Source organism: Suncus etruscus, chromosome 13 (assembly GCF_024139225.1).
Source record: "Suncus etruscus isolate mSunEtr1 chromosome 13, mSunEtr1.pri.cur, whole genome shotgun sequence".
Taxonomy (NCBI): domain Eukaryota; kingdom Metazoa; phylum Chordata; class Mammalia; order Eulipotyphla; family Soricidae; genus Suncus; species Suncus etruscus.
In genome coordinates, this window is record NC_064860.1 from 97408520 (window position 1) to 97479151 (window position 70632).

Sequence of the window (70632 nt, forward strand, 5' to 3'; positions counted from 1 at the left end):
GCCACCAAAGAGCTGAATGCAGCAGAGGCAGAGAGAGTGATGAGGTGAGTAGAGAGAAGGGAGTCAGCAGGGAGCAGGACAGACAGAAAGACAGACAAACAGAAAAACACAGTGTCTCCTAGCTGCCCCATTGCCTGCCAGGTGTCCTGCCAGAAGCTAAACCTTGGCTTCCCAATCCAGAAATCCACCTGATTCACTCCAACTCTGACACACGGAGGGTGTCACAAGCCATGGAGAGCTGACGGCTGTGACCTCACAGTGCGTCTTCAGCATCGGGCCTTACTAAACCTGATGCGGCCCACAGAGTTTGGAGCAACTGTGGGAGGCACACGCAGCTCCCTTGGTCTGGGCACTGAGTGGAGAGGTGGGGTGCAGCTGAGCTGGCTCTGACTCTGCGGCCTCCGCTCTTCTGGCCTGCTGCCTCGCCAATGATGAACCAGTGGTGTGTGGTGCAGTGGTAACAACCCTCCTCCCGAGGAATGGCGCCCTTCAGGGCTTGGCGCCCCAGGGAGAGTAGGGAGCCGGCAGCTGTAAGGTGTTATTAGAGTAATTGGGCCTGCAGTTGGGCAACCTTCAAAGCCAGACTCAGTTTCCTTCACCCACTTTCTCTGTCCCCTCTCATTCCTCTCTTCACTTCTCAGTCCTTTTCGCTTTCTTGCCTTGCCTTGAAGTTACTCCCACACTTTCCCCCCAACTTCTGAATCTCCCTCCTTATATTCTTCCATCCATTGGAAAGTCAACATGGACCCTAGAGGGATCTAAATTAAAACCCCAAGCCAGAGTGGGACCACTTGCCATACTTTTATTGATCCATCCAGCTAATCATACATACATCCTATCATCTATTCATCATACCATCCATCCTAGCATCCATCCACTATCCATCCAGTCATCAATCTATTCTACCACCCATCCATCTGTCCTAGAATCCGTCCATCCTGTCATCCACCCACTGTATCATCCACCCACCCCTCCTTCTATCCTCCCATCCATATATCCACCCATCTATCCATCCACCCACACATCCATCCATCTACCCACACATCCATCCATCCATCCATCTATCCATCCACTCATCCACCCATCCACTCATCCATCTTATCACTCACCCATCTATCCTATCATCAACCTTTCCATTCATCCACTCATCCATCCATTCATCCATCCGTCCTTCCACCCATCCAGTCACCCACCCACCCATCCTTCCACCCGTTCATCTGTTATTCTTCCCCCAACTTCCTGTCTATCTCACCTAGAGAGGGAGGCCCTCCCATAGCTGGGAGGGGTCTGTGGTTTGTAATTTAAGGGGTTCCCCGGGGGTAGGGACAAAGAGAGGCTCAGCAAGAAAGATGCAGCAGAGAGAGAGAGATCAGAGACAACATGGATGCAGCGGCTGTTTAGCTTAGAAGCCACACATGGTGGTTAGGGCCTAAATAAAGCTGGATGTCTCTTGACTTCTACTGACAGCCTGTTGGTCATTGCTTTGCCATCATCTAGATATCTACAGCCCTGAGAGGCCTCACCATCCATCTACCATGCACCACAAGGACTATATAATTAATATGTAATACGACACCATCCACCCACCTGCCCATCCATCCACTCACTCATCCTTCCATCCATTCATCTGTCAGCCATTCATCCATGATGGTCTATTCACCTATCCATCTACCCACACCTTAGCCACCCACTCATCCATCCATCCATAGATACAGCCAGTCAATTAACATCCACCCACCAGCCAGCCAGATATTTATATATGACCATTCATCCTTCGTTCCATTTACCCATCTCTTCTTCCCTCTCTCCCTCCTTCCTCCTCCCTCATTCCCTTCATTCCTCCCCCTTCCCTCCCATCTTCCTCTTGGATGGCAGCAGCTCAGAAAAGATGTGCTAGGGGTGTGAGGGGGGGGGTCCCTCTGGTTCCTGAGTGGATGAAGGTTCTTTCACCAGCACGTGCTGTGAGCAAGAGTTTTGGGGCACTCTGGTAAGTGGTTGCCCAACTGGATTTGCACTCTGAAGAACAAAGGGGTTCCAGACCTTGTTCCTGCAGTTTTCAAGGTGGGAGGGTCTTTTCTCCAAAAAGCTGCCTGAGCACAGAGCCCTCTGCAGGGGTGGAAGAGATGTTACAGGGGGTGCTCTGTGCTGTGACTGAATGGCAATGGAGGAAGCATCTGGAGGGGAGACCCCAGGGGTCATTGAGTCAGAGTGGAAGGGAGTTTGCTGCTTCCCATGGAGGGCCTGAGGTTTCTGCAAATATCTGTACCACTTTATTTGCAACATGGGCAATTCTAACAATCACATTAAGCCTAAATGCTGCCAAGATTGTGTTGCAATAGATGTTTCCTTAGACTCTAAGAGAGACTCAGGGAGATGAGAAAGCTTTTCTGCAATTGGACCCCAAACCCAGGAAATCTGATTCCTTTAAGCATTTTAAACTACATTTATAGGGACTAGAGAGATAGCACAGCGGTAGGGCATTCGCCTAGCATGTGGCCAACCTGAGAGGGACCCGGTTTGATTCCAGGCACCCATATAGTCCCCTAGCTTGCCAGGGGTGATTTCTGAATGCAGAGCCAGGAGTAACCCCTGAGCACCGCTGGATGTGACCCAAAAACCAATCAATCAATCAATCAAGTTTAAAAAATAAACTACATTGTAAATGTGTTATTGTTTTGTTTTGTTTTTATTTGGGGGACCACACCCAGCTGGATTCAGAGGCTACTCTGGCCAGGCTCTGGGGACCATATGGGTTGCCAGGAATCAAAGCTGGGCAGGCCATGTGTCAATCAAGCATATACACACTGTGCTCACCCTCTGGTCTCATCCATTTCACCCCTTTTGTGCTATTGGTTTTAGTTTGGGGGTTGGGGACCCAACACAGCAGTGCTTAGGGCTCACTCCTGATAGGGTTCAAGGGACCAGTAGAACTGGGGTTATCTGCAGACAAGGCAAGTGCCTCCAACCCTGGTACCATCTTTCTGGCTCCAATTTGCTCTCATTTTAAGTTATTTTAAGCAGGACCCTAGTGATACCACAGTGGTAGGGCATTTGGCTTGCATGCTGCCAACCCGGGACAGACCTAGGTTCAATTCCCAGCATCCCATATGGTTCCCCAGCCTGCCAGGAGTGATTTCTGAGAGCAAAGCTACGAATAACCCCTGAGTGCCTCTATGTGTGGCCCCAAAACTAAAACTAATAATAATAATAATATTTCAAGTGACCCAGGAAGAGGAAGGACCTCGGAGAACAGGAACTTCTCTGCACTGAACACGGCGGCAGGAAATGCCCTTTTAATGCACTTAACAAACTTCATTCCGTTCTAGAAGGTCCAGGAGAATGTGAGCGGTTGCTGTCATCCTGTCACTGTTCCTCAGTCATAACCGCGGGAAGGGGACCCAGGTCTACACTCACCGAGTGACCCCAGAGCAAACCAGATTTAGGAAACTGGCTCTGGCACCAGGGGCGGGCTGGCCTGCAGAGGAAGAGCCCGGCCCCAGATGGGCAGCCAGGCTGGATCGTCCTCTGAGTCATCTACACCTGCGTCTCTGCCTGGACTCAGTTTTCCAGGGATTATGTTATCTGGGGCCCACCTAGCACAGCCACCCCGTGTCTGAGCTGAACCTCCCTCCTCTACCCCAGTGCTCCACGTCCATGAATTGTGCTCCCTGAGAGGACTGGGGCTTCCTGCAAGAAGGAACCTGATTTCAGACAGATATGTGGAGGCAGCCATGGAGACTCATTCCTGCACAGATACATTCATTTACTTACACGACCACCCACATATCATTCATCCATGCACTCACACACATGGATTCACAGACACACTTACAAACTCACTCATTCATATACATCTACAACACAACACGTGCATTCATTCAGACACAAACGCACAGACATACAAGTCACAGCACATGCATGCAGGCTCACAATCTCTCACACACACAATTTCTCACATACTTTCCACTGAACACTCACATACACACACATTCATGCATGTGCAATCTCACCTCCAGCCCCAACCCCGAAGATTCATTGGCTTTCGACTTATCACTCCAGGAACATCTTCCCCCCCACCCATACAAACATAAAGGGATTTGAGAGTTAGCAGAGGTGGTGCCATAACTAAGGTGCTGGCCTTGCACCCAGCCAACCCTGGTTCAATCCTTTGCACACCATACACTCCCTGAGCACCACCAGGAGTGATCCCTGAGCACAGATCCAGGAGAAAGCCCTGAGTATTGTCGGGTTTGGCCCAAAAACCAGTGAAAAAATGTAATAAAAAAGACAAGGGAGCCCGGAGAGATAGCACAGCGGCGTTTGCCTTGCAAGCAGCCGATCCAGGACCAAAGGTGGTTGGTTTGAACCCCGGTGTCCCATATGGTCCCCCGTGCCTGCCAGGAGCTATTTCTGAGCAGACAGCCAGGAGTAACCCCTGAGCATCGCCGGGTGTGGCCCCAAAACCAAAAAAAAAAAAGGACAAGGACAGGTGCTGGAGTCATAGCACAGTGGGTAGGATGTTTGCCTTGCAGGCAGCCAACCCAGATTTGGTCTCCAGCATCCCATATGGTCCCCCAAACCTGCCAAGAGTGATTTTTGAGCGCAGAGCCAGGAGTAAGCCCTGAGCACTGCCAAGGGTGCCCCCTAAACAAACAAATAAATACATAAATAAATAAATAAATAAATAAATAAATAGGACTGGAATGGCAGCACAGTTTGCCTTGCATGCAGCTGATTCAGAAGTAAGCCCTGAACAGCCCTGGGTGTGGCCCAAAAACCTAAATGAATGAATGAACAAGCAAACAAATAAATAAATAAATATTGGGGTCGGAGAGATAGCATGAACATAGGCATTTGCCTTATATGCAGAAGGATGGTGGTTCAAATCCTGGTATCCCATATGGTCCCCCAAGCCTGCCAGGAGCGATTTCTGAGCGTAGAGCCAGGAGCAACCCCTGAGCACTGCTGGGTATGACCCAAAAATTAAAAATAAATAAAGAAATACAGAGACTAGAGAATAGTCCACTGGGTGGGGGGGTTTGCCTTGCTTGAAGCCAACCTGGGTTCAACCCCCAGCACCCCATATGGTCCCCTGAGCTCCACCAGGAGTGATCCCTGAGCCAGGAAGAAGCCCTGAGCAGCATCAGTTATGGCCCCTCTAAAAACATAAATTGGGGCCGGAGAGATTGTGTGTTTGCCTTGCATGCAGAAGGGCTGTGATTCGAATCCCGGCATCCCATATGGTCCCCCAAGCCTGCCAGGGGCGATTTCTGAGCGTAGAGCCAGGAGTAAATCCTGAGTGCTGCTGGGTGTGACCCAAAAAAAAAAACAAAAATAAAATAAAAACATAAAATAAATAAGTCCTCACCCCTCTGGACACCCCCCCTCTGCCTCGCCCACCCTCTTCCCTCTCTAACATCACCTCTGGTGTCCACCCTACCCCCAGTTTGCCTCTACTCAAGCTGCCTGTCCTTGCATCTGATTTCCGTGTGTGTCCGGGTGAAGTCAGGCCACACCTGTCTTCCTCTTGCTGACTTGGGTCACTGTTCCCTACCATGCCCCGCTGGGTCCTGCCCTGCTCAGGACTTCATCAGACTCTTGGTACAGTGCTCTGACTTCCTATGTGGAGCTGGGGTCCCCTGCCACATGCCCCACCAGCTCCTGTGAGTTGGCTCTGCACTAAATTTTGCTGGTGGTTGTTTCTCTAGGACAAACGTCTTCGCAGCAGGAAGTGGTAGGGGTCAGAGGGAGATCTGGGGTGTCCTTTCTTCTCCCTGCAGCCTTCCTGCCATCTTCTGCTCGAGAGGGATGGGGGTCTGCATCTGAGACACCCCAGAGAAGCCACCGAAGCTGTTGATGGCCCAAGCCAGTGTCCCCTTCTCCCTGCAAGGAAGAGCTGCAGTGCAGGGATCCAGCCAGGAGGGACAAGCTGGGTGCCTGCTGCTCCCTCTCACTCTGAGATATCACCCCCTGTGCTTCGAATCTCAGGTGCAGTATTTGCAAAAACAAAACAAAAAAAACTCACAGCTGTGTGCTCAGGAATTTCAAAAAATAAGAAAAACATAGGGCAAGAGAGCACAGTGGAAGGGCGTTTGCCTTGCAGGCAGTCAACTCGAGACAGACCTGCATTTGATCCCTGGTAGTTCATTTGGTCCCCCGAGCCTACCAGGGGCTATTTCTGAGCACAGAGTCAGCAGTAACCCCTGAGCACTGCCAAGTGTGCCCCCCCCCCCACCAAATAATTTAAAAGGCAAGAGAAACAGGGCACCTCTCCCTAGCAGAGCCACCAGAAGACAGAACACAAACTAGAAGGGAGAGAAGCCTTGTAATGAGAGGGGGTGCCCTGGGACCAAGGGCGAGGCCTGCAATTTAGGGGTGAAGAAAGAGTGCATCAGAGAGGCTGAGTAACCGCCCCGAGGTCACACAGCCTAGGCTGGAATCCTGTTACTCTGGTTCTGGGGCCTGCTGTGGCCCTGAGGCTGGGGGCAGTGTCCCACAGCTACAGACTCCTGAGCCGTGGGGCCAGGCAGTGGGGACCTGCAGAGCCCTGAGTTCAGCACAGCCAGCCCAGGGCTGCCATCTCTCATGCGTTTCCATGTCCTGTTGTCTCCTTAATATTTTTGTTTTGTTTTTGTTATTTTGGGGCGGTCAGACCCAGCGATACTCAGGAGTGACTCCTGGCTCTGCATTCAGGAATCACTCCTGACAGGCTCGGGGGACCCTATGGGATGCTGGGATGGAACCTGGGTTGGCCACATGCAAGGCAAACACACCCTCCCTGCGTGCTGTGCTATAGCTTCGGCCTCTTACTTTGCTTCCTTGCGGGGTTCATGTGCTAGAGGTCACCCCTCTAACACCCCTGCTCCCCATTCAGCTCACAGCTTCCAGTTCCGGCTCCCATTTCTCTTTCTAGTCAAATGGGGCTCACTGGAGACTCCCCCACTTTCCTTTCCTTTTTTTTTTTTGCCCACTTTCCTTTCTACATTGTAAACAATGTGGGGAGACAGGAGAGGAAGCTCCACTACCGTGTTAAGCTTCCTGAAAGCTAATCCTTACCTCCCACGCTAGTTGACACATTTAAAAGGCACAATCCACACACTCATTTGTGGGGTAAAAAATAAAAAGAGGGGGCCGGCGAGGTGGCGCTAGAGGTAAGGTGTCTGCCTTGCAAGCGCTAGCCAAGGATCAGGACCGAGGTTCGATCCCCCGGCGTCCCATATGGTCCCCCCAAGCCAGGGGCAATTTCTGAGCCTTAGCCAGGAGTAACCCCTGAGCATTAAATGTGTGTGGCCCGAAAAACCAAAAAAAATAAAAATAAAAAGAGAGGCCCGGAGAGATAGCACAGCGGCATTTGCCTTGCAAGCAGCCGATCCAGGACCAAAGGTGGTTGGTTCGAATCCCGGTGTCCCATACGGTCCCCCGTGCCTGCCAGGAGCTATTTCTGAGCAGACAGCCAGGAGGGACCCCTGAGCACCGCCGGTGTGGCCCAAAAAAACAAAAACAAAAACAAAACAAAAAAAAGTGTGATCTTCAGGTGTCAACGCAACACAGTACAGTGGGGGAGGACACCTGCCTTGCACTCAGATTTAATCCCCAGAATCTCATGGGGTCCCCTGAGCACCATCAGGGATGAGCCTGCGTGCTTCCAGGTGTAACCCAAAAACAAAACCAAAAAAGTAAAGGATGCAAGTCCACCGTGCTTAGGGCCCAGAAATCCCCCTCCCAGTGAGGAAGGTGCTCAGAGACTCTAGAGCACACCCCCTTATCCTCTGCTGCTCCTCCTCTAGAAGCACCTGTGAGAGGCGCATAGGCAGCCTCTGGGCAGGACAGGGAGAAAGCCACCCCACCATCTCAACCCTGAACAGCACCCAGAGCGATAGTGATGGGTGACCGGAGCTGGAGTGGGCGCTGCTGAGCTCACGCTCTGCAGGGTCACTTGGCTGTGAACATGGCCTCTGGATGGGGCTCCATAGCCTGTACCCACGTACACCTCGTAAATCCACACATATCTTGTGTCCCACATATATCCTGAATCCACAACCCTGTGACCCACAAATAAACACACCTGCACCCCCAAAAATCCACACATACTATGTCCCACATACACCCCATAAATTCACACATCTCCTGTGTCCCCACATAAACCTGAAATCCATACACTTAAATCTTCCTCCCACCTTGCCCCAGGCTGCTCTGCATGTTCCCAACTGAGACCCTCTAATTGCAATGTCAGGATCTTCGGGCTCCAAATGTCTGGCCAGGCTGGGACCCCCTTCCCCTGAAGGATGGGTTAGACAGCAGGTCTAGAGGGCTGGGGTCTGTTCTCCCCCAGGTAGCCCCCGCCACACCCCAAAGCTGCCTGGGGACAAGGAGTCCAGGTATCAGTACCACCTCTCTGACCTGGCGTCCTTCCCCCTCTACATCCCTGGGACCCGGTGGTGGCCCAGCCACCAGGCAGCCAGCACCACAGCCAGATCTGGAGTGGCCAAACTGGACCTAGTGTCAACCAGCACCAATGGACCACAATCCTCAGCCTGCATCCCCTGCTCCAGCCAGTGGTTTCCCCTCTCCTGTGCTCACTCACAGATGTTAGCCCTGACACTGCAGTCAGGGTCATTTCTCAGCCCCCGACAGCAGCTGCCACACTGTGTCATGGCTCTTGTAGTGCAGGAGGGTGAGGAACCACTAATGCCACTGTGCTGGCCAGTGCCGCCAATGACACCAGTGTCACCAACATAGCCAATGTCACAATGCACCCAATGTCGCCGACACATCCAGTCACCAATGCATCCAATGTCACCAGCACACCAATGTCATCCACATATCCAATGTCACCATGAAAACAATGTCACCAGTGCATCCAATATCACCAGTATTTCCAGTGTCACCAGCACATGCAGTCACCAATGCATCCAATGTCACCACACATCCAATGTCATCAATGCATCCAATATCACCAATGCATCCAATGTCACCAATGCACCCAATGTCACCAATGCATCCAATGTCATCCGTGCACCCACTATCACCTATACAACCAATGTCACCAGTGTATCACCAATGTATCCAGTGTCACCAACACATCCAATGTCACCAAAGTTGCCCACACCCATCAATGTCACCATGACATGTTACCAATGCATCCAAGGTGGCCATTGCCTGTGGTATCAACATGCTTCCGACATCACCTACCCTTGTAATGGCACCTATGTCACCAATGTGACCACCACCTTAATGTCATTGATCCTCCAATGTCATGGCCCCCCACAGACAGAACCAGTCCTTTTCCATCCTACCTCCAGATTCCTAGAGTCCCCTCTTGCCCCTCTTTGGTCCCACCCTGCCAAAAGGGTCTTGAGGTCTGGGGTGGGGAAGAGGGAATGGCATTTGCAAGGGGCTGCTGGGGGCCATGAGGTCACCCTGTGAGCAGGGCCCTGGCTGGCTCTGAGTTCTGGCCTGTCTGGTCTTGCTAGCGGCAGGATTGGCACCAACATGACCTCACGGGAGTTTGGCTGAATATGGGGCACTGACAAGCTCCCCATGGGCAGGATGAAGCCTGTGAGTCACCCTGGCTAGATTCAGGAGTGGCTCCAACTCTTGCACCCCTCACCCGACCACAGCCCTTCTGACATAGGGCTCTGGGTTCTGTACCCCCAGAAGCACTAGCTGGGCGTAGTGGGTGGTATGGGTGGGGTCTCCCCCACCCTGACTTTCCCTCCCCTGTGCTTACCATCCCCAACACAACAGTGCCCCCAGATAGACAGTGACTTTGGGGAACACAGGCTGCACCTCAGAACCCCACGATCAGAGACCCCAGCTAGTGCCCGGCCCTGGTGCACAAAAGCAGGATTCCCCCAGAGCCCTCAGTGGTTGCCAGAACCTGCTGAGATAGTTTGGGGGGGGGGGGCTGGAGAAGGGGATCTGGGGTCTGTGTGTCCTCCATGCTCAGACAAGTTGCATCCACTCCCCCAGGATACTGAGGTTTCGAGGACAGACAGAGCTGTCCCTTTCCTCCCCAGGGGTCACTCCTCACCCTGTGCACACAGACACCCCCCTACAGTGCTAAGTCTAACCCCTACTTCCTGTCTGAGACTAAACTGACCCTACACTTCCTGCCTGGGACAAAACCAATCCCCACTTCCTGTCTTTTTTTTTGGGGGGGGGGGCCCACACCCAGCAGTGCTCAGGGGTTACTCCTGGCTGTCTGCTCAGAAATAGCTCCTGGCAGGCACGGGGGACCATATGGGACAACAGGATTCGAACCAACCACCTTTGGTCTTGGATCGGCTGCTTGCAAGGCAAACACCGCTGTGCTATCTCTCCGGGTCCCACTTCCTGTCTTGGTACTGAGCTAACCTTCCACTTCCTGTCTGGGACTAAGCTGATGCAACCCCTCACTTTCTGTCTGGGGCTAAGCTGACCCTCTACTTCCTGTCTGAGACTAAATTGACCCCCACTTCCTGTTATGGTGTTGACCTGACCTTTCACTTCCTGTTTGGGTCTAAGCTAACAATCCCCCTCTGTGAGCCACAGATGGAGGTGCATGGGATGACTCACCAACACTCCAAGAGGGAGAAGATGATGTTGAGGGATGTGGGGTGATGCTATCACCACAGACATTCAGCCCCACACTCACTGCCCCTTGGGCCCCACCTGCCCTCCAGAAGGCCTGACCCTCCCTCACATCCAGGCGGGGAAGATGCTGCCTTGCACTTGGCCAACCTCAGTGGGATCCCCAGCACCATTCAGGGTCTCCTGAGCTCCACCAGGAGTGACCCTTGAGCACTGTCAAGGGTCATGCTCCTGAAACCACCAAAAACGGATGTGGACTCTGTGAGGGAAGAGTTGGGGCTCACAGCTAAGCTCCACCAAGTCCCAATGAAGCAACTTCTCAAGATCCAATCATAGTGACTTATCCAGGGCCAGGGGGCGGGCCAGCAGCAAGGGGACTGCCCAGGCAGAAGCTTCTGGCAAGAAGGACCATAGCTGGCACCATCCTCAGATGGTGCAGCCCAGCCCAGAGTTGGCACATCTCAGTCCAACAGCTGGCATAGTCCAGGAATTGTACAGCTCAGCCCACAGCTGGCACCATCTATAGGTAGCATGGCCCGACCCACAGTTGGCACAGTTGACAAATTTGTACAGCCCAGCAAAGAGCTGGCACAGCCCACAGCTGGCACTACTCACAACTGGCAATGTCCACAGATGGTACAGCCCTGCCACCACTGGAACTGCCCAATGCTGTCCTCAAGATCCCACTGGGCTCCTGTGAGCCCTGTGGTCCTGGCCAGTGTTTCTTCTTGGACTCTGCCTTTTTTTTTTTTTTTTTTTTTTTTTCTTTTTTGGGTTTTGGGCCACACCCGGCGGTGCTCAGGAGTTACTCCTGGCTGTCTGCTCAGAAATAGCTCCTGGCAGGCACGGGGGACCATATGGGACACTGGGATTCGAACCAACCACCTTTGGTCCTGGATCGGCTGCTTGCAAGGCAAACGCCCCTATGCTATCTCTCTGGGCCCAGACTTTGCTTGTTTGTGGTTCGCACCCACTGATCCCAGAAATCTACTTCCCAAGGGGCTCGGGGGACCCAACAGTGCCAGGGATGGGGCCAGGGTCCTCACATTCTCACAGGCCAGCACATTCTCATGAGGGATTTTGGCTCCTCTGCCTTGGCGCCGGCACAGGAAGGGGCCAGGCCAGAGGTGGGACCAAGACTCTGGTTCCCGACACTGCCAGGAGAGACCCCTGAGCATAGAGCCAGGAGAAAGCCTGAGTATCACCAAAAGTAACCCCAAATCAAACCAAAAATATTTTAAGGGAAAAAGCACCCCATAAGGAAATGTGGCCACAAGTTCTCGTGGAGTCCCATGTCTGCTTTCCAACTGCCCAATGGCTCCAATCCAGGGTTTCTTTGCTTTTTTGTGGAAAAAAAAAATAAGATGGGGTCAGGATTTCTCCCCAGCTTCGCTCTCCCCAGAGGGTTTCAGGGGACACTATGCATTGCTGGGGATTGAATTGGGTATGGTTGAATGCAAGGTAAGAGCCTTAACACCTGTGTGAGTATCTCTCTAGGCCTAACCTTGCGGGTTTCTATGGAGAAATAAAGACACGTTCACGGCAAAATTATTGTAGAGTTGCCTGTGCGGGGTTCATCTCTACCCTCGTGCAGATTGTGGGGGATAACGAAAAAAAAACAGGAAAGAAGAAAAAAGAAAGAAAGGAAGGAAGGAAGGAAGGAAGGAAGGAAGGAAGGAAGGAAGGAGGAGGAGGGGAGGGAGGGAGGGAGGAGGGAGGAGGGAGGGAGGGAGGGAGGGGAGGGAGGAGGAAGGAAGGAAGGAAGGAAGGAAGAAAGAAAGAAAGAAAGAAAGAAAAGAAGAAAGAAAGAAAAAAGAAAGAAAGAAAGAAAGAAAGAAAGAAAGAAAGAAAGAAAGAAAGAAAGAAAGAAAGAAAGAAAGAAAGAAAGAAAGAAAGAAAGAAAGAAAGAAGAAAGAAGAAAGAAATGCCCCCCTCACAGTCACTGTGACTTCCCTTAGTTCTGGATGCTTTGCTTCTCTTCCTAGACAGGCACACACACCCCATTGGTATCACGAGGTACAAGGGTGGCTGGAAGCCCAGGTCAAGGGCACATCTGGAAGCTGTGGTTTGAATGAATGGGGCCCCACTGCACACACCCTGTAAAATGGGCTGACTCTGCGCACCCCAGCACCTGGATTTCAGGGTGCAGTTCATTCCAGGCCTTCCTGGCAGGAATAAGGGGTATAAGAAACCCAATGAGCAAATCCAACCAAGATGCTAACCCCATGGAAACTGTCAACGATGCATCTATAGGTCCCCATGACACCCCGGCTACAGCCCATGGAGAGCTGGAGCCCCCAAAACAAACCATACTTCTTTCAAGGCTTTCTTTTCAAAGCTCTGGGGACCAGGGAGACAGTACAGGGGTGAAGGCACTTGCCTTGCAAGCATTTGGCTCTCACGAGACCCTCAGCACCCCATATTATTCTTTCAGCCCACCAAGAATGAGCCCCGAGCACAGAGCCGGGGGTAAGCCTGAGCACCCCTCTCTCTGTAAAGTGAGACTTCCTTCTATTCTTATTTTTGTTTGTCTGTTTTTTGGGTCACACTGGCAGTGCTCAAGGGTTACTCCTGGCTCTGTGCTCAGGAATCGCCCCAGGCAGGCTTAGGGGACTCTATGAGATGCCGAGGATCGAACCGGTCGGCTGCCTGCAAAGCCAACACCTACCCTGCTGTGCTATCACTCCGCTCCTGATTTATTTTTGTTTGTTTTGATTTGGTTTTGAACCACAGAAAGCAGTCCTCAAGGCTTACTCAGAGTTCATTTCTGGAGGGGCTCAGGGGATCCCATGTGGAGGCAGAAGGGGACATCTAAGGCAAGAGCTCTGTGTGCTGTACAATTGCTTTGGCCCCAAACTTTTGGTTCGGTTTAAAGGAACCACCTAAAATGCCATGTAGTTCAGCCTTTTTGGAAAACAATATGGATATTCCTTAAAAAACTGAACACTGAACTCCCATATCAGTTATACCACTCCTAGGGATAGATACCCTGAGAACACAAAAACACAATACAAAATTTCCCTCTGCATGCCTATGTTCATTGCAGCACTATTTACAATAGCCAGAATCTGGAAACAACCCAGATGCCCGACAAAAGGTGAGTGGCGAAAGAAACTGTGGTCCATCCATATAATGGAATCCTATGCAGCTGTTAGAAGAAATAAAGTCATGAAATCTGCTTATACATGGATGAATTTGAAGACTATTATGTTGAGTAAAATAAGCCAGGTGGAGAGAGATAAGCACAGAATAGTCTCACCCATATGTGGGATTTAATAAAAATAAAAGACAGTATAATAATAATACCCAGAAACAATGGATATGAGGGCTGAAAAGACCAGCCCATGATAACAAGCTTGTCACAAAGAGTGGTGAGTACAGTTAGAGAAATAATTACACTAACAACTACCATGACAACATAGAGGATAGAGAGAAAAATGCAATGCCTGTCTTAAAGACAGGCAAGGGGGGGGGGATAAAAAAATAGGGGACATTGGTGGTGGGAAAGTTGCACTAGTGAAGGTGGGTGTGCATTGCATTTTATGGCTTAAAACCAATTACGAGCATGCTTGTAACCGTTGTGCTTAAATAAAGAAATTATTAGGGGCCGGAGAGATAGCATGGAGGTAAGGTGTTTGCCTTGCATGCAGAAGGTTGGTGGTTGGAATCCCGGCATGCCATATGGTCCCCCGAGCCTGCCAGGAGCGATTTCTGAGCATAGAGCCAGGAATAATCCCGAGGGCTGCCGGGTGTGACCCAAAAACAAAAGAAAAGAAAAGAAAAGAAATTATTAAAAATAAAAATAAAAATAAAAATAGGGCCAGGAGAGATAGTATAAAGGTAAAGCGTTTGCCTTTCATGCAGAAGGTCATTGGTTCGAATCCCAGCGTCCCATATGGTCCCCCGAGCCTGTCAGGAGTGATTTCTGAGCGTGGAGCCAGGAGTAACCCCTGAGTGATGCCGGGTGTGACCCCAAAACCAAAAAAATAAAAATAAAAAAAATAAAGGAACCACCTGGCTTGGTCTCTTCATCACCACATGTTCTCACATGTTTCCCAGTTGCAGGGTTAGTGCATGTTGGCTTATTTTGTTCGTTCATTTTGTTGTGTTGTAATTGTTTGTTTGGTTTGGTTTTTTGTTTTTGTTTTTGGGCCACACCCTGCAATGCTCAGAGGTTAATCCTGGCTATGTGTTCAGAAATCAGTCCTGGCTTGAGGGACCTTATGGGATGGCAGGAATCAAACTCAGATTTGTCCTGGGTCAGCTGCATGCAAGGCAAATGCCCTACCACTCTTTGTTGTTTTTGTTTGGAGGCCACACCCACCAGTGCTCAGGGTTTACTCCTGACTGCACTGCTGGGGTAAGGGTGGGGGGACCATTTGCAGCGTCAGGGACTGGACAGGAATTAGCCACCTGCAAAGCAAGCAAGCGTCTTTCTCCCTGTCCCTTCATACCCACCCAGGGAGCTTGTTTTCAGCATGTGTTCTGAGCAAGAGTTTCACAAACAGTTAAATATGATGCCAGTTGCAGGCCTGTTATCAGATGCTTCCAATGGAAAAGCCAATTAAGTTCATTAGAATAATTGTTTAATTTTTATTCAAATCGCCAACTAAAAGGGAAGCCTGGTGTACCATCCCTGGAGGAAGAAAGACCTCATGGAGTGTTTTTGGAAAAAAGCAAAATGCAAATGGAGGCCCTGTCCCACACTCCTGCGATGCTATCACGCTGTGTGACGGGAGGGAAGCAGGCAGCCGCGTGGCACACGGGCACAGCTGGCATTATCAAGGATGCGGCAAACGTCCGCTGGCAATGGTGGGGGCTAGGACGTCATTCGTGAGCAAGTCCTGACAAGCTGCTGCCAGGAATGAGTGATGGAGACAAGAGAGACAGAGATCACAGCACAGCAAGTATTGGGGGAAACACAGGATACCTGTGGCAGAGAAGGTCACAGGGAGGCACTTGACAGCTAGGACACTTGTCCTGTTCCTTGAAGTTCCATCTGCAGCCAGATTGTCCCGGCAGAGCTCGTGAAAAGTCATCTGCAGGGCCGACTGCTAGGACAGTGTGGAGGGTGCCCGCCTTGCACACAGCCAACCAGGGTTCAAACCATCGCACTGCTCAAGCATCCCCGAACCTCACCAGGAGTGATTCCTGAGCACAGAACCAGGAGTCAGCCCTAAGCACAGAGCCGAGAGGAAGCTCTGAGCACAAAGTCAGGAGTCAGCCCTGAGCACAGAGCCAGGAGTGAGTCCTGAGCACCGTCAGGTATAACCTAAAAACCAAAGAAAAGAACAAAAACCCAGACAGGAGTGATAGCACATCAGGAGAGCCTTTGCCTTGCCTGTACAGACCCGGTTCAATCCCCAGCATCCCATAGGGTCCCCCAAGTCTGCCAGAAATAACCCCTGAGCCCCAAAACAACAACAACCAAAAATACGACTTCTATGTTTCAGGAAGGATTTTCTAAATTTATTTTTTGTTGTTTTTTTTTGGGGGGGGGGCCCACACCCGGTAACGCTCAGGGGTTACTCCTGGATATGCGCTCAGAAGTAGCTCCTGGCTTGGGGGACCATATGGGATGCCAGGGGATCGAACCGCAGTCCGTCCAAGGCTAGCGCAGGCAAGGCAGGCACCTTACCTCTAGCGCCACCGCCCGGCCCCTAGTTTTTGGTTTTGAGGTCATGCCTGGCAATGCTCAGGGGTTCCTCCTGGCTCTGCATTGAAGAGTCACTCTTTGATAGTGCTCAAGAGACCCCATGGGATGTCAGAGACCAAACCTGGATCCCTCTGTGTTTTCTGAACTTTGCCCCTTCAGGCTCATCCCACGATTTCAGTCAGATCCGGGCATGCTGATGTGTCTGGCCACATACGAGGACAATACCACTCAGGGATCTGGGACTTTGCATCTGATTTCACTGCTCCCTGGGGGCAGACGGGGCCCAGGTCAGCTGGATCCTCTGTAGAGGAGACACAGAAGCGAACGTGTGGGTCGAAAGGGATTGGGGGTGAGGTAGGAGACTCTAGGCTGGACAAACTCCCAAACTCCATTGAGGAGAATAATGAAAAAAAAAAAAAAAAAAAAAGCTGGGGCCAGAGAGAAAACAGAGATAGGGTGTGTTTGCCTTGCACACAGCTGATCCAGGACAGACAGTGGTTCGAATCTTGCCATCCCATGTGGTCCCCGAGCCTGCCAGGAGCAATTTCTGAGCACAGAGCCAGGAGGAACCCCTGAGCATTGTCGAGTGTGGCCAAAAACCAAACAAAAAATAATATAAAATAGAAAGAAGTGGAATGAAACCCACAGCAGAGTCGCTGACAGGAACCAGGTCATGGTGTTGAGTTTCCCTGAGCTGCGGGGGAAGAAGTTTGGATTTCTGTGGGGAGAAAGTACTGGAGCCCTAGAAACTGGAGCTGGCAAAAGACAGTGGCCTGAGGTCTGGACAACACTACTTGGATCCCCTGGGCGTGGCCAGTGGGGCCCAAACCCAGAAAGAAACAGTGGAGGGGAGACGAGGAGGGAGAAAGAGGCCCATAGTGAATCTGGTGATTCTGCAGCATCTTTAAGGGGGGAGGAAGGGAAGGAAGAGGAGGGGAGAGTTGTGTTTGTGTTTTCTTTTGGGCCCACACCCGGTGGAGCTCAGGGGTTACTCCTGGCTCTGTACTCAGGATTCACTGCTGGAAGGGCTCAGGGGACCTGCTGCAGTGTTGGTGTTTGAACCCGGATCTGTCACAGGCAAGATCAGCGCCTTCAGGCCCGGAGAGATAGCACAGCGGCGTTTGCCTTGCAAGCAGCCGATCCAGGACCAAAGGTGGTTGGTTCGAACCCCGGTGTCCCATATGGTCCCCCATGCCTGCCAGGAGCTATTTCTGAGCAGACAGCCAGGAGGAACCCCTGAGCACCGCCAGGTGTGGACCAAAAACAAAAACAAACAAACAAAAAAAAAGATCAGCGCCTTCACCCTTCTCTGAAAGCAGAGATGCTTTTGTTTTTGTTTGGGGGGCCACACCCAGAAGCGCTCAGGGGTTCCTCCTGTCTCTGCACTCTGGAATCACTCCTAGCGGGCTTGGGGGATTTTATGGAATGCTGGGGAGCGAACCCCCGTTTGGCTACGTGCAAGGTAAGCTACAGCTACAGCCCCTCAAACTTTATTTTAAATGAGAAACAAGTCCAGAGATCTTCCCAAGTGCCACACTGCAGAGGCCCACTAACAGGAGACGCATTTCAGGGGCCACTGGGCCACCCCACCTGCTCCCTCCAGAAGTTTCCCACCCCTCATCCCCCAGGCCCTCCTAGAGCAGGCCCAGTCCCTAAAAGTGATCCTTTGGGGGAAATTTAACCCCTTCCTTACACCCCCTCCCTCCAAAGGAGCACAAGGGTGCCTGCCTGGGTGCCCCCTGACCTCTGTTCCCACCTTAGCGGCTGCACCCACCGGGCCTTCAAGGGACTATGCAGCCAGGCTGGCCTTTCCTGCCTGGAGAGACAGTTGGCCCATGACATCAGCTTAGGCTCCTGCCAGCAGTGCCCGGCCTGTCCCACACCCAACCAGCCAGCTGTGGGGCCAGGGGGCGGGCACTGCCGGGTGAGTCAGCGCAGCGCCCAATACGGGAAAGGCAGGAGGAAGCTGCAACTGGGGGTCTCCCACAGCCCCAAGGGTGCCATTGGCACCAGAAACCAAGCCCCCCCCACACACACACATCTGTGTCCCAAGTCCTACCAAGAACCTCCCCTTCCTCCTTCATTCTGATCTGACAAAGAAACGAGTTGTGCCCAGCTTCATGGAAGCCCCCTTGGCACTGGCTGGCACCACACTGCCCACCTTGACCCAAGACAGCCTTCCCTGGGCTCCTGGGGTGGCTGGCCTGCACCCACACTTCCTAGCGGGTGGGACCCAGGGCCACTCCTGTGCGATGTTTGGCCCAGAAGCCAACCTGACGGGTTTGCCCGCACTGTGGCATCATGCCCTGGGCACCTGCCCGCTCCCTTCCTGCTCCGTTGTCTGCCCAGCTATACAGGGCTGAGTTGGCACCTCTGGACCCCTCCCTGGGGGCAATAGCCCTGCTGTGTTCAGGCCAGGAAGGTCCCTTGCCCCTGCCACTCTGTGGCTTGCCATTCTCTGCCCGTCTTAGTGCCATCCCAGGGCATATTCTTGTCCACACTCTCTGCTGCCACTATGCACCTGCCAATGCAAAGTCCCAGGCACACAGCAGCCAGTCCAGCCTGTAATGTCCCTGAGAACCACACCCCCAGGAATCTCCCTTTTCGCTCTTCAGGCCACACATACATTAGAGAATATTCAAGAAGGAGGGAAGCATGGCAGCATCCAGAAAAGGCTCGATGCTAGTCAGATGTGCAGCCATAGGAGGGTCTGTGGTGAAGAGAAAGCAGTGTGGGTGGGTGGGTGTGGGGCCCCCAGGCCCAAAGACTCAGACATGAGGCCACTGAGCAGCTATACAGGCTTGAAGGGTCCCCAGAAACTCACCCAGAATGAAGGTTGTTTTCATAAACTTTCTTTTTTTGTTTGTTTGTTTGTTTTCATAAACTTTCAAAAGTTTGTTTTTATGTGGGTAGTCCTCAAAAATCTAGAAATTATGCTTCCATCTGACCCAGCAATACCATTCCTAGGAATATACCCTCAGCCCAAAGACACAATGCAGAAACGCCCTCTGCATTCCTGTGTTCATCACAGCACTATTCACAATTGCTGAAATATGGAAACAACCCAAGTGCCCAAGAACAGAGGAATAGATAAAGAAACTGCGGTACATCTACACAATGGGATACTACACAGCTGGTAAGAAAAATGAAGTCATAAAATTTTCTTATTCATGGTTCAGTATGGAGAGTATTATGCTGAGTAAAATGAGTCAGAAGGAGATAGACATGGAATAATATCACTCTTTTGTAGCATGTAAGAAAAGAAAAGATGGTATGGTAAGAATATCCAGAGACAATAGAGATGAGGACCAGAAGGACCAGTTCATGGGAGGAAGCTTGTCACAAAGATCGAGGGGTGCAGTGAGGGCAGAGCAGGGAGCACTGTGACCATGAGAATTGGGAATAAGCACTCTGGACAGGACTGGGTGCTGGGAGATTAGGGAAAGGGATAAGCATGAAATCCCTTCAATAACTATAGTTCAAATCACAGTGTCTAAAAGGGGAGACAGACAGACAGACAGACAGACAGACAGACAGACAGACAGACAGACAGAATAAATATCTGTCATAGAGGAAGGTGATAGGGAGGATGGAAACTGGGGTCATCGGTGACAGAAAATGTGCCCTGGTAAAGGGTGTGGGACATTGTATGATTAAAACTCAATCATGAACAATTTTGTAACTGTGGGGAAAAAAAACAGCTATATTATGAACTACCTTGTAACGCGGTGTTTAAGTAAAGTAATTTTTTTTTGTTTGTTTTTGGGCCACACCCGGCGGCACTCAGGGGTTACTCCTGGATATCTGCTCAGAAATCACTCCTGGCAGGTTCGGGGATCCTATGGGATACCAGGGCTCCAACCCGGGTCTGTCCTGGGTTGCCCATGTGCAAGGCAAATGCCCTACCGCTGTGCTATCTCTCTGGCCTCCCTGGAGAGACTCCTGAGTGTGCTCCTCCTGTGCTCCTCCCCACCAAAAAAAAAAAAACAAAATTAACATCCCAGAAAATCATAAAAGTGGGCCAGGATGGGCAGTGGCAGATCTGCGGCTCTAAGTCAGACAGGACCTTCCCTGACTGTGTCCTTTCTCCTCTGCCTCTGCTCAACCTCGGGAGGTGGAAATTTCACACAGAGGGAAACGGAGGCTCCCTCAACCTCCAGGACCCGTTTGTTTGTCTAGGTCTGGTGAACAAAGTCACCCATCTCCCTGCTCAGACTCAATGGCCCCTTTCTGCTATCAAATGCAACGTTCAGCAATTCCAAAACAATCTTGTCTTCCTGGGCTGGGAGATAGCACAGTGGTAGGGCGTTCGCCTTGCACACAGCCGACCAAGGACGGACAGTTGTTCCAATCCAGCACCCCATGTGGTGTCCCCAGCCAGCCAGGAGCGATTTCTGAGCTCAGAGCCAGGAGTACTCCTGAGCATGGCCGGGTGCAGAGCAGGAATTTACCACACACCCCTTGGACATGCCCCTTGCCATACTGGGTGTAAAAAAGAAAAACTTGGACAATTGAGGGGGCCAGGGTAGTGACCAGAGCAACACTGACAGATCCATGGAAGGGGCAGTGATAAAGCAGCATCACAAAGATGCTGCCTGCTCTCTCTCTCTCTCTCTCTCTCTCTCTCTCTCTCTCTCTCTCTCTCTCTCTCTCTCTCTCTCTCTCAGGGATTTAATCAAGGTTGGCTGTGTGCAAGGCAAGTGCCCTAATCTTAGTGTTCTCTCTCTCTCTCTCTCTCTCTCTCTCTCTCTCTCTCTCTCTCGGGGCCCACTAGGGGCCTGCTCTCTCTCTCTCTCTCTCTCTCTCTCTCTCTCTCTCTCTCTCTCTCTCAGGGATTTAATCAAGGTTGGCTGTGTGCAAGGCAAGTGCCCTAATCTTAGTGTTCTCTCTCTCTCTCTCTCTCTCTCTCTCTCTCTCTCTCTCTCTCTCTCTCTCTCTCTCTCTCTCTGTCACTGGGTGGGCACGTGGCCCCACCCAGCAGCTGGGCCTCATGGGCCCCTTCGAGCCTTGCAGCACCCAGCCCTGTAGCCTTGGGCCTCTGCAGCCATGCAGCTCTGCGGCTAATTACAGCCTTGCAGATAACTGCAGTAACCTGTAGATAACTGCAGCATTCTGCACACCCACAGCTACCATTGGCTATCATCATGTCATCGCCCAAACATGCAGTCACATTCCCACTTACCACATCACACGGCCACACTTAGCCTTGCTGGTTCGCTGACCACCTATAAGGTGAACTTAGCTAAAACCCTAAACAGAGGTGTTCCCCCGACTTCCCCTTCCGGGTCACCTCTTCCTTGGACTGCAGGACCTCGCCCCACCCTGGTGGATCTGGTTCTGGAGAAGAAAGAAAGCAGTTCTGGCTGTTGGAGGGTGCAGAGAGAGCACAGGGCAGAGAGGCCACGAGGAAGACACAGGCTGACTCTATGAATATCTTTTCTGACTGGCTCAGTATAATTTCTCCAACCCTGCTTCATTGGACCCGTCCGCCTAAGGGGTTAGAAAGATGATGCCAGGGGTGGTCTCACCAGTCACGGATATTTTTATTTTACATCATACCACGCAGCCACACTTACGTTGCCACCATGTTGCATGGCCCCACTCACTGTATTATCCTACCTGCTTTTATTTCCATTATTTCCATATACCTATTTTATTTCCATTTCATCACCCACACTTCCATTCTTTCCACCCCACCTGGCACAGGGGCTGCTATTGCCGTTACACGCAGCCACACTCGCCAGTGTTTCCATACAGATGTGGCCACGTTTCCCACGTGGACATACAAACCACACACTACCCACACATACTACATACTGGCCACACTCAAGCACATACAAAACACACACGACCACCTACATACACACATGTATACACTCACTCCATCGGCCCCACATGTTCACACTACAAACCACTCGTGTGCCTGCACAAACCACACACCTGCAATCACACAACACACAAATGGCACACATCATACAAACCCAATCCCATGTCAGATATGAAGACATCCAAGAAATGAGTAAGTTGAGCTGGAGAGTTGATAGTCTGAGAAGAGGCTCATAGGAAGGGGATTTCAGGGTTATTAATCTCTAACGTACCAGAACACCGGCATCTGCATTGAACATTCTGCTGGTGGGGGTCCTGTATTCACCCCTTGTCCTGCCCCCTTTCCTCAGAGACAGACAATCCCGAGAGACTTTCCCCTAACTTCCTCTTCCCTGTTTGAGGTGTCAAGACCCACTTAGGCTCGATTAGTATCAGATGGCTCTTTGCCTGTTAACATTTGCCCTTCTCCCATGTTGATTGGCTCTGAGCAATAAATACAGTGTGTGGATATATTAGACAATTAGGGCTTTCAGTCCCCGAGTCTGGGAACCCCCTGACCCCTTGCTTTTCTCTCTTATGTCTTTCTTGTTTTCTTTTTTTTTTTTTTTGGTTTTTGGGTCACACCCGGCAGTGCTCAGGGGTTACTCCTGGCTGTCTGCTCAGAAATAGCTCCTGGCAGGCACAGGGGACCATATGGGACACCGGGATTCGAACCAACCACCTTTGGTCCTGGATCGGCTGCTTGCAAGGCAAGCGCCGCTGTGCTATCTCTCCGGGCCCTCTTTCTTGTTTTCTTTAAGAAATATATTTATTTATTTATTTATTGTTTTTTGGGCCACACCCAGCACTGCTCAGGGGTTGTTCCTGGCTCATCACTCAGAAATTGTTCCTGGCGGGCTCAGAGGACCATATAAGATGCTGGGACTTGAACCCTGATCCATTCTGGGTTGGCTGCCTGCAAGACAAACGCCTTATCGCTATGCTATCTCTCCAGCCCCTGTCTTGTTTTTTTGTTTTGTTTTGTTTTGTTTTGTCTTTGGGTCACACCCGGCAGTGTCCAGAGGTTCCTCCTGGCTCTACGCTCAGAAATCACTCCTGGCAGGCTCGGGGGACCATATGGAATGCTGGGATTCGAACCACTATCGTTCTGCATGCAAGGCAAACACCCTACCTTCATGCCATCTCTTCCACCCCCCCCCCCCGTCTTGTTTTTTTTTGTTTTTTGTTTTGTTTTGTTTCGTTTTTGTTTTTGGGCCACACCCATTTGACGCTCAGAGGTTACTCCTGGCTAAGCGCTCAGAAATGCCCCTGGCTTGGGGGACCATATGGGATGCCAGGGGATAGAACCACAGTCCTTCTTTGGCTAGCTAGCGCTTTCAAGGCAGACACCTTACCTCTAGCACCACCTCACCGGCCCCAACCTGTCTTGTTTTCTTTTCTTTTCTTTTCTTTTCTTTTTTTTTTTTTTTTTTTTTTTTTTTTTTTTTGTGGTTTTTGGGTCTCACCTGGCAGTGCTCAGGGGTTACTCCTGGCTCCATGCTCAGAAATTGCTCCTGGCAAGCACGGGGGACTATATGGGACGCCGGAATTTGAGCCTATGACCTTCTGCATGAAAGGCAAATGCCTTACCTCCATGCTATCTCTCTGGCCCCCCGTCTTGTTTTCTTAATCCTCACTGCAGCCCCTGCTTCCGGCCTGATCACCTGGGACTGGACTTCTGCAGTCCCCAACATAGAGTCACACACACACACACACACACACACACACACACACACACACACACACACACACACACCATAACATCCCAGCACACTGAGGAAGCCCTGAATGTTCCTCCCAGGGGAAAGAAGGAGCAAGTTCACTCACCCTTTGTCATGTCAGTTTTTGGGGCTCCCTCCTTGTGTCTGGCCTGGCAGACTCACTTCTCACTTCCAGAGGGTTTGCAGGTTCGAGGCTGGGTGAGCTCATCCCATGCCCTGGGCAGCTCATGTCCTGCTTCTCCGCTTCCCAGCATTGATCCGAGTCCACGCACTTTGAGTCACGCACATTCTCTCCTGTGTTTCTACGGACTCCTGAGGAATTCCTGGTGCTCTCCTGAACATCCCCATTCATTTCAATAGTTTTTAGTGATAGGTTTTTGGATTTTGTTTGTGTTTGTTTGGGGGGGAGGTCACAGCCTGTGGTGCTCAGGCATTACTCCTGGCTCTGTGCTCAGAAATTACTCGGTATTTTTTGTTTTTTATTTTTTGTTTTCTTCTGGATTGGTTTTTTTGTTGTTATTTTGTTTTGTTTTGTTTTGTTTTGGGTTATACCTGGCAGTGTTCAGGAGTTACTCCTGGTTACTCTATGATCAAAAATCGCTCCTCTATCAGGCTCGATGGGATGCCGGAATTCGAACCACCATTCTTCTGCATGTAAGGCAAATGCCCTACCTTCATGCTATCTCTTCAGCTCCCAGAAATTACTCTTGACTTGGGCTAAAGAGATGGCACAGCAGTAGGGAGTTTGCCTTGCACATGGCTAACCCATGACTAATGGTGGTTCAAATCCAGGCATGCCATAGGGTCCCCTGTGCTAGCCAGGAGCGATTTCTGAGCCCAAAGCCAGGAGTAACCCCTGAGCACCTCAGGGTGTGATGAAAGAAAGAAAGAAAGAAAGAAAGAAAGAAAGAAAGAAAGAAAGAAAGAAAGAAAGAGAAAAAAAGAAAGAAAGAAAGAAAAGAAAGAAAAAAATAAAAAAAGAAAGAAAGAAAGAAAGAAAGAAAGAAAGAAAGAAAGAAAGAAAGAAAGAAAGACAGAAAAAGAGAAATAAAGAAAGAAAGATAGAAAGAAAGAAAGAAAGAAAGAAAGAAAGAAGGAAGGAAGGAAGAAGGAAGGAAGGAAGGAAGAAGGAAAGAAGGAAGGAAGGAAAAAAGAAAGGAAGAAGAAAGAAGAAGAAAGAAAGAAAGAAAGAAGAAAGAAAGAAAAGAAAGAAAGAAAGAAAGAAAGAAAGAAAGAAAGAAAGAAAGAAAGAAAGAAAGAAAAAAGAAAAGAAAGAAAGAAAAGAAAGAAAGAAAGAAAGAAAGAAAGAAAGAAGTTATTCTTGACAGGCTCGGGGGACCCTAGGGGATGCCAGGGATCGAACCTGGGTTGGCCGTGTACAAGGCAAATGCCCTCCCTGATTTGCTGTCACTCCAGCCTCTTTAAAGTTTGTCTCTGGTATTTGGGGACTCCAACTCTGTGCCTTTCTGTCTTGCTTCCTTTGGGGACATGGCTCACGCTTCCAACAGAGCACTCAGGCTCTGTGACCTGGGGAAGTCTTTCTCTGAGTCTGAAGCCCAGCTAGGCCCTGACTTTCTCTCGTGGCCCCAGAGGGTGCGTGACCAGGGACGTGGGAGCCAAGGACGTGAGTCTCTTTTTCCCGAGGCAGAATCTCAGCCACTTCTCCCCCTCCTCCTTTTCCTCCTCTTCCTCTTCCTCCTCCCCTCTTCTTCCTTCTCCTCTTCCTCTTCCTCCTTTTCCTCCTCCTCTTTTTCCTCCTCTTCCTCCTCCCCTTCCCTCTTATTTCTCCTCCTCCTCTTCCTCCTCCTTCTCTTTTTCCTCCTCCTCCTCTTTTTTCTCCTCTTCCTCCTCCTCATCATCATCATTAGGGGGGCACCCTATGGGTCCACTCATCTCTTGGATCCCCTGGTTGCCCGCAAGCCCCTATGAGTCAACCTGCAGGAAACCCAGCAGTGCAGGCGCAGCCTTCTCAGCTGTGGGAGAGTGAGCGCCAGCCCAAGTGCTCCAGAGACAAGAACGTGCGGCTGGAAAGTTCTATGAAATGCTCCAGGAAGGCAGAAAATGTTCCGGGGCTGAGGCTGGAGCACAGCGGGGAGGACGTGGCATTGCCTGTGGCTGTGGCTGACCTGGGTCCCTCCCTGGCACTTCGTTTATGTTTCCAGAGCCCCCCAAGAGTGAGTCCTCAGCACAGAGACAGGAGTCAGCTGGCCCTGAGCATCACTGGGTGTGATCCAGAAGCCAAAAAAGAAGAATATTGGGAATGAAGAGATAGCAAAGCAGGGAGGGCACTAGCCTTGCACACAGCCACCCTGGGTTCCATCCCCAACATCCCATACGGTCCCCCAGAACACTGCCAGGAGTGATTCCTCAGTCCAAAGTCTAGAGTCATCCCTGAACATTGCTGGGTGTGCCCTCCCAAAAAAATATTGGGGCCAGAGCCTTAGCGCTGCCGGTAGGGCATGTACTTTGCACAAGGCCAACCCGGGGTTCAATCTCCAGCATCCCATTGGGTCTCCTGAGTCTGCTAGGAGTGATTCCTGAGACCAGAGCCAGGAACAACTCCTGAGAACTGCTGGGTGTGGCCCACAAACAAAAGCAAAACAAAAATAAAATTAAAGTATCATCCCCAAAGATGCAAAGACAGCAAGAAGGGCCAGTAAAGAGGGCGCCCCTTATCTCAGCAGCCCATGAGAAAGAAAGATGGGTGTCTGTTGCCCACCACCAACCCTTCCCCACCTTTCAGAGTTCATGTGCAGGGCTGGAGTTACATGACCAAGGAGAACACGAGGAGGTGGAAAATGGATGGAGGGTGGGGGCTGAACACAGGCTTTGCAGTTGGAGTCCCTGGTTCTACCCCTGGCATCCCCTGGTGGCCTGGGCTCAGCCCAGAATAAGCTCCCTCCCAAGCACAGAGCCAGGAGGGGCCACTGAGCACCACCAATGGGCAAGGCACCAGCCCTTGACTGGCACAGGAACGGGCACTGGCCCCGGGCTGTTCCCAGACACAACCCAGCCAGTGACTCAGCTTCCCAGGAATTCGAGCCTCAGTCAGGCCCGAGCAGGGCCAATGCCAGCCTCGGTGGCGGAGGATGAGGCAGGTGTGTCCTTCGTCCTTCAGGGAGCCCCCTCAAACCTGGCCCATATGCAGGAGGCCCGGGACATCTGCCAGTCTGTCCAGCTCCTATAAATAGCCCAAACCAGGCCCAGAGCAATAGCACAGCAGGGAGGGTGTTGGCCTTGCACGTGGCCGACCTGAATTCGATTCTCAGCAGCCCATAGGGTCACCCAAGCCTGCCAGGAGTGATTCCTGAGCACAGAGCCAGGAGTAAACCCTGAGCACCGTTAGGGGAGGGAGGGAAGGAAGGAAGGAAGGAAGGAAGGAAGGAAGGAAGGAAGGAAGGAAGGAAGGAAGGAAGGAAGGAAGGAAGGAAGGAAGGAAGGAAGGAAGGAAGGAAGGAAGGAAGGAAGGAAGGAAAAGGAAGGAAGGGAGGAAGGAAGGAAGGAAGGAAGGAAGGAAGGAAGGAAGGAAGGAAGGAAGGAAGGAAGGAAGGAAGGAAGGAAGGAAGGAAGGAAGGAAGGAAGGAAGGAAGGAAGGAAGGAAGGAAGGAAGGAAGGAAGGAAGGAAAAAGAAAAAGGATCAAAGAGATAGCACAGCAGTAGGCTGTTTGCCTTGCACATGGACAACCCAGGATGGACCCAGGTTTGATTCCTGGCATCCCATAGGGTCCCCCAAGCCTGCCAGAAGTGATTCCTGATTACAGAGCCAGGAGTAACCCCTTAGCATTGTTGGATGTGGCCCCAAAACAAACAAACAAACAAAGGCAGGTAAGGGAAAGCAGATCAAGGCTCTGAGGACTGTGGGAGTCCCGCTGGGTCCTGGAGGAAGAAGGGGAGACACCATAACCTTTGACTTTCATGCCCCCCCCCAAGCCCAGGACCCCTCTGAGTAGGGTATGTAGCTGCCTTTCTGCTACAAGGGAGCCCTTGACTTGCGTGTTTGCTCTTGGGAGCCGGTTATGAAAACAGACTGTGATTATGGGGAGGTTGTTTGTTGGAGGGCCACCCTGGTATTGCTCTGAGGTTACCCCCTGACTCTGCACTCAGGCATCATTCCTGGCAGAGAAGACCACGTGGGATACTGGAAATGGAACCCTGGTTGGCCATGTGCAAGGCAAGTGCCCTCCTTGCTGTACTATAGCTTAAGCCCTCTGCTTCTTATTCTCAAGAAGATAATTTTCCATATACTTTTTTAATTTAGGGTCACACTCAACAACACTCAGGGATCACTCCTGGCTCTGTGCTCACCCCTGGATGGCTCTGGGGGACCCTATGGGACACCAGGGATCGAACCTGGGTCAGCCACAAGCAAAGCAAATGGCCTACATGCTGTGCTATCACTCCGGTCCTTTATTTGACACTTTTTGTTTTGTTGATTTTGTCTGGGACCATACAGCCAGTGTTCAGGGTTTACTCTGGCTCAGCGCTCAGGGATTACTCCTGCCTCTGTGCTCACTCCTGGCAGGCTCAGGACACCCTATGGGATGCCAGGGATCAAATCCGGATCTGGATTGATTATGCAAGGTAAACGCCCTCAGCACTCTGCTATGACTCAGGCCCTTGATCTCACTTTTCTGCTGTTTCCAGCTCTGGGAGCAGCAAATGCTTTGCCAGAGATTCTTATTTATTTACTTACTTAGTTATTGGTTTTTGGGCCACAAGCAGTGATGCTCAGGGGTTACTCCTGGCTCTGTAGTCAGATATCGCTCCTGGCTCGAGAGACCATATGGGACGCCGGGAGATCAAACCACAGTCCATCCTAGGTTAGCTGCCTGCAAAGCAAAGGCTCTACCATTTGCACCACCATTCTGGCCTCTTCTTGCCAGAGATTCAACCCCAATTCTAGATCCGTCACCCCTCAACTTCATCCTCTCGACTCCCACCCACATCCCGCACCAAGACCTGGGTGTTCCAGGCAGCAACCCTGGGGCCTCCCATGGGTGGGGGGACACACCTTAACCAAGGAGTCCTTCCCAGCAAGGAGAAACACTGTGTGTGGGGGGGAATGGACATAACACTCAGGGCACAAGGGTCATTGGGGAGAAGGGACCTCGCCACTGGGTCCTGTTGGCAACTGGTCTGGGCAGCCCAAGGGACCCCAAGATGCCCTTGGAAGAGCACCGGGACAGGCTGGGGCTCGGCAGTGCTGGGGGGGGGGGGAGTGCTGCCCCTGTCATCTTCTAGATTTGTCTCTCAGCTCCTAGCCTTGATGGCATATGGTACACCCACCCCACCCCATCCCATCACCCACTTATGAATCCCAGGATGAAAGAGGCCCACCTTCCTGGTGATATTGGGCTGACTCACTGAAATGGCATCATCAGCCTGACCCTCTCCCCAAGACTCAAACAAGGGGGGAACATGCTCAAAGAGGAAGGGACACAGGCTACTCTGCCTCCCTTTTTCTCAAGTACCAACATGGCCCAGTGCTTGAGTCTGTCCAGCAAGCAGAAATGAGTGTCTGAGGAGCTCAGAGATGGAATTCTAACCATTAAAAAACAGCCCATGTCTATCGCCTCCCTGTGTGGATTCTGTCCTGTAAGGTCGCAATGGCTGGAGCCTCTGCAATTATCCTGCCACCATAAGGAAAGCTAAGGAAACCTCCCCGTTGAGGTGCTTCCACCAGACCCAGGGAACAATGGAAGCTTTGCCCTGCAGGCTTCTGGAAAAGCTGGGTTCTGGGTGTCCATCACCACACCCAGTGTGCTGACTCCCCAAGGACAGAGCCAAGAGGAGGTTGACACCTTTCTGCCCAGGTGCTAAAGATAAAAGCTCCGAGATTTCCTCATCTCCCCTTCCACAGGGCCGGACTTGTTTGTAAACCGTCCCAGTCACCTGGGAGACAGCACACCTGCCAGGGTTCAAGGTTCGGAAGTCAGAGTGAGGGTCACGACATCCCCTTTCTCTTGTCCAATTGTGGAGCCGAGGCACTGGCTCTGCCCCCAGACGGCAGCTCTTGGCCCTGCACTGGGGCCAAGGTTGGTCTGTTCCTAGAAATCCCTGACCCCACCCAGCAGGCAAAACTCCACACACATCCTGAATCCAGCCCCCGCAGGCCCTGCCTCAGCCTATTGTTACCCACCAGATCTGCTTAGACCCCCTATTTCTCCAGCCCACGCCCCACCTCCAGAGGCCTTGGGGAAAGGAGGGAAGAAGGGGCCCGAGCGGTGGCGCAACAGTAGGGCATTTGCCTTGCATGCGGCTGACTTAGGGCAGATCATGGTTCGATCCTCTGGAGTCCTATATGGTCCCCCCAAGCCAGGAGCGATTTCTGAGCGCATAGCCACGAGTAACCCCTGAGTGTCACTGAGTGTGCCCCCCCCCAAAGAAAGAGGGAAAGGGGAACAGAGAGGAGAGGAGAAGGAAGAAAGGAGGGGAAGGGAAGGGAAGGAGAGGAGGGCTGCCCTGCTGGGGTTCCCCACACCCCTCAGCTTCATACTGACTGGGACAGACCCAGATAGTCCACAGACATGGGGTCACACCCTAGCTGGACCCCTCTGGCGCCCCCTGAGCTTCGCCTCTTCTTGACAGCCTTATGGCAGCCACTAGACCCTCGGCCCTGCCCAGCTTGAAAGGCCTTGGGAACTTCCCACCCCCTCCGGCACATGGGTCAAGAGGCTCGTTTGCACCTGGTGCCAGGAAGAGTTCAGGGAAGCCTGCAAACACACGCAGAACACACTAATACGCAGGCCCATGTGTCGTGTGCATGTACAGAGCAAACACAAATACATACAACAGACCAACATGTCATGTGCACTCAGAACACACGTGTCTGCACACACCGAGCACTGCACATGGAGTCCACATCCATGCACGCAGGCACGGCACGGGCCCCTGCACCATACACCAGCATGGCAGTTCTTCCCCACAGAAGCTCCACACCCTGAAGCCCCTCCCCAGCTGGCCTGAGTGCCCCCAACCCCGCTTCCTCCCACCAGCCAGCCCTCCCTCCTCTGCTGGTCTCCCAGAAAAAGGCAGCTGTTCTTTGCAGGGAGGGGCCATGGGGGCCGTAGGGGCCCCACCCTGTGCTGTCCTGGCTGCTGGGGCCCAGGGCACAGTGACACCCACTGGAGCAGGATGGTCACCCGGGCAGGGAAAGTGACCGAGTGGAGTGAGGACTGGCTGGGCTGGCTGGGGATGGGAGATTCCAGGAACAGAGGGGCAGGAGGAGTCTGAGGGCTCATCCTGGAAAGGGTGGGGGAAGACAGTAAAGGGTGGGGGGACAGAGTCAGACCCAATTCAGGGAGGCCACACTGACCAGGGACCCCAGGCTGCTCTCTCAGCTCATACTTGCCCCACTTCAGGCCAGCAACCAGGAGTGATTCCTGAGCACAGAACCAGGAGTAAGAGTAAGCCCTAAGCACAGAGCCAGGAGCGAGCCCTGAGCACCACCTCTCTGTGGCCCCAAAACCAAACCCAAAGCAACAGCCAAAAGCCCAGGAGGAGAAATAGATAGGCTGCTGGAGGAGAACCCAGGCAGCTCAGAGCAAGAGGCTGCCTGCTGAGCGGGTCTGGGTGGAGGGACGTAGGGAGGAGGTAGGTAGGGTGCAGGAGGAACCCGCTCCCCAGAAGCTGCACCCAGTTACTCAGCACCCACAAACATCCAGGCCTCCCACTGGGCGAGCGGAAGGAGAAGGCTCTTCCCTTCCAGAGGTTCTGCAGGGACAGAGGCAGCGGCCATGGCGGCTGAAGGCAGAGATTGTACCTGTTAGTTGGTAAGGCCTTCGGGGACCAGCCCTGCCCCAGGAACAGAATTTATGCAGTCGCCTAGCACTGGGTCTCCAAACCACACACAGCAGAAAGACTGCGGGGTGAATTCTTGAAATGCCAGCAGAGGAGCTGGAAAGATAGCATGGAGGTGGGGCATTTGCCTTGCACGCAGAAGGACGGTGGTTTGAATCCTGGCGTCCCATATAGTCCCCCTAGCCTGCCAGGAGCAATTTCTGAGCGTAGAGCCAGGAGTAACCCCTGAGCGCTGCCAGGTGGGACCCAAAAAACAAACAAACAAAACACACCAGCAGAGGGGCAAGCCATAGCACAGCGGACAGGTCATTTCCCTTGCGCATAGCCAACTTAGATTCAATCCTCGAATCCCACTGGGCCCCCTGAGCATTGCCAGAAGTAATCCCTGAGTGCAGTCAGGAGTAAGTCCTGAGCACTGTCTGGAGTGATCCTTGAGCAGAATCAGAAGTGATTCCTGAGCAGAGTCAGGACTAACCCCTGAGCACTGTCAGAAGGGATCTCTGAGCACAGTCAGGTCTAACCCCTGAGCACCTTCACAAGTGATCCCTAAGCGCAGAGCCAGGAGTAATGCCGTAAGAAGTGATCCCTTAGCAGAGCCAAAAATATGCTGAGCACTGCTGGGTATGGCCCAAGAAACAACCAAACCAGCACTACAGACAGTCCTCCCCACCGAGTCCCACCAGAAGTCCCTTTAGCACATTGGTGGGGTGCTGGTGGCCTTAACACTAAAAAGAAACCAGGGCGCAGAGAGAGAGAGAGAGGAAAACTCTTTCTTTATTGGCAGTAAAAGGAGGCGGCCACACAGGCTCAGCACAGCGGTAGACAAAACAGTCAGGGTTCGAGGCCGATTAAAACGCGGCCGGTTCCAAGCAGTCTGGGCACTTCCTGTCCTGCAAAACGAGGACTGTGGCCAGACTCACACCCACATACACAGTACGGCAATATCTACACTGTGGGCCCCCGCGGTCACGCCCAAGCCCACCCCCCAGGGCGGGACATGGGTGCCCAGACTGGCCCCCATCTCGCAGACCCATCTTGTTGGGGTGACCTGGCAGATTTTGGGGTGTAATCATCAGTCAGGTATTTCTAGGCATGCACAAGCGAGAGTGGTCTGTGGGGCCAGGAACTGGGCCCCGCATTTCTGTTGCAGGATGCTGGAGAGATTCTGAGAACTGTACCCCAAAGCCCAGGGTCCTGTCTGGCTGTTAGGCAGGTTAGTACCCCCACCCGGACACACCCCAATATACAGCCACCAGATGTCAAAGACTCAGCACTGGGAGGAGCCCAAAGAGAAGGGGGTTCATCTCACCCCCACCCGCCTCATCAGTTAATACTGTTTCTTACTCCGAGATGTACACGTTTCCGGAGCTTCTCTGTGATGTGATTTTGGGGAGGGAGGGCTCCAGAGTTCAAACAAAAACATCTTCAAAACATGAAGGAAAGAGGGCAGGCCTGATGGGTCTGTGGGGGGCCCCCTACACAGCCTGGCCAGTAGCTGTTCTAAGACCCCGGCCAGCACTCAGGACTCACCACCCGATGGGGACCTCAAACAGGGGGTGACTGGCCCCAGCCCAGAGTGTTCAGAGCCCCAGTCACCATCCCATAATGGTCCCCAGGGTATCCTCCCAGCCTCCTAGGTCTGAGCCCACCACAGACATCTTTGTCCCCCAGGTCCCTGGTGAGGATCTAGGAGTCTTTTCAGAGGTGCAACACACTCCCTGTGCACCCCCCTGGCAGCCTGGTCAACATCTCCGGCCTCAGCCGTCTTGCCTGTAGCTTTCTGGCTCAGTCAGGTCTAACGTGTTGAGTCCTGGTGTCCCCGACGGCAGAGCACCCACGGCCAGACCCAGGCCCCCCGTGGGCTGCAAGGGAATGAACTAAGTCTTGCTTCTCCGCAGCAGGGGTGCAGGGCCGCGTGGCCGGACGCGTCTGTTGAGGGTCTCCGCCGCGGTGGTGTTGGGCCGGCCCCACGTGGCCCGGGAAGACAACAGCTGCCCGAGGTCCAGCTCAGCCAGGCCCAGCCCCTCGGTCACCCGCACCAGCTCTTCCACCACGTCGGCATGGCCCGCAGCAGCGGCTAGGTGCAGCGCCGTCTGGTTTTGTGGCCCCCGGGCCAGCACGTTGGCCTGCTCCTCCAGAAGCAGCCGGACCGTGGCCAGGTGGCCGTGGCGGGCGGCCAGGTGCAAGGCGGTGCAGCCCTCGTCTGTCACCGCCTCCCGGTCCGCCCCGCGGTTCAGAAGCAACCGTGCGGTGCTGGTGTGGCCCGTCTCGGCCGCCACATGCAGCGCCGTCTGCTCCAGCCGGGTCCGCACGTCCAGGCCGGAGCGCAGGTCGATGAGGATGCGGGCCACGCGGTAGTGGCCACGCTGCGCGGCCAGGTGCAGGGGCGTCCTGCCGTCCTGCGTCTGGGCGTCCAGGCTCACCCCGGGCTGCTTGGCCAGCAGCCGCACGATGGGCAGGTGGCCCTGCCAGGCGGCGTAGTGCAAGGGCAGCCACGCGCCCTTGGCCCGCAGACCCACGTCACCACCACGCCGGAGCAGCACGCGGACCACGGCCTCCTGGCCATGCTGGCAGGCCACATGCAGCGGCGTGCGGCCCTCGGCATCTGCCTCGTTCACGGCTGCGTTTCTCTCCAGCAGCAGCCGAGCACTGCCTTCGTCCCCATTCTGCGCAGCGAAGTGCAGCGCTGTCCAGCGGTCCTCGTCAGCCGCGTTGACGCTCAGCCGGCGGGCCAGCAGCAGCTCCAGGACACCACGCTCTCGCTTGGCCACGGCGGCGTGCAGCGGGGTGGCCCCCCGACGGTCCGTGAGGTTGGGGTTGGCGTTGTTGAGCAGTAGCCACTTGACACAGTCCTCCTGGCCCGCAGCCACGGCCAGATGCAGCAGGCTGGCACCGCCGTCCACCACCAGGTCCACGTCCTGCGGCTGCAGCAGCTTCATCAGCCGCCCCGTGTCCCCGCTCAGCACTGCCTCCACCAGCTTCCTCTTCTGCGTGTCCGTGGCTCCCAGATCTGTGGGCGGAGAGGGCGTGTGCGGCCAAGTCAGACCCGACGGTCGCCCAGCATCCTGGTGTTCCCACTGTCCCCACTGCTGTGGCCAGAGGAAGGCCTGGCTTGGCACCGCTGGTTTGCCTACTGGGGACCTTCCCCTGGGCACAGACATTAAAAGGCTCCAAGGGAGGCCGGAGAGATAGCTCAGCGGCAGGGCATTTGCCTTGTACGCTGCCGACCCAGGATGAACTCGGGTTTAATCCCCGCCATCCAATAAGGTTCCCCGAGCCTGCCAGGAGCAACTTCTGAGCACAGAGCCAGGAGGAACCCCTGAGTGCTGTGGGGTGTGGCCCAAAAACTAATAAAATAAAACGGAAACAGGACAGCAGGGAGGGCATTTGCATTGCACATGGCCAACCCAGGTTCAATCCCCAGCATCCCACCCATATAGTCCCCGAGCCTGCCAGGAGCGACTTCTTTTGTTTGTTTGTTTGTTTGTTTTGGGGGGTCACACCTGGCAGCACTCAGGGGTTACTCCTTGCTCTATGCTCAGAAATTGCCCCTGGCAGACATGGGGGACCATACGGGATGCCGGGATTCGAACCACTGTCCTTCTGCACGAAAGGCATGCTATCTCACCCGTCCCCAGGAGCGACTTCTGAACGCCGAGCTAGGAGCAACCCCTGAGCACCACCAGGTGTGGTCAAAAAACAAACAGGAGCCGGAGAGATAGCATGGAGGTAAGGCATTTGCCTTCCATGTAGAAGGTCATTGGTTTGAATCCTGGCATCCCATCTGGTCCCCTAAGCCTGTCAGGAGTGATTTCTGAGCGTGGAGCCAGGAGTAACCTGAGCACTGCTGGGTATGACCAAAAAACCAAAAACAAACAAACAAACAGGGGCCGAAGTGGTGGCGTCTGCCTTGTCCCCGCTAGCCTAGGACAAATGGCGGTTCGATCCCCAAGGTCCCATATGGTCCCCCAAGTCAGGAGCGATTTCTGAGCACATAGCCAAAAGTAACCCCTGAGCATCACTGGGTGTGTCCCAAAAATAAAAAATAAATAAATAAATAAATAAAATAGAGCTGGTAAGATAATATGGAGGTAAGGCATTTGCTTTGCATGCAGAAGGACAATGGTTCGAATCCCAGCATCCCATATGGTCCCCTGAGCCTGCCAGGGGCAATTTCTGAGCATAGAGCCAGGAGTAACCACTGAGCGCTGCTGGCTGTGGCCCAAAAACCAAACAAACAAACAAACAAACAAACAAAAAAGGCTCCAAGGGACCAGAGCACAGTGGGGAGGATGTTTCCCTTGAGTGCGGCCAACCCAGGTTCGATTGCCAGCATCCCATAGGGTCTTCCAGAGCCTGCCAGGAGCGATTCTTGAGCACAGAACCAAGCCAAAAGGAAGCCCTGAGCATCACTGGGTGTGGCTCAAGAAAGAAAATAAAACAGTGCCCTGAAAACAGAAAATGAAATTCAGCCTAGGCACAGGGGCCACAGGACATGGTCAGGGAGATGGCCCCAAAGTCGCATGGACGGGGGGGGGGGGGGGGGGGGGGGGGGGGGGGCAGAGAGAGGAAGCAGCCCTGGGAGATGTCAGACAGGTGTCAGACAGGGAGGTCCTCCCTCATGTGGGATCTCGCTGGCCTGGGAAACTCGGGTCAGCACAGCCCCTGCACAGCAGGGTGGGTCCCCCAAACACCTCGGGGACACTCAAGTGGGGCCCCATAGAGATGGTGGAAATGATGTTGAAGGTGGGAAGTGGAGGTCCAGGAGGGGGCATCACTGGTGTCTATCTGTCCGGCCACCCCATCACTCAGCCTTGCTCATCCATCCCCCTGGTCCCCCAGACTCCTCACCGCTGCTCGAAGGCTCACGCTCAAAGGACAGAGATAGGGAGCCTCGGGAAGAGAAGGCAGAGTCCACCGACGACAGCCCCGAAAGCCTCTTGCCGCTGCTGCCGCTGCCCGACCCGGACGGGAGCTGGGACTCGGAGGCGCTGCGGCTCAACTCCTCGGGGCCCTCCAGGCTCTGCGAGATGCCTGAGTCCAGCTGTGACAACAGCTCTGCCAGGCTGCGGTCCTCATCCAGGGGTGGTGCCGAGGCCCGCTTGAGGGGCGTGGACACGGGCACCTGCCATGAGGGAGGGAGCCATGAGGGGCGGCAGACGCATGACACAAAGACACGCACATGCATCTACAGATACAAATGTCATACAGACATTCCCTAGATATACCTACACATGGACACAGACACTCGCAGGCAGGAGCACTGCACATTATGGGGGAGTGGGAACACACTCATACGCTCACACATATTCTGAAAGCTCACTCTTCCACACTTACATGCTCTTGCACAATAACACACTGGTCCACCCGGCAGTGCTCAGGGGTTATTCCTGGCTCCAGGCTCAGAAATCGCTCCTGGCAGGCACAGGGGGACCATATGGGACGCCGGGATTCGAACCGATGACCTCCTGCATGAAAGGCAAACGCCTTACCTCCATGCTATCTCTCCGGCCCCTGGTCCATACACTCTTATACCTCACACGAACTCACACGCTCATACACACTTGGCCAGGAAGGAGAAGGATGCATGTCCGTTAAGGGTGCTGAACCAGGGACCGGAGCGATAGCGTTTGCCTTGCACGCAGTGACCCAGGTTCAATCCCCATCCTTGGGATCCCATATGGTCCCCGAGCCTGCCAGGAGAAACCCCTGAGCGCCACCAAGTGTGACCCAAAAAACAAACAAGCAAACCAAGGGTGCTGAGCCCAGACAGATGCAGGAAGGAAAATGGCCGTGCCATTTTGTGTGTGTCCGCACAGAAGTGCCCTTACTCTGCCAACAGCCCTAATCAAGCGGTGAGCCGTGGGAATGTGAGTGCTGAGTGTGGCGTTCAAGGACCTGTGCCAGGAGAAGGGAAATTTCCTACGTAACCTGGAGATCCCCACTTGGGAGCAAAGCAGGTGATCGTGGGTCACCTCCAGGAGCCGGGCCCTTCCCAGCCGACCCCTGACCTGCCGCACACCTGGGGTGTGCTGAGTCACACCTGCTGGCAGGCCCGTGCCCTAACAGTCCACCTGGGAACCTTTGCTCTCACCTGGCACCACGCCCCTTTATGGCCAGACACGCCGCCATGAACCCTTGGGTCACCACACAGGTTCAGGGAGGGGTTAACTCACAGCACCCCTACACCCATGGGAAACTCACCAGCCTCGGTGACAAGGTCAGAGGGGAAGAGCTCAGGGGAGTCAGAACCCCAATTCCTGCTGCCCCATCCCTATGGACCTCGGGTTCTCTGTACCTGCCTGCGAAGGGTGTCAGGTCACACACACACACACACACACACACTCACACACTTTCACACTCACACCACACCTGCTCATTGCAGACACACAGAAGGTCAGGACAAGGTGGGTGGGGGAAGGCCCAGGGATGGGGAATAGAGGCACCAGGAGGAGAGGAGGGGTGCAGGCAGACGGGCAGTCCTCACCTCACTCCTGGTTTCCGGCGGGCTCCTTCCCTCTGGGTCCTGGGTGGTCTCCGGCCCCTCTTCGTCCGGTCTCTCACATAGCCCCTCGGTCTCGGACGTGATCTCTGGGGAAGATGCCAGAGCTCGGATCATGGGGAGAAGGCACCCTGCACCCAGGCTGGCCAAATGAGGGACCCCCAAGTCACTTCAGCCCACCCAGGAGTGGTGCCTGGATACTGGCGGGGGAGCCTGTTGCAGACCCCAGGTGGACGCCTATTGGCCTCACCTTGGAAGGAGGCGCCCGTGGGGTCCTGTTCCCGAACTCACCTTGGAAGGAGGGGCGCTCCTGAGGGTCCCCGTGCCAGCAACGCTGCATGAGTTGCAGGAGGCGGCCACAAGCACGAGGCCGGGCCCGGCTGAGCGGCGGCAGCTCGGGGCGGTGGCCCTTCACCACCTTCACCATGATGTGCAGAATGTTCTTCTCGTCTGGGGGACACAGCGGGGTCAGGGAGCAGCTCCAACGTCCCCAACCCACCCCCTGACCCCACTCAGGACCAGGGGGCCAGGTTCCGGGGGAGGATGTGCCCCAAGAGTTGGGGACAGAACTCAGCACTAGGAGGGACCCCACATCTCCCCTCCCCACTGTCAAGCGACTGGACAGGTGGGTGCCCTGAGAGCACCCACAAAACAGTTCTCCCTGCCCGGGGCCATGGTGGGGTTCTGAGGGCAAAGAACATGGCAGCTGGGAAGGAGAGAGAGAGAGAGAGAGAGAGAGAGAGAGAGAGAGAGAGAGAGAGAGAGAGAGGGAGAGAGAGAGAGAGAGAGAGGAGAGAGAAAGAGAGAGAGAGGACACATGCAGAGACAAAGAGGGATTAAGGCATTGATGCTCGGTGCCAGAGCAGGCACAGTGGTAGGGAGTTTAACTTTCACTCTGCCAACCCAGGATGGACTGAGGTTCAATTTTCGGCCTCCCATATAGTCCCCCGAGCCTGCCAGGAGTGATTTCTGAGCACAGAGCCAGGAGTAACCCCTGAACACCACCAGGTGTGGCCCAAAAAACAAACAAAAATATAAGGCTTTGACCCTGCACCAAGCTGACCCTGGCTGGTTTGGTTATCCGAGCCCCACCAGGAGTGAGCCCTGAACAGAGAGAGATAGTAGCAGCCAGGAAGAAGGCGGGGGAGCCCAGGAGGCTGACAGGGGTGGGTGTCCCTGCTGGGAGCTGGAATGTTCCAGACCAGGCAAAGGTGCAAATGAGGGCTCTGTGAAAGTGCTCGTCCGGGCCCGGCCCAGCTCAGAGCGTGTCTGTCGTCTGTGCCTGACCATAGTCCGGCCCGGCCGCAGTACACAGGCCCAGTGTGGAACACTTGTGGCACAAAAGGTGGGGATGCTCCCCATCAGGGCATGCCCGGGCTCTGGTAAAGGGGCCTCGGCCCTTCATAGACACTCACCCGCAAACGGCTTCTTCTGGGTCAGGATCCCCCAGATGACGATGGCAAAGCTGGGGGGAGAATCACAGGTCAGCATGGAGGGGTTTGTTTGTATGCAAGGAAGGCAGCTGGGCATGGTCGCCTTGGAAAGCTGCGGATTCTAAAGCTGTAAAGGGGGACGTCCCTCTCCCATAACTGGAGGAGGGAGGAGGATCTCTGGGTGGTGGACAGACCAGCACAGGGCCTGTTGCGCAGCTGCATATGGGAGTCGGGGCTCAAGTGCTCCCTGACACCTCCCTCCTTCCTTCTCCAAAAAACCCAGTGATGGGGCAGAGCAATAGCTCAGTGGGGAGGGTATTTGCCTTTCATGTGGCCAACTCAGATTTGATCCCCAGCATCCCATAGGGCCCCCCACCCAGGGCCTGCCAGGAGTGATTCCTAAGCACTGAGCCAGGAGGAACCCTGAGTGCCGCAGAGTGTGCCCCCCAAAAAAGAAAAAGAAGGGCCCAGAGAGATAGCACAGCTGTGCTTGCCTTGCTAGCAGCCGATCCAGGACCAAAGGTGGTTGGTTCAAATCCCGGTGTCCCATATGGTCCCCCGTCCCTGCCAGGAGCTATTTCTGAGCAGACAGTCAGGAGTAACCCCTGAGCACCGCCGGGTGTGGCCCAAAAACCAAAAAGAAAAAAAGAAAAAAGAAAAAGAAACCAAATGGGAAGCCGGAGAGATAGCACAGCAGTAGGGCATTTGCCTTGCATGCGGCTGGCCCGGGAGGGACCTGGTTCGATTCCTGACATCCCATGTGGTTCCCGTGCCTGCCTCAGGAAATTTCTGAGTGCAGAGCCAGGAGTAACCAGAGCCCTGCTGGGTGTAGCCCAAAAACCAATCAATCAATAAAGTTAAAAAAAAAAAAAAAAAAAGGAAAGTGGCTGGGATCTGAAGTTTCTGAGAAAGGGTCCCCTGTGCTAGCCCAAAAGTCCCCTGGGCTCAGGTCTGAGCATCCCTGTGAAGGTGGGGACATCGGGAAGGGCAGATGCCAGATGCCAGGCCAGTGGGGCTGGTGGGACATAGGCGAGCCCCAAAGGGCAGGGCAAGTCCCCCCCCCAACCCGACTCAACGAGACCAGCGGCCCCCACCTGTAGACATCATGCTTGGTGTCAAATATGCGGCTCTTCTCGCGGATGCGCTCGGGCGGCAGGTAGGCCACTGTACCGAACAGCCCGTCCATGCTGAGCTCATGGGAGTGTGACAGGCCGCTGCACTTGGCCAGGCCGAAGTCAGAAATCTGCAGAGGGGTCGGAGAGATAGCACAGGGTAGGGCATTTGCCTGGCACGCAGCTGATTCAGGACAAATGGTGGTTCAAATCCCGGCATCCCATATGGTCCCCCGTGCCTGCCAGGAGCAATTTCTGAGCACAGAGCCAGGAGTAACCCGAGTGCCGTCAGATGTGACCCCCCCCAATAAAGAAATCTGCAGAGCAAGAGCAGTGCATGAGCTTGGGGGTCCCCCTGCCCCCAGCCCACTCTGGGTGCTGTTGGGAGGGTTCAGGGCCCAGAGAAGGAGAACGGGAAAGGCCAGGCGGGCCCACGGGAGGTGGACGAGCCAGTTAGGCCGCCTGCCTTGCAAGTCCCAGCAGGCACGGGGAGGGGAGGATAGGAGGGCCGGGCGGCCTTTAAAGACAAAAGCCAAGCAGTGCCTGCTCTGTGGGTGAGCCTGGCTCCATCCCCGCACTGGGGTTCCCGTCTCTAACCCCCACTGTCCCATAGTATGGCATGGAGCTGGGGCCATAGCAGCTTCCTCTCTGGCTAGGCCCTTTAAGCACCCAGGAAACAGGTGTGTGGGTTTAAGGGCTCCCCAGTCTTCAGGGGAGAGTTGCACCTAGTTTCTCTGTTCCTCCAAGCACATCCGCTGTTCTGGGCCAGCATAAAGCCTGTCTGTCCACTGGATTGGGGACCAGTGACAGTTAGGTCTCCCACCACAGAGGCTCAGGAGGGACAGATGGCTGCATCCTTGGATGCTGGAGGCCAGACAGACAGCACACCCTGTGGTTTCCAGCCTCCCAGAAGCTACCTCGCTCTAGAGTCTCTGGCCACCCCCACCAATGTTTTTTTTTTTTCTTCTTTCTTTTGTTTTGTTTTGTTTTATTTTGTTTTAGGGCCAGCAGTGCTCAGGGGTTACTCCTGGCTCTGCATTCAGAAATCACTCGTGGGAGGCTCAGGGGACCGTATGGGATGCCTAATGTTGTTTTATAATTAGTTTTTTTTTTTAATTAAATACATTCTTTGAGTCACCATGAGATGCAGTTACAAAGTTGTTCATGAGGGCCCAGGGATAGCACAGCAGGGAGGGGATTTGCCTTGCATGTGGCCGACCCAGGTTCGATTACCAGCATCCCATGTAGTCCTCAGAGCACTGCCAGGAGTGATCCTTGAATCAGAGTCAGGAGTAATGTAGCATTTTTATATACAATTCCAAGAATCATCTTATGGAAACTTTTTCATATGCTACAGAGTAACCCCTGAGCACCAGCAGTTGTGGCCCCAAAACAAAAACAAACAAAAAAAATTGTTCGTGTTTGAGTTTGAATCATACCACATCCAATGCCCTTTATTAGGGCAATTTCCCACTATTCATGGCCCCAGTTTGTACCAGTCACAAACACTGGTCCCTCCAGGTGGATTTAGGGGGCCGGAAAATTGGCAGATATAGGATGAGGACCAAATGCAGTGTACACGCCAGAAATTCACCTGCCTCTAGGTCCCACCACCCCGCACCTGCCTTCCTCACACCCTCTCATTCCTGTCCTCACCTGGGACACCCCAGTTTCCCACTGCCCCTAGTACCCCTTTTCCAGTCCAGCTGAATGAGAGCAGTGAGTGCCATGACACCCCCCCCCATAGTCCAGACCTCGGGGTCCTGGGAGATACGCAGGACCACACAGACACAGGCAGCCTGAGATCTGAGAGCAACTTCCTCCTTCTCAGATTGAAATGGGTTTGCTAGCAATATCCCAAAACTCCTATGATGGGGCTGGAGCAATAGCAAAGCAGGGAGGGTGTTTGCCTTACAAGTAGGCGACCTGAGTTTGATCCCTGGCATCCCATATGGTCCCTGAACGCTACTGGGTATGGTCCAGAAATAAATAAAACGAAATTACAATAAAATCAGAGCATTGGGGCCGGAGAGATAGCATGGAGGTAAGGCGTTTGCCTTTCATGCAGAAGGTCATTGAATCCTGGCGTCCCATATGGTACCCCGAGCCTGCCAGGAGCGATTTCTGAGCATGAAGCCAGGAGTAACCCCTGAGCGCTGCCGGGTGTGATTCAAAAACAAAAACAAAAAACAAAACAAAAATCAGAGCATTAAAAAAGAAAAGAAGGGGCCAAAGAGATAGCATGGAGGTAAGGTGTTTGCCTTTCATGCAGAAGGTCATCAGTTCGAATCTCGGCATCCCATATGGTCCCCTGTGCCTGCCAGGAACAATTTCTGAGCATGGAGCCAGGAGTAACCCCTGAGCACTACTGGGTGTGAGAAAGAAGGAAGGAAGGAAGGAAGGAAGAAAGGAAGGAAGGAAGGAAGGAAGGGAGGGAGGGAGGGAGGGAGGGAGGGAGGGAGGAGGGAGGGAGGGAGGGAGGAGGGAGGAGGAGGGAGGGAGGGAGGAGGAGGAAGGAAGAAAGAAAGGAAGAAGAAAGAAAGAAAGAAAGAAAGAAAGAAAGAAAGAAAGAAAGAAAGAAAGAAATAAAGACACAAAGAAAGAAAGCAAGAAACAAAGAAAGAAAGAAAGAAAAGAAAAGAAAAGAAAAGAAAAGAAAAGAAAAGAAAAGAAAAGAAAAGAAAGGGGTGAAGAGATAGCACAGCATAGGGCATTTCCCTTGCATACAGCCAATTCAGGATGGACAGTGGTCCGATTTCCGGCATCCCGTATGGTCCCCCGTGCCTGCCAGGAGCAATTTCTGAGCACGGAGCCAGGAGTAACTCCTGAGCACCACTGGGTGTGACCCAAAAACAAACAAACAAATAAAATAAAATCTGCCTCCACAGCCTCCAGCAAGACCGGCCCCCTCTAAGGAGCCGGGACACCACTGGACATGGCGGTGCTGAAGTTTCCAGCCTTCTGACCCCAACAGTCTGGGAGGATGGAAGAAGGAGAATGAGTTCATCGGATCTTGACCTATTTCCCGCTGGGCTCAGCCCTGACCCGCCCCAGACCACCGAGTCCACTCCCAGCCTCCACAGGCCGGGCTGCCTCTCATCAGTGTGTCTCAGGGACCCCCTGGTCTCACAGTTGGCTGCACTGTGTTTGGGGGGACTGGCCAGCGGGAGACGACAGAAGGCCCAGGAATGGAGGATGAGCCCCACATCTCCACAGCTCCCCCAGGCATGGGGGAGAGGGCCCTTCCTGGGCCTCCCTCCTACAGTCCCCGAGGATAGGTCCAGGGACCTGGAATGGCCAAGGCCGGGCCTGCGGGTCTGCAAGGTGGCAGGGAAGTGGTCAGAAGAGTGGAAGTCGTCCAGAGGGGCCAGGAGAAGATGAAGTCAAGGGCCAAGTGCCCATTTCGTCCTTGCTGGCCACCACTGCACCGGTCCCCTAACCTTGAAGGTCATGCTAGGCAGTAGCTTCTGTGTGTGTAAGCATGTGTCTCTGTGCATATGTCTGTGTGTCTGCATGCATGTCTGTGTGTCTTTACATTTCTGTGTCTTTGTGCCTGTGTCTGTGTGCATATTTCTCTGTGTGTATTTATGTTTTGGGGCCACGCCCCACGGTGCTCAGGCCTTCTTCCTGGCCCTGACTCTGGAGTCACGCCTGGATGCCTTTTAGGGACCCTGCGTACCACCAGGCACTGCAGGAAGCAGGCGCTCCTGCCAGCCCCTCCTCAAAGACTGCAGAATGTTCCTCGGCCTTCCCGGAGCCCTGACCCCTCCCGCCATGCCCAGGAGCACCTGTTCGTGAGCTCAGCACGAGGCCCGTCATTAGCCCCTCCGTGCCCACTCCCCGCGGTAGGCCGCAGGTGTGAGATCAAAGGCCCTCGCTGGGGGTGTGGCCACACCCGCCCATGGCCCCCAGCACCCAGGAGATGGACTCGCGCCAGGCCCAACCCAGCCGGGCGCTCACCCACTTCCCGGTCACCTGCAAGAATGGTTCAAAGTGAAATCAATGCCCCTTGAGCGGCCTTGGGGCGCTGCACCCACTGCCAAGTAGGGTGCCCTGGTCAGCCGCCTTGGACGAGGATAAAAGCCAGGAGTGTGGGGGACAGCGCCTAACCTCAGCATCTGCCCCATCCGCAGGCCCTGGTGGGGTCCTGCAGAGAGGAGTTGTGGCTGACCCTGGCTCCCCTCTCCAAAGCTGGCCCAAACCACAGCTCAGGCGGTCAGTTTCCCTACAGGAAAATCTGCTTTGTGGCGCAGAAAAGGGCTGGGCCCTCAGAGCTAACACAGCAGGGAAAGAAGGCGCGTGCAGCCAATCAGGGTTCAATCCTGGCATCCCTGAGCAGTCAGGAGTCAGCCTGAGCACCTGACCCCAAAACTAAAGCAAACAAAATGTTTTAAGGGGTCAAAGTGATAGCATGACGGGGAGGGCATTTGCCTTAAACACGGCTGACCTGGGACCAGAGTGATAGTGCAGTGGTAGGGTGTTCGCCTTGCAACGGCTGACTCAGGATAGACCTGGGTTCGATCCCAGGCGTCCCATGTGGTCCCCCAAGCCAGGAGCAATTTCTGAGCACATAGCCAGGAGGAACCAACCCCTCAGTGTCACCGGGTGTGACCCAAAGACAAAAAACAAAATCAAGAAAAGCAATGCCGACCCGGGTTCAATCCCCAGCATGCCCTAGGATCCCCAGAGCCTGCCAGGAATGATTCCTGAGTGCAGAGCTAGGAGTCAGCCCTGAACTCCGCTAAGTGTGGCCCAAAAAGGAACAAGCACAGATGAAAACAAACTTCTTGAAAGGGAAAGCCCTAAAGTGCCTGCACTGTCAGATCATTTCGCCAGTCACTCCAAGCATGCTTTGACCATCACCCATGAGAACACCCAGGGCAGGGTTCCCTCAAGTCAACATGGATGAAGGGACACCGAGACACATAGAGAGGAAACTGCCACACTCAGAAAATGCCCTCTCTCTACATATGCCGCAGCAGGAAACCACACACTGTCCTGCCACCCCCCCTCTCTAGCCAGCCTGGAGCCAGCCAATCCTCTGGACCTCCTTCCTTGGAGGACCCCCAATACCCACGGTCCCTGTCTCGCACAAAACCCCCCAGCGGCCCCTGGGTCCTGGTTCTGCATCCTGGGGGGCCCCCGCTGCCCACCTTGACATGGTAGTGGGCGTCCAGCAGGATGTTGGCCGGCTTGAGGTCCAGATGCAGCAGCGGCGGTGCCATGCAGTGCAGGAAGTTCATGCCCACGGCCGTCTCGTGCACGATGCGAAAACGCAGCTCCCAGGGCAGCGGCTGCGTGGCCAGCAGCCTCTCGAGCGAGCCCGTCTCCATGAACTCCATCACCAGCCCCACGGGCTCACGGCAGATGCCGTAGACGGGCAGCACATAGCGGAACTTGGCCAGCTCCATCTTCTTGGCCTCGTCCAGCAGCTCCAGCCGCTCCCTGCAAGGGCCCAGGGGAGGCGTGAGAACCAGCAGGGACCCCCACCCCCCTTCCCCGGCTTCCCTGGCACTGCCTGGCCTCTGCCCTTCCAGAATCTCCCCCGGCTGGAGGCTATTCAGTAATATCAGCATGGTGGGGTTGGACAGGGAGCAGAACCCCGCAAGAGTGCATGTGGGGTCCGTGGGGGCTGTGGAGAGGGGGACCCAGAACAATGGTGAGTTTCCATGGATTCCCAGTCTCAATTTCAGAAGCCCTGCCATCCCTGGACCCCTGGATGGCAGTAGGTACACGCAGGTGGGTTCACAGAGCCGCCAGCCACACACGATGTCCCGATACCCCTAATGAGCACTGGACAGCGACGCCAGAATGTCCCCAAGGCCACTCCTCACAGCAGAGCAGCACACAGGGAATCTGGGAAAAACCCAGAACTTTCACAGCAGAGGGGACCCCCTGTGAACGGCCCTCCAGCTGTGAAGAGCCATGTGGAGGGTGCTATTCTGCTGTGGGGGATCTCTGTGGAGACCCCCCCCTCCCCCAAGAGCAGATTTTCAGAGCTCCACACAGGATCCAAGAGTCTCAGCCAGGACAAGCCTGACCAGGCCCAGGCCAGCCCGTCAGGAAACGGTCCAGGGGCTCGGGGCCCAGCTGCAAGGTACTCAGCTCTGCGGGGAGCTCAGCACAGCACCCAGGACCACATCACACCTGCCCAAAGCACCCCGATATCTGGAAGCAGAGGAATTCCAGCACATACACATTTGCACTATCACAATGGCTCACATATGCCCATATAAACACATCATACAACCATACAGTCACACATACATACGTATGCATATTCACACAAATTTATTTATTTATTTATTTTTGGTTTTTGGGCCACAACTGGCGGTGCTCAGGAGTTACTCCTGGCTGTCTGCTCAGAAATCGCTCCTGGCAGGCGCGGGGGGGACCATATGGGACACCGGGATTCGAACCAACCACCTTTGGTCCTGGATCAGCTGCTTGCAAGGCAAACACTGCTGTGCTATCTCTCCGGGCCCCACAAATTTACTCTTAATTGCATGAACTCACATACATTCTCACACATTCACACATAAATACACACACACACACACACACACACACACACACACACACACACACACACACACACCCCATGCTGTGAAATCTGCTTTCTAATAAGCTACCGAAGGAAAGTTCCAGAACCACATGCCCAGACATGACCCACTGGTGCTGGGAACAGGGCTTCTCAGAGCTAGCAGCAGCCTGCTGGGGTGACTTTGGGACCATCCCCCCTCCACAGTGCAGAGGCCTGTCCAAGAGGGCCATGGGGGGGTCCCCAGATCTGCAGGCAGTGGCCCCTGCCCACCCCTCCTACCCTGGCCTGGGGAGCAGAGCCCAGGGGTCACATGGCCACTTTCTCCTGCAGCCAGCACAGTGCTGGGTATGGGGTCCCCAGACATTGGGGGTACAACCCAGCTCCTGGAACTTCACTTCCTGCAGAGCTGGGTTGCAAAGGGAGCGAGAAGGAGTAGCACCTTTCAGGGCGATGGAAACACACTCCTAAAAATGCCCCTTTCTTCAACTGCAGGAGTCTTGGAGGCCCTCCAGGGTCTGCAGACTGTCCCCCCTCATACCAACTAAACCAGGGACCCCCACTGAAGCCTCATCCAGTACCAGCCTGTCTTGGGAATCGAAGAAGAAAGAAGAAAGGACTGCCCAGGACTCTTAAGGGGAAAATAGCAATTTATTTGTTATTTTTGGGATAAAATCCCACATAGTTCAATGTACCCTCAGCAGCTCTCAAGTGTGTGACTGCTGGAGCCAAAGCCATAGCAGAGCAGTGAAGATGTTTGTTTGCCTTGCACACAGCTGACCGGGGTTCAATGCCAGCATCCCATAGGGTCCCTCAAGCCTGTCAGGAGTGACCCCTCCCTAAGTGCAGAGCCAGTATTCCCTGCGTGCCACCAGGTGTGATTGCCCCAAATTTAAAAACCACCAAGTGAGGGCCGCAGCAATAGCACAGTGGGCAAGACGTTTGCCTTGCATGCGGCCAACCTGGGTTCAATAGCCAGCATCGTGTATGGTCCCCCAAACCTGCCAGGAGTAATTTCTCTTTTGTTTTGCTTTGTTTTGGTTTGGTTTGGTGTTTGGTGTTTGGGTCACACCCGGCAGCCGTCAGGGGTAACTCCTAGCTCTATACTCAGAAATCACTCCCGGCAGGCTCAGGGGACCTATATGGGATGCTGGGATTCAAACCACCGTCCTTCTGCATGCAAGGCAAACACCTCATCTCCATGCTATCTCTCCGGCCCGCCAGGAGTAATTTCTAAGCACAGAAAGTAAACCCTGAGTGCCGAGGAGTTGGCCCAAAAACAAAACAAAAACCACGAAGTGCCTCCAAAATTCCTAAAAACAAAAGTCTCGCTGGGTGACTGCCTTGTTCCCAGTGCTCTTCCAGTGCTCATTTCCCTGCACAGTGGCCTTTCTGCCAGCTCTGGTTCAGGGGGACCCAGCAGGACCGTAAGGAGGTGTCCCAGGGGTCAGAGGATGCAGGGCTCAGTGCTGGGATGGGGCGTGCGGGGAGAGGAGGAAGCCGAGGACCGCTCCACATAGGGTCTGTCAGATTACACTCAAACCCGGGACCCACCTCCTCAGCCCACCCACCCAGGGTCTGCTCCCCAATTCTGCAGAAAGGAGTGAACAAACTGTCCTATAACGGAGCCAGGAAAGCCAAGCCTAAAACCTTGTCTTCGGGGCCAAGTGACAGACAGCACAGCCAGGAGAGCTGCCTTGTACACAGCTGACCCAAGTTCGATCCCTGGCATCCCATAGGGTCCCCCGAGCCTGTCAAGAGTGATCCCTGAGTGCAGAGCCAGGAGTAACCCCTGAGTGCCACTAGGTGTGGACCCCCAAAAATAAATAAAATAGGGATGAGAAATAGCACAGCAGTAGGGCATTTGCCTTGCAGGCAGCCGACCCAAGTTCAATTCCTGGCATCCCAAGCCTGCCAGGAGCAATTTCTGAGCACAAAGCCACGAATAACCCCTGAGCACCATCGGATGTGGCCCCCAAATTTAAATAAATTAATTAATTAAATAAAAAGAGCCCCCCCCACCTCAGAAGAATGTGCCCAACACCCACCCAAGGCTCAGCTGCCCTCCTGGAGAAGGCAGAGGGACCGTGAGGGCACGTCCCAGGATGGTCCAGTTGGGTTTCCAGGAGACGCCCAGTCACTCTGCCCAGGGCTGGGAACAGAGTGAGCCAGGCCACCCCAAGTCAAGCTTGCTTCCAAAGGTTCAGCTCCAACAAGAACCCCACTGTGGGTCTGGACCTAGTGAGTGAGATTATCTGGCCACTGTAGGGATCCATCGGGTCCAAACAGGCCGGGCTAAGGTACCACCTGCCCCCCCCCAGGGGGAAGTATTTGCAACTCCAGCACCCAAAGGGGCCCAGGAGCTGACGCCCACCCATACAACAAGCTGCAGTATGGAGTCGGAGAGGTAGCACAGTGGTAGGGTATTTGCCTTGCATGCAGAAGGACGGAGGTTCGAATCCCAGCATCCCATATGGTCCCCTGAGCCTGCCAGGAGGGATTTCTGAGAGTAGAGCCAGGAGGAACCTGTGCATGCCGGGTGTGGACCCCCCACCCACCCAAAAAAGAAAAAAACACAAGCTGCAGCTGCCTCTGGCAGTCAGTTTGGAGAATGGGGTTTTGCTACGGGCAGAGTGGTCAGTAGTGACCAGAGTCCTCTACCGCAGCAGGAGAACACCCAGGTCAACTCAGCACCTAGCACTGTCCCTTACAGCAGGGGGACCTAGTACCTGCAACTAGCACAGTGCAGGTAGATGGGGGGAACTAACCTCCAAGTCAGAGCTTGCTTGCTCACTTGCTCTACCACTCACTATTTCTGCTTTCTTTCTCTTTCCTTCTATTTTTCTCTCCCTCTTCTATTTATTTTCCTTCTCTATTTTCTTTCATTCTTTTTCTCTCCTCTCACTTTCTTTCCTTCTTTCTCTCTCTTTTTTTTTTAATATGGAATGCTTCAAGAATTTGCATGTCATCTTTGAGCTGGGGCCATGCTAATCTTCTCTGGATCGTCCCAATTTTAGTATATGTGCCTCCAAAGCGAGTACCCTTCCTCTTTCTTCTCTATTTTTCTTTTCTTTCTTTCCTTCTCTTTTCTTCTTTCTTTTTCTTTCCTTCCTCTTCTCTCACTTTATTTCTCTTATCTTCTCTTTCACTTTTCTTTCTTCATTTTACTCTTACTCTTTCCTTTTTTTTTTCTTTTGGTTTTTGGGCCACACCCGGCGGTGCTCAGGGGTTACTCCTAGCTGTCTGCTCAGAAATAGCTCCTGGCAGGCACGGGGGACCATATGGGACACCGGGATTCGAACCAACCACCTTTGGTCCTGGATCGGCTGCTAGCAAGGCAAACACCGCTGTGCTATCTCTCCGGGCCCACTCTTACTCTTTCTTCCTCCTCTTTTTCTCCCTCCTTCCTCTTTTTTCTTCTCTCTATCCCAAAATGGGATAGAAGTTGGTTATCCGGCCCCAGGGCCAGGCCAAACTTTCCTGCCTCTATCCAGAACACCCATAGGCCTGACCAAGGTTTCATTTTCATTTATTTTTGGTTGGGGAGGGACAATCACACCCAGCAGTGCTCAGAACTTTCACCTGGCTCAGAGCTCAAGGCTCACTCTCCGGTGGGGCACAGGGACCCCAGTGGGGTGCTGGGAATCAAACCTGGGTCAACTGCATTTGCAAGACAAGTCAGTGCCTAAGCCCTTCCCCGCCAGGGACAGGTCCGAGGTAGAGTTTTCTGGCAGTGGCTTCCTGGAGGTGCAGGGCTGTGCGGACCCCTGAGGAGGCCCCTCACCTGGGCCGGGGAGCGGCCTGGGAACCGCCGGGCAGGCGGAAGCCCGTCGATTCACTACCTGCGCCAGAGCCACGTTCCCAGGCGCCTTCGAGTTCCCACACTGCTATTTTTAACGCGGACAAGAACCGGGCTTGTCCGACTGGGCCGTGCTGGGGCTCGCCCGGCTCGGTTATTCTATTGTTATTCTATGCAGGCGCTTCCTCTACCCCAGAGGGGGTGAGGGGTGATGTGGGGTGCGGAGGGGGGTCCACATAAGCTAACCTAACTGTCCCCACCGCTGGAATCTACCTAGAGCCCCACCTGCTTATAGGCCGGACATCTGGACCACCTGCGGGCAGCAGAGGAGACCCCCAGGATGAAGGGGGTCAAAATGGGAATGAGAGGACCGGCCTTAACAAGCCATCCCTGAGGGGGGCACATGTCTCTGCACCCCTCATCCTCCACGGCTATCTGAAACCAGACACCCACCACCACCACCACCACCACCTCATTTTCTCTCCAAAACAAAAGGGGCCTGAGGCGGCCTGCTCCGTGACGGCCTGCTCCGTGACGGGGTGACAACAGGGAGGGTGCATAAGACCCGAACCCCCTCCTCAGACCACCCCCTGCAGTCTGGCACCTGCCCAGAGTCTGGGGCTGAGAAGGGAGCCCCCAGGCTGCTCCCACGGGGAGGAGGGCGAGGCGCAGAGGGTGTGAGGTAGCACCTGGAGCCCCTGAGAATTCAGATCCCCAAAAACACACACAAACCACACACCTGGAGCCCCTGAGAATTCAGTCCCCCCAAAACACATACACACACACGGGGTGTGCCCACCCTGCAGTTCTGGAAGGTGCAGCCAGGGGACCAGAGATGGGCTGGACATGGACATTCACCCACTTCCCAGCTGGCCTGGTCTCCCCAGAGCAAACAGACTGGACCCCAGATGTGAGTTCCACCGGCAACTCCAGGATCTTCGGGGTGTGGGGGTGCTAAATGCTTTCTGCTGGGCCCCTCCTCCCACCTCCCTCCAGCCAGCACCCTGGGGACCCAGGACAAACCCACAGACTTTGAGGGTCTCCAAAGTCATCCCAAAACACAGATCCCTCCCCTCTTCCTCTGCCATACCAAGCCAGCCCAGATCCCAGGCTGGGAATAACAGATTCTGGGGTGCCGGTGGTGAGTCACCATGAGGAAAGGCTTGTTTACTGGGCTGATTCTGGAAAAGGGGGGAGCCCAGACCCCAACACTACCCACTTGAACCAGCAGCCTGGGCCTCCAGCCCTCCCTCCCCCCCCCTCAGCCTAAGAACACACGCGGGGCCAAGATGGGGCACGCTTTGGGGCTCATTTTCAGGACTGGTCTGGCCACGGTCCCCGAAGAGCTTGGATTTCAGCAAAATATCCACAACGTCCTCCTGGCCAGCTTGGCGACAGCGGGGGTGGGGGGGCTGGGGCCAGGAGAGAAGGGGAGGGATACTCAGAGTGACCCAGGCCCCCCAAGGAACCAGTTTCCAAGAAACGCCGAGTCCCAGGCTCTCAGCCAAGAGGCACCCAGAGCTGAACTGGGTCACGAGGTGCCTCTGCTCCCCTCCAACCTGCCCTGTTTCCTAGTGCAGGGCCTGGGCGACACGGTGCTCCAGGGTGTGTGTGTGTGCTCGTGTGGTGGTGGGGGGGGGACACACACTGGGAGCCCCTCTGCCAGCGGGAACCCCTCCCCTCACGATGCAGAGACTGGAAAGACTGTTTTCTCCTTGGTTTGGGGGTGACCACACCTGGTTGGGGGCTCTCAGAGCTGGCTCCTGGCTCAGAGCTCAGGGGTCACTCCCGGAGATGGTATTGGGGGGGGGGCCCCAATGTGGAGCTGGGGATCCACCCCAGGTCAGCCACAGGCAAGATAAGCGCCTACCCGCAGTTCTGTTCGAGCTCCCTCCCCAGTCCCCGGAAAACAAGCGTTCCAGGGGACCTTCTGGGTTCTGCGGTGTCCCTACCGCGCCCCCAACCCACAAAACCTCCCCATAAGGGGGATGCTGCTTGAGCGCGGTTCTGGACCCCAGAGTTCTGCTCCTCAGCTCAACTTTAAATGGGGGAAGGGGGGGTCGGCTATGCTACTGACAAACCACGCATGCTCAGGGCCACACAGGCCTTAAATCTCCCTAAAAAAACAGGTCCACGCACCACCCCAACCCGCATTATCATGCATGCACTGTCCACCCCACCGTCTTCTGAGGCGACCCACCGGCTCTGGTGGGCACCAGGCAACCCTGATCGGGGGTTCCTGGGAGAGGAAAGTGAACGGCGGGTTAGAGAAAAGAACTCCTCCCCCAAGGCCGGGCTGAGCTCCAGCCCAGAACCGGCCAGCGGCCCAGGCCCCAACAAAGACCCCCCAAAGACACACACACACACACACACACACACACACACACACACACACACACACACACCGGGGCCCTCACCTCCCAAGGGCGCACGCGGGCCTGCCAAGCCCAATTCTTTGAGGGGGTGTTCCCGACCCAAATAATTACCCTCTCACACCAATTTGTGCTCCGGCCTCAATTACCGAGTAGCTCCAAGGACTCTACACCCGCCGACAAAGCTGCCAGCCCCAACAGGGCAATTTCTCTAAGCCCTGCGCAGACCGCAGGGCCTCAAAGTGGGGTACGCGTGGCCCTGGGCAGGCCGGGGACCCCCCAAGGGAGACCAGGCTGCAACTCTAGGCAATACCTGGGGGCAACGTGGACACCCCCTAGAGCCCCCCAAGCCCCCAAAGCCCCCAACGCCGCCGCCCAGGACTCCCCCAGCCTCCCCAAACCCTGCCAGGAGTGCGCGCGGGGTGCTGGGGCTCCCCCCAAAAAAGATCGGTCGAGCCTGAGACGCCTGTGTCCCCCGATCGCAAATAAAGCGGGGTAGGGCTGGCATCCCGGGGGGCTCCCCGACCCCCAGACGCGCATCCTAACGCTCCCCAGCTCCCCAACGCTAACCCAGGAACCCACCTGTCGTCGACGTGCAAGCTGGGCGAGCACTTGATGGCCAGCCATGTCTTCCAGTGGACGTGACGCACCTTGTACACCTGCCCGAAGCCCCCCGAGCCCACCTTCTCCCAGCCCGCGAACTCGGACGCCTCGAAGGTCCGCAGCAGCCCCAGCGCCCAGGGCCCCGAACCCTCGCCATGGCCCTCCATGGCGCACCTGTGGCCGCGCCCGCCCGCAGCCCGGTAGGTACCTGCCCAGGTGAGCGGGGCGCCCCGCCCGCCGACGACACTTCCGCCCCGCGCCCCGCCCCGCCCCGCGGTGGCCGCCGCACCCCGAGGCCCGGGAGGGGACCCCGAGTCCGGCGGGGTCCACTCACTCCCGTGCGCACTCGCGCGCCTGGCCCCGCACGGCTGGCCACGAATGGGACACTAGGTTCCAAAGTCCATCACCGCCCCATCTTGCCTTTAGCCCTCCCCCAAACACACACACACACACACACACACACACACACACACACTTTTTTTTTTTTGTTTTGAGGGCACCCCACTTGGAGTACCCCAGTCTGCAAATGCATTCAGCGAGTTCTTGGCTCACCTGGTTGGCCTTCACTGTCACCCAGAGCTGGAACCCACCTCCCTCCCCTCTTGTTCTTGTTTTGGGGTGATTTGTTTATGGTTTTTGTTAGGTTTGGGGGCTGCGCCCCGCGGTGGGCAGGGGTCCCTCCTGGCTCTGCGCTCAGGAGTCACTCCTGAGGGGACTACCTGGGATGCCAGGAAGAGAACCAGGGTCTGTCCTGGGTGGGCCACGTGCAAGGCAAATGCCCTACCTCCGGCCCAGGGTGATTTGTTGTTGCTGCTCGTTTTGGGGGCTACACCCGGCGGTGCACAGGGGTCCCTCCTGGCTCTGCGCTGAGGAATCACTCCTGGCAGGCTCAGGGAACCTTCTGGGATGCAGGGGATGGAACCCAGTCCCCAGTCAGCAGCGTGCAAGGCAAACTCCCTCTCGCTCAGGACTTCTGGACAACTGCTGGATTGTTTTTTCGGTTGGTTGGGTTCTGTTTTGGGTTTTGTGTTTTACCTTTTTTGACTTTGGGTTTAGGCTCACAGCCAGCAGTACTCAGGAATTAATTCTAGCTCTATGTTCAGAGGGGACCCTAAGGGGTGCCTGGGATTGAACCCGGATCAGTTGCGTGCAAAGCCAACACCCTCCCTGCTGTATTTTCCTTTCCTTTTTTTCTCTTTTTTCTCCCCCTCCCTTCCCATTTCCTGGATTTCTTTTTTTTTTTTTTTTTTTGTGATTTTTGGGTTACACCCGGCAGTGCTCAGGGGTTATTTCTGGCTCCAGGCTCAGAAATTGCTCCTGGCAGGCACAGGGGACCATATGGGGCGCCGGGATTCGAACTGATGACCTCCTGCATGAAAGGCAAACGCCTTACCTCCATGCTATCTCTCCGGCCCCCCATTTCCTGGATTTCTAAGGCTGCTTTCTCCCCAGCAAGCTTCTCCTGCAGCCCTCCAAGAGTGACCCAGGGTATGTGACCTTTACCGAGTCACTTATTTTAACACCCACCCGCCCGCCTCATGCTTTTTTTCCCTGTTAGGTTCACGCACCAGCTTCCTCTCTGCTAGTCGCTTGTTTTCCTACTTACAATGACCCCGGCACAGCTCCAGGCCACTGGGACAGGAGGGGCCTGAGGCTCTGTGGCCTCTTCTGACACTTTCTTTGAAAAAGCAGCTCTGGGCTGGGTCTCCTCCGGGGCATAGAGGGGCGGGGAGAGGGGTGATGGAATTCCAAACCCGGCTGAGCTCAGATCTTGGAAAGTCTTTGAGGGTCAGAGGCCTAAAGCTCTTCCCTCCCCAGGGTGCAGCCAAATACATCCGTCCCGTCCCGGGAAGGTGTGTGTCTGCCCCCTGGCACAGAGACCAGAGAGCTGGGAAGAGGAGGAGAGAGTGCTTCTGCCAACGGGGCTGCGTTTATTTTGGTGTCGCTTGGAAAGGGGGAGGCGGGTCTCAGGTATTTGGGAACTTCTCACTCGGCTAATCTTCCTTCCAGGCCACCTTTGCTTTGTAAACAGCCCCACGGCCGCTCCCGGGCCTCCTCCCCGGTTCTCGCCTCTCCCGGCCGGCCTGTGCGGGCTTGTCGCCTGCTCCTCGAGGCTGGGCGGTCACATCCTTTCCCAGGCCGCCTCACTGCTGCCTCGCTGCAAATGACACCCAGGGCATTGCTGGCTCGCTTGGGCCCGGCCTGGGAAGGGAGAAGGTGACAGTGGAGCTTTTGGAGATGTTGTTTTGGGGGTGGGAGCCTTGCACCCCGGAGCCCTAATGGGCTGAGTGCAAGGACACCCCAGGCTGGGCCATTTCCGGGGCTCAGCTCAACAGTGCAGCACCCATGACTGGCTGCCTGTCAACTCCAGGCTCACCTCCTGAAATGCTCCATCCCAGATGACTCACGGGCCAGCAATCACGCTATAAAACAAGCGATTTTATTTATTTCATCATCAGCGTGCTGCGCTTGGCAAATATTCGTGCAGTGTTTGTAGCCAGCTCAGCATTGGACCCCAGTTGCAGGGGACAGGGACCGGGAGGGAGGACAGAGTTGGGCAGGCAGGCGAGGAGGCTCTTTCCTTCTCCCACTCGGAGTAGCCCTGAAGGATCCCACTGGCACTAGGACTCAGAAAAGAAGCGAATGTCAGGGTTTAAGTTTTCAAGGTTACTCGGAACTTACCCTTTTCAATTTCTTTTGTTTGTTTTGTTTGGGGCCACACCCGGAGGTGCTCAGGGGTTACTCCTGGCTCTGTGCTCAAAAAAATCACTCCTGGCAGGCTCGAGGGACCTGGCAGGCGGGAATCGAACCACTGTCAGTCCTGGGTTGCCGCATGCAAGGAGAACACCTTACAGCTGTGCTATCTCTTGCCCCTCCCCTTATCAAATTTTTTGATTTATTTATTCTATTTTACTTGATAACAGGAAAGGATAAATTCTTAGCACTTTTTAACCATATGTAAAATTTAGAGAGGGTCCAGAGCATGGCAGAAAGCTTTTGCTTTGTTTTGTTTTTTTATTTTTTGGGCCACACCTGGCAATGCTCAGGGGTTACTCCTGGCTGTCTGCTCAGAAATAGCTCCTGGCAGGCACGGGGGACCATATGGGACACCGGGATTCGAACCAACCACCTTTGGTCCTGGATCGGCTGCTTGCAAGGCAAACGCCACTGTGCTATCTCTCCGGGCCCAAAAGAGCTTTTGCATTGCACTCAGCTGACCTGCTGGGTTCAGTCCCTAGAATCTCATATGGTACCCCCAAGCCTGCCAGGAGTAAACCCTGAGCTCAGCTGAATGTGGCCTCAAACCAAGAACTAACAAACAAAAATCTCTCACTGCAGCCAAAAGTAAGACCTTAATATCATTGGGTATGGCCCACAAACAAAACAAAACAAAAGCACAATTTCAAAGTCCAAAGGCCTCCCACATCAATAACTTTGTAAACCATGATTCTTTACTTAAATTTAAGAAAAATATTTTTTAAGGCATGCAGAGTTTGGTGAGCACTGCGGGGAGTTTGCAAGCATTGAGGTAAAGCGTCCTATCCTGCCAGGCAGAGTCAGGCCAGGGCCATCATCACCAAGGAAAATCTGGAAAAAAAATTTTTTTGTTATAAAAGTGACTGTAGGGGCCGGAGAGATAGCATGGAGATAAGGCATTTGCCTTGCATGCATAAGGATGGTGGTTCAAATCCTGGCATCCCATAGGGTCCCCTGTGCCTGCCAGGAGTGATTTCTGAGCTTAGAGCCAGGAGTAACCTCTGAGCGTCAACTGTTGTGCCCCCCCCCCCAAAAAAATAATAATAATGGGGTTGGAGCAACAGTACGGCAGGTAAGGCATTTGCCTTGCACGAGCAGACCAGGTTCGATCCTCAGCGTCCTTTATGATACCCCAAGCATCACCAGGATGATTCCTGAATGAGCCAGGGGTAACCCCTGAGCATCGTTGGGTGTGGCTCCAAAACAAACAAACAAACAAGAAACAATCATGGCTCAGTAGTAAAGTGCTCACCTTGCATTCAGGAGTCCTGGGTTTGAATCCCAGCACCACATACACACACACACACACACACACACACACACACACACACACACACACACACACCCTGAGGGCTGGAGCACAGCAGTAGGGTGTTTGCCTTGTACACAGCTGACCCAGAACCCCAGAACGGGCCCAGGTTTGATTCCCAGCACCCCACATGGTTCCCAAGCCTGCCAGGAGTGACTTTTGAGCAAAGAGCCAGGAGTAACCCCTGAGCGCTACCACTTCCAACCTCCCACCTCCCCCCCCAAAAAACCGAATTACCATGCACAGGTCAGTTTGGGGGTGGACAGATAAGACAGGGTTAAAGGTGTTCACCCTGCACACAACAGACCAATGTCCAATCCTGACCCCCCATATGGTTCCCCAAGTCCTACCAACAGCAATCCCTGAGCACAGAGCCAGGAGTAAGTCCTGGGCACACTGGACTTCCTCCCAAATGAAAAAGCAGCACCAGGGATGGATCCCACCTTGGGAGTGCCGAACCATATCCTCCAGCTGTCGAGCACATCCACGCAGGGCCCTGGGGTGTCCCCTCCAGTCTCTCATCTTCACCCCGTTACTGATGCTGCCCAGAGTCTCCCCAGTGCTGGTGTAATCCAGCTCTCCTGCCCTTTCTTTCCATCCCCTCCAAACACACCCCAGTCAACACAGGGTCTGAACCCCAAAAACTCCGAGCACAGGTCAAAGCCATCACTGCCTCATGAATCCAGGCAGACTAGGGGCCAATCCCACCTGGATTGGGGACTCCCCAGAGCCCCTGAGAGCATGTGCTGGCAGGGCTGCAAAGCAAAGGGGAAATGGAGATGCCTTTTGAATCCAGACCCCCAAAGGGCAGAGATGGGGTGTTATGCATTTAGAGGGGGTGTACCTCAGGTGACATCTTAGGACTCAGACAAGGAAAAAGGGGAGCATTAGCACTTTCTCAGGCGCTGGAAGGTGGTTTCCCACCCTAAGTCCCACAGGACTCTCCTGGGCCTGATTTGGTGCTCACTGGGGTCCTGGGGTCCCCAACTCTCTCTCTCCCCTTCACACATTCAGTGCTCTAGAATGTTCCTGGAACCTGTGACTTGCTCCAGCCCCTTGGCAGAGCCAGGCGGGTCAGATTCCTGCACTGCTCCCTCATGGCTGGCTCATCGGCGAGTTTATGGGGGGCAGCCGATGAGTGTGTGCACCCCCGCACCTCGCCATCCCGCTTGGAGGAGGCGTTGGGGTGACACAGCCTGCCTTCCACCCCCCCAGAAGCCCTAGCCCCACGCTGGGCCTCCTTGACCTTCCACAGTCCTCATAGAGCAGGGGACACCCCACTCCCCTTCCCTGGGTGCCTGGCCCTAACCCAGAGTGGAACTCCCCTGCCCCCCTGTCTGCTCAGTGTCGCCTCCTACTGGTCACTGATGTCAAATGCCAGCAAACCTCACGAACAGCTCCAGGCTGGTTCCCAGGCCACGCCCACACGAAGACCACGCCCATCTAAAGCCACGCCCCGTGCAAGGCCTCACCCACAGAAGTGCCAGTCCCCTGTCGAAGGCCACGCCCCACCTTAAGATCACGCCCCGTGAGCGTGTTGCGTCCTTCAAGGCCACGCCCCTCCCGGAAGTGATGGGACTTAGCTACTGCTGCAGCGACCTGAAAGATTTGGTAGGCCTGGAGCCATGGCCCAGGTTCGATTCCCGGCACACCAGAAGTGCATTTCTGATCGCAGAACCAGAAGTAACCAAATTCTGAGCACCACTGGGTGTGACACCAAAGCAAAAACAAAAGTGTCCCTGGGCTCAGGGAAAGGTGAAAGCGCTTGTCTTGCATGTGGCAGACCCGGGTTTAATCCCCAACGCTGCTGCTGAGGGTCCCCTGAGATCTCCCTGGAATCAGCCATGAGCACAGAGCCAGGCGTAACCCCTGAGCACCGCTGCCTGTGCCTCCCCCCCCCAAAAAAAAAGACAAAATCAATACAAATAATTCTAGAGAGGGTCAGCTGGACCCTTTTTAAAAATCATTTTTGGGGGGATTGGGTTTTGGGTTTTTTTGTTTATTTTTTTAGTTTTGTTTGTTTGTTTGTTTTTTGGGCCATATCTAGCTCCCCACAGGGGTTACCCCTGTCTCTGCACTCAGAAATCACATCTGGCAGGCTCGGGGGAACATATGGGATGCCCGGATTTGATCCACTGTCTGTTCTGTATCAGCTGCGTGCAAGGTAAATGCTCTGCCACTGTGCTATCCTCCAGTCCCCTCAAAAAAATTTTATTCACTCCCTGCAGAGGCGAAATAAAAAGTGTCCCCCACTTCCTGGAAAATCAACCTTCTTCAGTGAAACAAAGAACAGAACAGAACCCACAGTTGATGCACCTAAGACTCCTACCCCAGGGAATCCCCTTCCCCCTCAGCCACTTGGAAGACTGTTCTAGACTAGGACAGACACAGGGGGGACAGCCACTGGCTCTTGTCTGGAATTGAGATGGGAAGCTGGGGGACAGTGTAGAAGCTGGGGGGGCAGAGGGGCCAGGATGGGGTGAGAAAAGGACTCACCTCCTGGGGCTATTGCTTTGTGTTCCCCAACAGAGACAAAGAGCTTATGGGGGGACCCAGTCAGGGTCAGAGCAAGGTTTAGAGTCTAGTGTGGGTCCAGCCCACAAGACGTTTTCTTATACAAGGGAAATGTGTTTGTTGGTTTTGGTTTGGAGGCCACACCCAGTGATGTTCAGGGGTTACTCCTGGTTTTGCACTCAGAAATCATTCCTGGCAGGCTCAGGGGACCATATGGGGTCCATGCTGGGGATCCGACCCGGGTTGGCTGCTGTGCTGTCGCTCCAGGCCCTATGAGGGGAATGTGGGTGAGGGGAGGGCATTGGAGTTCATAGAAGATTTAGGGTGATGGGACACCACGAAGCATGGAAGGCTGGGAGGCCATGGACTGGGGGTGGCAGATGGTCAGGGACCCCTGAGTTTGGAGCAGCTCCCAGGCCTGCAAAAGAAGAGACGCTGGCAAATAGCCTGGCCTGCCCACACCGATGGCCACACCAATGGCCACACCAATGGCGATGCCTGTGCTTTCTCAAAGGTCCCCCAGAATTCTCTTGGGGAACAGCAGAGGAGGCCCCAGACTGCCCCGGACTGCCAGGAGGCTGCAATGACGGTCACTCCTGATGCTTGTTGCCACAGAGGGGCCCAAGCCTGTGGATCCAGGGGGAGGATTGAATATGGGGCCCTGGGGGGGGGGGTTCCTAGGCTTGCCAGCTACCTGAGGACTGTGAACTGTGCTTCTCCACGTTCATGAGTCCCTGTTCAATAGACAGGCCTGCACACATATCCCACGGTGCACACACCACACACGGTCACATACACATAACACAACACTCATACAGGCACAGACATGCTGTATATTAATACATGTACCTCGTTGCAGAACATGCACGTGTGTGACACACATGTACACAACAGTAAGTCTTGCACAAATACACATTACACGCAGACCCTATATCATTCACATATACAAGCAGCACACATGAACACCAAACACACTAATGCACAGTACTGGCCACAGAGCATGCACACACACAACATGCATGAACCACACATACTCAACAACACACGTCACATCACACGCTCTGGTTCTGTGTCTGATGCACACAGACTGTCATTTGCACATACAGACGCTCGCACAATCACTCACATTTGTACACTTCCACACTCACATTCACACGCACCCACTACACACACTCTCACAACACTCTCACATGCACACCTTCACACAAGCGAATACATATTTCATACATACTCTTATTCACACATAGCCCTTCACACAAACACTCCCCCACTCACAGACTCACACTCCGGGGCTCACAGATTTATTGGCCACACTGGGGCACTCACTCTATTATTATTATTATTATTTATTATTATTATTATTATTATTATTTTGAGCCACATCCAGCAGTACTCAGGGGTTGCTCCTGGCTCTGCACTCAGGAATCACCCCTGCCAGGCTCAAGGGACCATATGGGATGTCAGGGATCGAACCCCGGTCAGCCACGTAGAAGGCAAGCGTCCTGGGGCTGTGATTTTGCTATGGCTCCAAGCCCACTTGTGCAGGCAGTGTGGACGCTTCGTTGCGTTTTTGAAGAAGCTGCTTCCTGCCCTAGGATCAAGGCTCACTCCTTGCTTTCTGGGACAGTGGAGAGAGGGAGCAGAGGAGCATGAGGGTAGCTGTCTGGGCAGGCCCCTAGTGGGCCCCGAGAGAGAGAGAGAGAGAGAGAGAGAGAGAGAGAGAGAGAGAGAGAGAGAGAGAGAGAGAGAGAGAGAGAGAGAGAGAGAGAGAGAGAGAGAGAGAGAGAGAGAGAGAGAGAGAGAGAGAGAGAGAGAGAGAGAGAGAGAGAGAGAGAGAGAGAGAGAGAGAGAGAGAGAGAGAGAGAGAGAGAGAGAGAGAGAGAGAGAGAGAGAGAGAGAGAGAGGCAGGATTGAGGGAGCCCTTTGTCCTCTGCAGCAGCCGCTGCCCAAAGCCTTCCCAGAAAAGCATCTGAAGGTCCCGCTGAAGCCCCCCCAACACACACACACACACACACACAAACACACGCATGCATACACGCATGGTGAGTCATGCTTGCCGCGGGGTCCTCTATCAGGCCTCGCCAGCCAAGGGTGCTCTGGGCGCTGTTGGCTCAGGAATTCTCGGTCCCTTTTCTCACACACGCCCGGGAGGCGCTGCCAGATTCTCAAGGGAACTGGCCCGGGGCTGCCCTCGGCTCCTCGTGGGAACCCAGGAGCCCTGCACAGCTCATACCCCACGGGCACCCCTGCTGGTGTCCTGGCTGATCCCCACCCTCCTGCACGGCTGGTTCCAGCCAGTCATTTCTTCCCCCTCTCCTTCATCCTGTGCCTGCTTCAGTTTACCCCTTCTGCACAGAGACTTCTCCTGGCCCAGCATCACGGGGACAAGCCAACAAAGAGTTCTCGGGACATGGATGCGTGTCCAGAAGCAGCGGCTTTGTTACTGCCCAACTGGACCCTCTGGACCCCTTTTCTTTCCCTTCACCATCATGGGTGGGGGGTGTCTGTGGGCAATCACGGGCATGGTTAAGGCGTCAGGGCATAGTTCCTGGAATCCCTTGGTTATGTGGGTGGTGAGATGGGATTATTTTTTATTTTTTGGGCCACACCGGGCGGCACTCGGGGCTACTCCCGGCTCTGCTCTCAGGAATCACTTCCTACAGGCTCGAGGGTCCATATGGGATGCCGGAGATGGAACCAGCTGCACGCAAGACAAATGTTTGCTGTACTAGCTGTGCTATTTCTCTGGCCCCTGAGCATTTGGGTTCCTCTGTGCACCCTGGCTATGATACCCTTCAGCCTCCCTGGTGCCTGTGCCCCCAATGTGGACAACTCTCTGCCCCCCTCAGCAGTGATGGCCCCCCTTCTCCAGGCCTGTCACAGGCCCTGGTGACAGCAACAGGAGAAGCTGGGAGCATCAGGAAACAGCGCCCTACGCGGCTCAGTGTGGCAGTGACGCGTGACCAAGACAGTGACCGTGACTGTGACTGTGACCGTGACCAGGGCTGGTGTTTCTGCAACCAGACTCGCCGAGCCCTGAGCGATTACGGAGCTCAGAAGGCCCCAGAAGCCATGCAGAGGCCTGGCAGCGGGCTCACACGTAGGTTTTGGTTTGAGAGGGGGTGCACTTGCAGAGTCCAGGCAGGAAGTGAGGTGGGAGTCGCTGCCCTCATCCCACCCCAGGCACTGTGGGCAAAGGTGGTCAAACCCTGGACCTTGGGCCAGAAACTTGATGGGAACTAACCAACAGGATTATTATTATTTTATGGGGGGGAGTTGGGGTCACACCTGGTGACGCTCAGAACTTAATTCTGGCTCTACACGCAGAAATCGCTCCTGGCAGTTTTTAGGGACCATATGGGATGCCAGGATTCGAACTACCATCCTTCTGCATGCAAGGCAAATGCCCTACCTCCATGCTATCTCTCCAGCCCCATGGAAAACTTTTTTTAAAACAATTTTTCTTGGGGCCCGAGCACTGCCAGTTGTGGCCTAGTCCCCCCCTCCCCCAATATAAATAAAATAAGAAGCAAAGTGGAGCTTGAGCAATCCAGCTGGTGAGATACTTGCTTGCATTGCACTTGGTCAACTACGTTCTATTCTCAGCACCCCGTCACCCCGCCAGGAATGATCCCTGAGTGCAGAGCCAGGAGTCAGCCCTGAGCACCCCCAGGTGTGACCTACAACCCAAAAGTCCCACAGGATCCCAGAGTGGCTCCTATTTTCTCTAAGGGCCCGATCTCCCCAGCTGGGTCCTTCCTTCTAGACCTGCTCACAGTCTCCCATTGTCCATGTGGGGTTAGAGGTCAGCTCACCCCACGCACTCGTCTGCAGGAGCAGGTCAGACGGCAGCGAGGCCAGCAGGCACCGGGGCGTGAAGCGAGCTGCAGACCAGGGTGTGCCTCTTCTGGGAGGAGGCCTGGCCCTGACTCACCAGCTCCCTGCCCAGGGGGGTGTGCACCCTGTGCCAGCCTCCGGACACTCACACAGGCCTGCAGGCTACAGGGGATGCAGAGGAAAAGTGGCCTTAATGGACGTTGTCTCATTCCTGCTCCAGGGAGCCAAGCTTGTTTGTCTGCTTTTTGAGTCACACCGGCAGTGCTCAGGGATTGCTCCTAGCTCTGTGCTCAGAAATTGCTCCTGGCAGGCTTGGGGGACCATATGGGATGCTGGGATTCAAACCACTGTTGGTCCTGGGTCGGCTGCTTGCAAGGCAAATGCCCTACCGCTGTGCTATCACTCTGGCCCCTATTTGCTTGGGTTTTTCCTTCCTTCCTTCCTTCCTTCCTTCCTTCCTTCCTTCCTTCCTTCCTTCCTTCCTTCCTTCCTTCCTTCTTTCCTTCCTTCCTTCCTTTCTTCCTTCCTTCCTCCCTTCCTTCCTTCCCTCTCTCCCTCCCTCCCTCCCTTCCTTCCCTCTCTTCCTCCCTCCCTTCCTTCCTTCCTTCCCTCTCTCCCTCCCTTCCTTCCCTCCCTTCCCTCTCCCTCCCTCCCCTCTCCCTCTCTCCCTCCCTCCCTTCCTTCCCTTTTCTCCCTTCCCTCCCTCCTTCCCTTCCTTCCTTCCTTCCTTCCTTCCTTCCTTCCTTCCTTCCTCCCTTCCTTCCTTCCCTCTCTCCCTCCCTCCCTCCCTTCCTTCCCTCTCTTCCTCCCTCCCTTCCTTCCTTCCCTCTCTCCCTCCCTTCCTTCCCTCCCTTCCCTCTCCCTCCCTCCCCTCTCCCTCTCTCCCTCCCTCCCTTCCTTCCCTTTTCTCCCTTCCCTCCCTCCCTCCTTCCTTCCTTCCTTCCTTCCTTCCTTCCTTCCTTCCTTCCTTCCTTCCTTCCTTCCTTCCTTCCTTCCTTCCTTCCTTCCTTCCTTCCTTCCTTCCTTCACACACCAGCAGCACTCATAGGTTACTCCTGGTTCTGTACTCAGTGATCACTCCTAGTAGGGATTGGGGGATCCTATGGGGCACCGGGAATGAAACCTAGGTTGGCAGCCTGTAAGGCAAGCGCCCTACCTGTTATACTATCGTTTTGGCCCTGGAAGAAACATTTGGGGATGACTTCCTTTTCTTTGTTATTTGTTTTTAAAGATAGGCCCTAAATATGCTTGTTTTCCTGTCAAGGCTATAGTTAGATGACACCAATTTTGAAAAGCTTTATTTTTATTATTAAAAAAAGTTTGGGGGGGCCGGAGAGATAGCATGGAGGTAAGGCGTTTGCCTTTCATGCAGGAGGTCATCGGTTCGAATCCCGGCGCCCCATATGGTCCCCTGTGCCTGCCAGGAGCAATTTCTGAGCCTGGAGCCAGGAATAACCCCTGAGCACTGCCAGGTGTGACCCAAAAACCAAAAAAAAAAAAAAAAAAAAAGTTTGGGGCCAGAAGATAGCAGATAGCATGGAGGTAAGGCATTTGCCTTGCATGCAGGTCAGTGGTTCGAATCCCGGCATCCCATATGGTCCCCTGAGCCTGCCAGGAGCAATTTCTGAGCATAGAGCCAGGAGTAACCCAAGCACTGCCGGATGTGACCCAAAAACAAACAAACAAAAAAATTCGGGGAGAATCAAGTGCTAGTACAGCAGGTAGAGTTTGACTTTCACATGAAGACTCAGGTTCAATCCCCGGTATCCCATATGTTTCCTGGAACCAGCCAGGATTGATCCCTGAGTATAGAGTTGGGAGTAAGTAAACCGGTAAGTAAGTAAGTAAGTAAGTAAGTAAGTCACCAGGTGTGGTTTAAAACCAAAAATAAATTAAAAAGATAATTCTGGGAGCCGGAGTAATAGCACAGTGGTAGGAAATTTGCCTTGCATGCAGCTGACCCTGTAACGGTCCCAGGTTCAATTCCCAGCATCCCATATGGTCCCCTGAGCCTGCCAGGAATGATTTCTGAGCAAGCCAGGAGTAACCTCTGAGCTGCGCCGGTGTGGCCCCCAAAATAAATGAACAAACAAAACCAAAAAACAGGGGCCGAAGCAATAGCACACAGAGGTAGGGGGTTTGCCTTGCATGTGGCTGACCCAAGATTGGCTTGGGTTTGATCCCCGGAGTTCCATCATAATCCCCCCAAGCCAGGAGCGATTTCTAAGCACATAGCCAGGAGGAACCCATGAATATCACTGGGTTGGCCCAAAAACGAAACAAAAAACAAACAAATATAATTCCAAGTTTTTAGGAAAAGTCACAGAGCCCCTGCTAGGCCACGGTGAGACTGGCCCTGGGCTTCTTGTCCACAGATCCACCTAGTAGGGCCCTTGGTGGCTGGCACATGTCCCCCCAGACTGTCCCTCAAGGGTTCACTGCTGCCCACTGCCGAACCTCAGAAAAGGGCTCGCCCTCCTCCCTCCTTAACATGGATCAGTGTGAAATGAGGCTTCGGAAAGGTCCTCACACAAGAGGCACAGATTTCTCACAGACGTGGTGCAGGCAGATGGGAGGCCCCGGGTTCGGACCCCGGCACTGCCTCTGTCCACTTGTCCCCCACCGCAACCCTGGGCAGTGGTCTGGGGGTTGGGGGGTGGGAAAGCAGACATTCTAGAAAATGCTGCTGGGTCCTGTTTTTATTCCATGTGCCTTAAAGGCTTTGCAGGGTGAGGAGTTGTGGGAACCCCGTGGCCCTGAATCCGCTCATCAGGAAGGAGTGAAACCTGGAGAAAAGGCCCCAGGCGAGGAATTGGATGGGGCCTGAGCGATGGCACATTGGTAGGGTGTTTGCCTTGTACACAGCTGACCCAGGACGGACTTGAGTTCTATCCCTGGCAGCCCACATGGTCCCCCGAGCCAGGAGTGATTTCTGAGCGTACAGCCAGGAGTAGTAACCCCTGAGTGTCACCGGGTGTGGCTTAAAAAAAAAAAAGGAATGGGGGACACCCCGAGCAGAACACTGGAATTGATGGCTGGCCCCATGCATGTGCCCACGCACACAGATACACGAGAAATCATGCGTGTGTGAGTGTGTGTGTATGCGGGATGGGGAAGGGGGTCTTTGTTCAGGTTCTGAGGGCCGCAGACAGTACTGGGGCGATTGTAGTGCAGCTGGCCTGGGGCTGGGAAGCCAGACGGGCCTGGGCGCTGAGTCAGCCGGCAGATGAGCTGGCAGGCGGGTGCGGTTTCTTCTCAAGTCCTCGCACAGCACCCAGTGGGCGCTGCAGCTGGTGAATAAGCGGAAAGGAGGCTCGCAGGACACTAGCGGGGAGCCTCGGTGCCATTCATCCCAGCTGCTGCCTGGAACGTCCACAAGGAACCAGGCCCGTCCTCTGCGTCTCGGGGAGATGCTGAAGGTCTCAGCCCAGTGGTACCTAAAGATGCGCACACACAAAGGTGCACGCTCCGGAAACTCACAGCAGCTTATGGACGGGGTGCTCCTGGACAGACTAACTTCTGGGAGTGTGCTGTCCCAGTTAGGCGCCTTCCTGGGGGCGGGATGGCATGGTCCTCTCCCTGAGTTCCCATGGCAGTCTTTCTTTTTTATTTATTTGTTTTATTTATTTAGTGTTTGGGGTATATCCAGCGGCACTCGGGTTCCTCCTGGCTCTACACTCAGTAATCGCTCCTGGCAGGCTTGAGGGACCATATAGGATGCTGGGATTCGAACCACCGTCCTTCAGCATGGAAGACAAATGCCTTACCTCCATGCTATCTCTCTAACCCCTCAGGCTTACTCTTTTTTAATTTGGGGGCCACATCCAGAGGTGCTCAGGAATCATTCCTAGCAGTGCTCGGAGGACCATATGGGATGCTGAGAATCAAACTCAGGATAGCCGCATGCAAGGCCAATGCCCTCCACATTGTGCTCTATCGCTGTAGCACCAGAACCTGGGTCTTTCTTAGGAGGCCTCTGGGCCCAGCTCTCACCGCTCCATCCTCCTCCCTAGCCTCTTTACCCCACCATCCTGGGAGAGGAGGGTGAGACTTGAGCAGGAGTGTTTAGGGGTTCAGGGCTATGGGGAGGCCTCTGGGCAATGGCTGGCCTGGACGCTTCATTCTGCCTTTTCCACACGGCCCATGGTCCCCCACACAGATGGCCAGAAGGTGGCCCAGCCCAGCTTCCCTGGAGTCTACCGGTGGGTCACCCGACAACTTCAATGCCATTGTCAGGGCACTGAGACACAGTCGGTGGGCAACAGGAAGAGCACTTGAGAGAGCACTGCCTGCTAAGTCTTAAGAGCTCCACATGCATCCTGGTTCCATGTTTGTTTGTTTGTTTTTTATTTTTGGGTCACACCTGGCAGTGCTCAGAGGTTACTCCTGGCTCTTCGCTCAGAAATGGCTCCTGGCAGGCTTGGGAGACCTGGCATATGGGATGCCAGGGATGGAACCCGAATCCGTCAGGGTTGGCTGCGTGCAAGATAAATGCCCTACCACTATGTGATCTCTCTGGCCCCCTGGTTCCATGTTATGTACCTGCTGCCATTCTCTGGTTGTCCCTCTGCTCTCAATGCTCTTTCTGGGTCTGAGAATTTATTCCCCAACTCAAGTATAGGTGAGACCGTCTACTATACAAGTCACATCCGGGGTTTTCCAACCTTCCTCTTCCGGACCAGAGTGATGGCCAGTCAGGTGGCCCATCCCAGCCAAGTGATCCCTTCCCCAGAGAACTTCCTCTGAAGAACAAGCTGTCAAGGATGAAATAGACATCCAGGTTTAGGGTCTTTGAGAAGCCACAGCTGCCTGCCTGGGGGTCCTCATGTCCCCCAGCTCTGTTCAGGAGACCTAGGGCCACTAATTGCATAGCTACATGGCTAAACCATGGTCACTCTGGGCCCATAACGTCCAAACACACTAGAAAGTCCTGGGCTCCTGTGACTGTAGGGTGTACTCAAAGGGGGAGACTCTGGGAGCAGGACCTACCTGGCTGCTGTCACAGGAGAGTTGTTTTGTTTGTATGGTTTTTTTTTTGTTTTGTTTTTTGTTTTTTTGGGTCACATCCAGCAGCATTCAGGGGTTACTCCTGGTTCTACGCTCAGAAATCGCACCTGGCAGACTCGGGGGGACCATATGGAATGCTGGGATTCGAACTGCCTTCCTTCTGCATGCAAGGCAAACGCCTTACCTTCATGCTATCTCTCCAGCCCCGTCACAGGAGAGTTGTGCTGGAATTTGGCTGGACTCTGCACAAAGGGCCCTGTCTCCAGGCAGGACTTACCCCGAGATACCAGAGATGAGGCCAACATGGAGGATAGATTCGGGGATTGTGCTTCTGACTTCTATCTAATCAGCAGAGATGAGAGGTCCTATCCAATCAGTGAAAACAAGAGCTTTAAGCCAATCAGCAAAGAGAGATGCTGGAAAGATCCTGCACAAAGCCTGGATTCCTTGGCTGCCTTAAAAAAACAAAAAACAAAAAAACAAAACAAAAAAAACAGACCCGAGGCCAGAGAGATAGCATGGAGGTAAGGAGTTTGCCTTGCGTGCAGAAGTACAGCGGTTTGAATCCCGGCATCCCATATAGTCCCCTGAGCCTGCCAGGAGTGATTTCTAAGGCTAGAGCCAGGAGTACCCCTGAGCGCTACCAGGTGTGACCCCCCCCAAAACAAAACAAAACAAAAAATGCTATCTCTCCGCCCCAAATAAAGTCCTTAGTGCTTTCAGTGTGTGTGTGTGTGTGTGTGTGTGTGTGTGTGTGTGTGTGTGTGTGTGTGTGTGTGTGTGTGTGTGCTTGTGTTGGTTTGGGGGCCTCACCTGGCAATGCTGAGGGTTACTCCTGGCTCTGCATTCAGAAATCGCTCCTGGCTTGGGGAACCATGTCAGGATGTCAGGGGTCAAACCCGTGATCATCCTGGGTCAGTTGTGTGCAAGGCAAACACCCTACCACTGTGCTACCACTCCAGCCCCCAACTTTTTTTTGTTTTGTTTTTTTTTTTTGGGGGGGGTCACACCTGGCAGCGCTCAGGGGTTACTCCTGGCTTTAGCCTTAGAAATCGCTCCTGGCAGGTTCAGGGGACTATATGAATGCAGAGCCAGGAGTAACCCTCAGCATTGCCAGGTGTGGCCCCAAAACCAACACACACACACACACACACACACACACACACACACACACACACACACACACACACACACACCACCACCACCACCACCACCACCACCACCACCACCAC

At 54.2% G+C, this 70632-nt stretch overlaps 1 protein-coding gene and 1 non-coding gene across 2 annotated transcripts; both read right to left on the reverse strand.

The window, feature by feature from the left end:
- Positions 1 to 33491: 33491 nt before the first annotated feature.
- Positions 33492 to 54143, reverse strand: RIPK4 (receptor interacting serine/threonine kinase 4). The gene is made up of 8 exons (XM_049785457.1): positions 53956 to 54143; positions 45815 to 46106; positions 40644 to 40792; positions 39532 to 39581; positions 38408 to 38566; positions 38081 to 38205; positions 36466 to 36715; positions 33492 to 34624 (listed from the first exon to the last, which is right to left on the reverse strand). Exons 1-8 carry the CDS (start codon positions 54141 to 54143, stop codon positions 33492 to 33494), a joined length of 2346 nt encoding a protein of 781 aa, XP_049641414.1.
- Positions 50137 to 50243, reverse strand: LOC126026841 (U6 spliceosomal RNA). Its single transcript, XR_007502053.1, has one exon. It is a non-coding gene; the product is annotated as a U6 spliceosomal RNA (small nuclear RNA).
- Positions 54144 to 70632: the final 16489 nt, after the last annotated feature.

What these genes read in the sequence shown, in the direction of transcription:
- RIPK4 (XM_049785457.1), bottom strand. Translation starts at nt 54,143, where the DNA reads ATGGAGGGCCATGGCGAGGGTTCGGGGCCCTGGGCGCTGGGGCTGCTG. An exon ending in AGCTTGCACGTCGACGACAG is followed by an intron (nt 46,107 to 53,955) that starts GTGGGTTCCTGG and finishes GGGCCCTTGCAG; the next exon opens with GGAGCGGCTGGAGCTGCTGG. An exon ending in CCAGAAGAAGCCGTTTGCGG is followed by an intron (nt 38,567 to 39,531) that starts GTGAGTGTCTAT and finishes TGTGTCCCCCAG; the next exon opens with ACGAGAAGAACATTCTGCAC.